Source organism: Vombatus ursinus, unplaced genomic scaffold, assembly GCF_900497805.2.
Source record: "Vombatus ursinus unplaced genomic scaffold, bare-nosed wombat genome assembly UNPS02014786.1, whole genome shotgun sequence".
NCBI classification, from domain to species: Eukaryota; Metazoa; Chordata; class Mammalia; order Diprotodontia; family Vombatidae; genus Vombatus; species Vombatus ursinus.
The window spans coordinates 49,954,481-50,023,434 of NW_020954564.1; the positions used below are offsets into that span (position 1 = coordinate 49,954,481).

The 68,954-nt window shown below is 39.3% G+C and overlaps 2 protein-coding genes across 6 annotated transcripts in view; both read left to right on the forward strand.

Moving 5' to 3' along the window:
* Positions 1–3,694, forward strand: part of LOC114047155 (zinc finger and BTB domain-containing protein 43) — a 24,435-nt gene extending 20,741 nt beyond the window's left edge. For all 4 annotated transcript variants that reach the window (XM_027867923.1, XM_027867922.1, XM_027867925.1 and 1 more), the window contains one exon: positions 747–3,694. In XM_027867923.1, the coding sequence (XP_027723724.1) occupies positions 770–2,173 (1,404 nt within the window). In that variant the 5' untranslated portion in view covers positions 747–769 and the 3' untranslated portion in view covers positions 2,174–3,694. The remainder of the gene's footprint in view (positions 1–746) is intronic.
* A 30,244-nt stretch (positions 3,695–33,938) lies between these two features.
* LOC114047326 (zinc finger and BTB domain-containing protein 34) lies at positions 33,939–60,577 on the forward strand. Of its 2 annotated transcripts, none has more exons than XM_027868115.1 (4): positions 33,939–34,011; positions 49,597–49,715; positions 51,519–51,603; positions 58,607–60,577. In XM_027868115.1, exon 4 carries the CDS (start codon positions 58,616–58,618, stop codon positions 60,125–60,127), a length of 1,512 nt encoding a protein of 503 aa, XP_027723916.1. In that variant the 5' UTR covers positions 33,939–34,011; positions 49,597–49,715; positions 51,519–51,603; positions 58,607–58,615; the 3' UTR covers positions 60,128–60,577. The 2 variants fall into 2 exon arrangements, with proteins under 2 accessions (XP_027723916.1, XP_027723917.1); XM_027868116.1 differs by having other exon boundaries at positions 49,597–49,698.
* The last annotated feature ends 8,377 nt before the right edge of the window (positions 60,578–68,954 follow it).

The window sequence follows — 68,954 nt, forward strand, 5'->3', positions numbered from 1 at the left end:
AAAAAACAAAAGGCATCAATAATTTTTTTAAAGTAAAGAAATGAATGAGGATGTCAAAGGGTTTAGCCCTGTACTTGGTTTTCACTGGCCTTCTGTTCTTTTCCTTATAGGATCTAGAATATTAGAAGTTATTTAGTCAACCTTATCCCTTGCATCTGCCAATGAGTACTCTTATTCCTTTGTAGAGAGACTTTAGTGGGTATTAAATCAGGTCCTAGTAAACTTTGCTAAATGGACTCTAGGGATCTAGACCAAGGGATTCCTAAATTTTGCCCTTCTTCCTCTCCAAGCTCTCTCTCATTCTTACTGAAGGGCTGATTCCTTTCTGGGTTATTTTCTATTAGAGAATAAGATATTATTTGTTAGAGAATTAGACCTGTGAGGTCTGTTTCTTAGTATTCTACATCTTCCCTCTCTCCCAGTAGTTACAGGTAAACAGAAGATCCTGGGAAACAACACTAGATGTCTTCCACTATTCCCCAAGGGTGATGTTTATTTTTTGCTCACTGTGACAAGCCTTAGTTCTATCATAGACTATGTGTCAAAATCTATCATACCACACACACACACACACGTCAAGAAGGGAAAAGATAAAAGCTATTGACTCTGGTGGTACTTGGAGGAAGGGTGGTGGTTTTGGTGAAAGGGTTCTTTTTTTTGTGGGAATTGAAGATGATGAGTGAAAAGGAGGTAGAGCAGATTTCTCATTAGCTTGGAATTGTTAATAATTTTTCTTTCTCTTGCAGTACTGAACTAGATTTGTAATGAAATGGAGTCTGGAACAAGTTCTTTTCGAGTGGAATTTCCCGATTTTTCTAGCACCATTTTGCAGAAACTAAACCAGCAGAGACAACAAGGACAATTATGTGATGTTTCCATTGTAGTCCAAGGACACCTTTTCAGGGCTCATAAGGCTGTTCTTGCTGCCAGCTCACCTTACTTTTGTGACCAGGTGCTACTGAAAAACAGCAGAAGAATAGTTTTGCCTGATGTTATGAATCCAAGGGTTTTTGAGAACATCCTTCTCTCTACTTACACAGGACGACTAGTAATGCCTGCTTTAGAAATTGTCAGTTATCTGACAGCAGCCAGTTTCCTCCAGATGTGGCATGTGGTAGACAAATGCACTGAGGTTTTAGAAGGAAATCCTACAGTCCTTTGTCAAAAGCTAAATCATGGCAATGATCATCAGTCACCAAGCAGCAGTAGCTACAATGGCCTAGTTGAAAACTTTGAGCTTGGTTCTGGTGGACACCCAGATTTCCCTAAAACCCAAGAACTGAGAGATGGAGAGAATGAAGAAGAGAGTTCCAAAGATGAATTGTCGTCTCAGCTAACTGAACATGAGTATCTTCCCAGCAACTCCTCAACAGAACATGATAGACTAAGTACTGAAATGACCAGTCAGGATGGTGAAGAAGGGGCCAGTGATAGTGCTGAATATCATTATACAAGGCCCATATATAGCAAGCCCAGCATCATGTCTCACAAACGTTGGATCCATGTGAAGCCAGAAAGATTTGAACAGGACTGTGAAGGTGTTGATGTGCATGCTGCTTATGATGAGCACCAGGTCACTGAATCAATCAATACCATACAGACAGATCACTCTATCCAGTCTTCAGGGGTAGATGAGGACTTTCACATTGGTGAAAAAAAAGTTGAAAATGAGTTTGATGAACAAGCTGATGAAAGTAATTATGATGAGCAAGTTGATTTCTATGGCTCTTCTATGGAGGAGTTTTCTGGAGAAAGAGCAGATGGGAATCTTAGTAGCCACAGACAGGATACTATTATAGCAGCAGGCTATAGTGATAGCATTGAAATGGTGACAGGCATTAAAGAAGAAGCTTCCCACTTGGGGTTCTCAGCTTCTGACAAGCTGTACCCTTGTCAGTGTGGGAAAAGCTTCACTCACAAGAGTCAGAGAGATCGGCATATGAGCATGCATCTTGGTCTTCGGCCTTATGGCTGTGGTGTCTGTGGTAAGAAATTCAAAATGAAACATCACCTTGTTGGCCACATGAAAATTCACACAGGCATAAAGCCATATGAGTGTAATATCTGTGGGAAACGATTTATGTGGCGGGACAGTTTTCACCGGCATGTGACTTCTTGTACCAAGTCATATGAAGCTGCAAAGGCTGAGCAAAATACTACTGATGTTAATTAAAAATAGGACGTGGATTTTTTTTAGCGGTGTGCACAAAAATAAACTATTATAATTATGCAAATTGTGTGCACAGATGATGTGTGGTACTTTCTATTATGAGACTAGCTTAAAAATTGGAGGATATTTCTGAAAGACTGTATGTAAGTAGGCCAATTTTTAAAGTCTAATTTCTAAAGTCATTATGCTTGAGTCCTGCCCTGAGAGTTCAGTCTCTGCTAACCCACCTCTCAGCTAACTTTTCAACCTTCAGGCCAGTTGTGATGTAGGTGGGCCATTTTTGTTTTATTTTGTTTTTAATGTAGCCACCTGCATTTAGAACTGGGCTCAAAATGTGAGGTTTTGGTTTTGGTTTTGGTTTTTAGATACAACTTTTGGTCACTCATAACTTGGTCCTGTTAAAATGTTATTTTGCCTTTATTAATGAAACTTGGAGTAGACGGTCTGAATTTGTTTAGGTTAAATAGCTATCTCACCAAACAAATCCTCTGCTGTGTAAAAAGCTCAAATGATATGGCTCCTCGAAGGAGAAATTAAATAGAATTCTTTTGGTCTAAGTTTTATCTTTTTAAAGGGTATTTTAATTAAAACCATGAAGGAGGATGCAAAGTAGGTAACATTCTAACATGATTCAATAGTAACATGGTACAAGCTTCATTTTTTTTTTGATGATACTACAGTAATGTGTATCAAATTCTTGATATAACCCACACAAGGTTTTATATTTTAGTATATTGAAGTTTAAAAAATTGTATCTAGTTGTGATTCACTAGGTGTAGAACTAGTTACCAGAAATTGGTATTTCTAATTGGCTTGATATTCCAGTTCTTATTCATGTGAGTGACTGGAAGCTACCACTCCAGCAGAGTCCCTAGGTGAGCTCTACATATTGGACCTATTGTAACCCTGATTATAAGTCTTACCTGCTGCTGCTCAGAGTTGTGGGCCGATTGCAGATAGTTGAGCTTTCTAATGAAAATCTGTCACTCGTAGGTAACAGGGAAGAAACAATTACAGATAAACAGATATAATTACAGATTATAGTTAGGAGCCCTTGTGTTTCAGGAGTTGGTTTAATATAGCCTGGTAGCTATGAAGCCACAAAAAACTAGAAACAGAATGCAGCATGAGTAAGGCAGAGAAGAGCTGGTAACAAATTGTTTGGATGGCACATTGTATTCTCTGCTTCATTGTCATCCAACTTGAGCATTGGTACCTGTATAAAAAGGAGGTGGTAGCTCTTTAAAATAAATAGATCCACATTAGCCCATAATGCATATCTTTTTAGAGGACTGGAAAGTATTTTAGAATGGAAAAGGAGAAAAAAAAAACCTGATTTTTAGCAGAGCAGTTTGGAGAGTCAAGCTCCCAAATTATACTGCTGCATAAATTAACAAGTCCACACATCTGTATGTATAGAAAATAAGAAAGTGGCAGTTCTGAGGTTTTTTTTCTCCCTATCAGTCTGATGTATTGGATTGAAGACTGCTTTGTAGAAAAGAAATAAATCATATTCCGAATATATAAGCTCTGTGATATACCTAGATTTCTCATTGGGGTGGGACAGGGTGCTATAATTATACTAACTTCTTTTGACTCACTGGTTGATTGCTTCCAAATTTTAAGTATAAATGTTTTCATTTCATAAGAAAAAATAGCTTTTCCTTGAACTCTTAACTGAAATTTGGTTTAAAAAAATTGGCTTTGCACAAATATGGTTGCCATTGCTGGCAATGGACTTACTCAACCTGCTAACTCCTAAGAATTCAAGTTCTGAACACTGTATGTGGACAAAGGGAAAGTAGCTCATTCTTGTAATCAACATAATTAACAGGGAATCTACTCACTAACACTGTATCCTTCTCAATATAGAAAAGCACTTTGTATTTAAATCTCTTTATACATATATTGTTTTTTAACCTAGAAACTATATATTACCTCCTAATTGATTGCCACATTAATACTGTTTCCTTAATATTGAAACATCTGCCAGTTGCCAGTCTTTTTCGTTGTTTACATGGCTGGAATTGTGTAGAGGTGACGATACAATCCAACTCAATTCTTTCCTACTCTTTGAAGTGGTCCTAGTCCTTCTGTGTGATGAGAAATTGCTTTATGACTCCCATTAATATTATTAATGATGTTGTGAAACAATTACTTCTGCCAAATATCTTCACCTTCTGCTGAGGTGTTAGCAAAGTATATTTCTTATCTAATTTGAAAGCTTTCCTTTAAAAAATTAGGTTGGGAAGTTTTATAAGAATTTGAGCTAGAAAATACAAATATAGGGAATGCATATCTTTCAACTCTGTTCATTTCAGTGAAACAATGTTGTCACTAGTAATTTGAAGATTTTTTTAATCTATTCCACTACTTTCTTACTTAATCTCCAAATTCTTATCCTGTGTCATCTCTGACATCAGTTTTGCAAGGATTTAATATGTTAACTGCAATTTTACCTTATTCAAATAGATCGATGCCTTTTGTAGGAATCCTGATGTGTATACCAACTACTAATTTATAATTCTTATTTTTAAAATCCATGTTCAACTTGTCTGTTGTCCTGTGCTGTTTATATAAAATATTGGGTTTCATTTTAAAAAATAGTATGGTAAGCAAATCAACCCCAGACACTCTTAGTGGGACCACTCTAATGCTGACCACATTCAGATAGCACACAATCTTCACCCAGCATGAGTTGGGCTGGTAGAGGGGATGGGTTTGGTAGGCAGGGAGAAGCTTGGAGAAGAATGCTTACTATATGTCTATTAAGAGAGAAATTTTGCAAACTTTACCTTTTTAAGATAAAGTAATTCTATCCCCTTTGGAATCCTCATTCAATTACCATCTTTGTGTTGAGGATGATTACTCTCTCATATTCTTTTTTTCTCTAGCTTCAGCACTGGTTTAGAAATATCTTTTTTCAAAATTATTGCACAGAAGGGAGTGGGAGAGGTCACACTTAGAAAGCCTTCTGTAGATACAGTAGTGATAATATTACATCCCCTCCAGTATAGACAGTTTTTGTTCAATTCTTAGCTTGAGTTCTTCCCTTATCCTGATTTTTTTAAAAAGGCTTCACTTAATGAGGACTGTGAATGTTACATGACATTATTAATGCTAGCACTTATATCATGCTTTTAATTTTAGAAGCACTGATAGGACATAAAAATCATCTACTTCATAAGGTAGACATCGCCATTTTACAAGAAAGGGAATTGAGGCAAAGGTTAAGTGCCTTTTCCCAAGGCCACCCTGGGATCATTTGGGATTAACCTCAGGAGTTCTTGGGTCCCAGCCCTTTGATTCTGACTACTAGACCAGACCTTTCTCAGTTCCCTTCTTATGGTCACCAGTTCAGACTGAACAGAAAAGAATTTGTAACTAATGTCCCCTCATTCCCCTTCCCCCAGTTTAGGGGTGATAACCAATTTAAGGCTATTATTCTTGAAGAGTCCATTAGGATACTCCCCAGAACTCTGTGGTCTAGTTCTTCCCTTCTATGTGTGGTGTGCATTGCTAGGTACTTTGGAAGTGAAATTGGAATGTGTGCACAAGAACATCATTAATACCTTTTCTTCCCCCAGGGCAAGAGGTACTACAGACTACATGTGTAAAGATTGCATAGAGTTCAGATACTGCCAAATTCAGGGTCTTAGTTTCATAAGGTCCACATTTTGATGACTTGGGAGTAGTAACGAATGAGACTAAACCCATGCAGAATCTCCTCCAATATAATCTTAAGTGAATTTTATTTGACTTGTGCCACTAATATTTATTGAAGATGCTTTATTGGGTTGCTAACTCAGAAGGTTCCATCTTTATTCAATGAAACCAGAGTTTTTCTCTGAAATGGCAAAGTATTTGCTACTTAACTATTTCAATGAATCTGTTTTTAACTTAGAATAACTATACTGAACGGTGCCCTGAGGGAAAATGCTGGAACACATTTCTTAAAATGTGATTTTTTTTCCTTGCTTGAAGCTTGTGTCATATGTCAGTTGTTGCTGCTTTGTTTCCTTTTTTATGGGGTTTCCAATATTTCTTCCAGAAATTTACTTTTATTTATGCAAGTCAGGTGAATCTTCCTTGAGCTACATAGTTTTATTCTAAGGAAATTGTCATTTAAGGTTGCATATCTTATTGATATTTTGTGAAATGTTATGCCTGTATTGCAAAGGTTGAATAGTTTTGTCTTTATATAATATTGCTGTCTTCATTGTACAGCATGGTTTTACTTAATTTAATGTTACTGTTTAATATTTTCTTCTTATAGAAGAGACCATGCCCTTTTGTATGACATGTTTTAATAAATGTTATCTGTCAACTTCGTAAAAGGTTTGTTATCACTTTGGGTTGATTATCTTTGATCTGTTGTGCCTTTGCTATTTTTCTGGTTTTTGCCACGTGTGAAAAAGTAAGATTCCTTTCAAAAGTGCCAAGTTGATAGTGAAGTTATAGAGAGGCCAATCTCCTCTCTCATCCTTGAAGACTACATGTGCTTCTGTCCTGTTGCCTCTTCCAGTTACTCCTTCTAACTCCCTTCTCCCCTACACTGCCCCCCAGCCTGTCTGCTATAGTCCCACCTGACCCCTTTCAGTTCTGCCCAGCCCCCATGACACCTTTCATAGTCCTGTCCCACAAATCCCCCTTTCCCTACACATAATGCTTCTAAGTCCTGCTTACCCTCATACCACTTACCCTTCTTAGAGGCAGCTGGTATCATATCGGATAGAGTGCTGGGCCTGGAGTCAGGAAGACCTGAGCTCAAATCAAGCCTCAGACACTAGCTGTGTGACCTTGGGGAAGTTAGTTAACCTCTGTAAATGAAGATAATAATACTTACCTTACAGGGTTGTTTTGAGGATCGAATGAGATAATGAAAAAATGCTTAGCACAGTGCCTGGCACATAGTGGGTGCTGTATAAATGTTTATTCCCTTTTCCTTCCCTCTCAACCCTGGACACTATGCTTCTCTGCTTATTTCAGCCCTCCCTCCTCACCTCTTATCGAAAAAAAGCACTGTTCTTTAAATGTGGTTCAGACTGGTGAACCAGCAAATTATAGCACTGAGAGAGCCCTACTTCCCAGCAACAGCTCATTACAAGAGACACTGCTCATTTTAGACCTAAACTTATCATCATCCCACACAAACCTTCTGTTATCACTGTTGTTTGTTATAAACCTCTCCCCACCCCCTGAATTTTTAAATGGGCTGTAGATTGCCTGGGCTGGCTGTACCGTGGATGGTAAAGATCTAATCTGGGTATATTTCCTCTTTGCTATCTGGTCAGTGAATAACTTTTTCTGACAGGCAGCACAGCCTTCCTGTCTCTATCATGTACCCTTTGCCATTTCCTTTCTCTTCATATGCATTCCTCTACAAATTAACAAATAAGGCCCCCTTGTTAAGTGGAGGGAAGCTTCTGGCCACTTGGAAATGTACATGTTTCAAAGTCCACAGACGTTAAGTGCCTCCTGTGTGCATGGCACTCTGCTAGGTCCTAGAGATACAAAAACTGCGTTCCTGTCCTTAAGGATCTTACATTCTACTAGGAGCTTAGGAGCTATGTACAGAGCTATAGTAAATACTAAGTGTAAAATGAAGTAAATTCAGAAAGGAGAGTACTAACACCCCAGGGGATTAAGAACTGCTTCATGTAGAAAGGCAGCATTTGAGCTATGCTTTGAAGGAAGCTAGGGATTCTGGGAGGTGGAGAGGGCTCAAATACATAGGGCCTCAAGATGGAATGTTGACTAGCAGGCCAATTTTGCTGGTGTGGAATGACCATGAAAGGGGCATAATGAGAAATAACACTGGAAAGGTAGGTGAAAAACCTGCCTTTTCCTTAGGCTATGGAAATCACACCACCAATCTCCAACATAGTATGGCAATGATCCTATGGACTTAAAGTTTGACTGGCTGGCAGTCAAACTTTAGCTCTGACAGTCCCATTAAATCTAGAGAGGCTTCAGATGCAGACCTGGGGATGGACTTTGGTTCTGGCATCCAAGGACAGATGTACAACCTACCCTAAGAGCAGAGACTCATCACTAGAAGGTTGGTCACCAGAAGATGGATTTTGGAGGGGGGCAGTTCTAGGGGAGGATGGTATATGTAACAATCTTAATAAAACTTAGTTCATTCTTAAAGGGTTGTAGAGTGGCATCATTCTGCTTCAGTAGAGGTAGTACACATGTAGATGAATCACAGAACTTTAAAGTAATATGTTAACTGAAGCAAACCTGTATTAACTGCCTTTTATATTCAAGCACATACATTTATGCTCCAGCCTGGGATGAATACGTTGAGATAGATAAGAACTCTGCCTTTGTGAGCTCTCAGTCTACTGTCAGGATAAAATACTACACAGCACAGATAACACTAAATTGCAGGGTGAGTACATTAGAAAGGTATAAGCAAAGAGCATTATCTGGTCCGAAAGTTGCTAAGGCTACATACATATCCTAGTAAATAATGGAAAAATGGGAATATTGGGTGCAGAGGAAAAAGAACATATTTTATTTAGCTGTCTTCAAGGTTCTTGCAGTGACCACTTTCTGCCAACTGAGGTATACCTGCATAAAATAAATCTCCCTTTCCAGAGGGTTAGTCACTTAGTAAAAGGCAACATAAATTTTTAAAGAGAGCTTGAGAGTCATCTAACACCTCACTTTACAAAATGGGAAGGTGAGATCCTGCCAGAATTAAGGACCTAAATCAGCTAGAAGAGTTCCAAGAGATCATCTAATCTATTCTCATGTTACGGATGGGGAAACTGAGGTCCTGAGAAATAAGGTGACGTCTAAAATTGCATATCTAGTAAGCAGAGCTAGGATTTGAACCTAAATTTCATGACTTCAGAACCAGTGCTTTGATATACAATGCTGTGGGCAGAGAGCTCACAGCTCTTTAACTTGTACTTAGTTGCCCAACATCAACTTCACTAAACAGAATAGTGTGGGAGGCAGCACAGTATAGTGAAAAGAGTACTGGATTTGGAATCAGAAGAACTGGATTCAGATAACGGACACCTCTACTTAGACCTTGAATAAATTAGTTCCCTTTTCTGCCTAGGTTTCCTTTCCTGTAAAACGAGGGGATCTTTTACAACTCTAAGACCATATAATTCCTAATATGGTTGCTCAGCCTATATCAGTAAAAAGTTTAGTTAGTGTTGAACTTGATTTTTGTATATAAATGTTCTCAGAAGTTCCATCTGAAGGCATGATGTGGTTTCCTAAAACATTTTTTCTAATGAACTCCCTCTGGTTAGTTTGGGAAAGTTGACACTCTTAGACATTGGATTTTGGTAAATGAAGATGGAATACAAACTATTCTACAAATCCATTGATTCGAGATATTTGAAGAGAAACAACAACAGAAACAAGAAATTCCAATATTAGTTTTTTATTGTAAACTGGTTTGACTGGCCATGCAAACTGGTCTTAACCATTAGCTATTAGCCACTTGTATTTGATTCCATTTTAAATCTATTATCTTTTTTTAACATGCAGGTGGATAAGCCAGGCTTGTGCTGCAAATAATTCTAGAATGATGAAGTAGTAGGAGAATTACAACTATACTTTGAGGGAGTACATAGGCAGTATGAAAATATGACAATTCAAGGGGAGAATTTTATGTGAGTGCAGTGTTTTTGAAATTAGTGGCATTTTATTTCCACTATAGTGGTTGAATACTATTTTTTCCTCTTGTAATATTCCATACTGAGAAGCAAATACTGAAGCTATTAAATGTATTTATAACTTAATAAGATATTAGTCACCCTCTAGGGCATGCTAGGCTGAGGTTTGTCTAAATTTTATAGCTAAACTACCATTAATTGGGGCCATGGCCCCAGGGGGAGAGCCCTTTCTCTTAGAAGTGACCCTGTATGGCTAATTTGTAGGCAGTAGTGAGAGAACCTTTAACAAGTTAAATTTTATGTGAATGTACCTTAGTGCTCAATTTCTAGAATAAAAAGTTGAAGAAATGAAGAAAATAGACTTTCCATAAAATTAGGTAAAAATGGAAATGTTTTCAATAATAATATATGAATTTGGCAATGCTTATCCATTTTTAGAAAATCTAGGTCATTATACATTATACAGTTTTTGTTATATTGAATAATATTTATAAATTGAGTTAGATCTTTGCCTCTCAGGGCTTTGGAAAGTGTCAGGAATTCATGTTTGTAACAGTAGTCCAAAGTGGTCACTAAATATGTCCAAGCAGAGGCTAGATGACCACTTTGGTCAGGGCTGCTTCTTTAAGAAAAAGCTTGGATTAGATGACCTTCATGATCCTTTTCAACTCTGAGATATTATGATTTTATATCCCAAATCTTCCATTTCAACAAACACCTCAATGTACAAAGTAATGTGCTAGCTACTAACTAGCTACTAACAAAGTTAAATCATGGTTCCTGACCTCCTGAAGTAATTTAGTTAAATAAAGGAATAAGATGTGTGCACGTAACTAATATAGAATGATTTGTGATAAGTGCATTAGAGAGGTATAATTCACAGCATTATTTGTGAGGTACAAGGAGTAGAATTGTTACTGACAGGATTGGAGAAGGTATCACTGAGGAGATGGCATGTGAGTTGGTCTTTGCACTTAGTTCCTGGCACATAGTAGGCACTTAATGAATGTTTGATGATTGAAAAGTAGGAATTCAAATGGTAAGGGGAGGAGATAGCTTTCCTTCCTTAGTTCCATAAGGAATAAGACATAGAAGTAGGAATAGAGTAGAGTGTATTCAGAGGACAACAGAGCTTAGAGTAGTGTAATTTGAGATAAAAGTAGAAAGGTAGGGCAGTACCAAATTGTGGAGGACTTTGAATGCTAGGTCAAAGAGTTTGAACTTAATTTGATTTTTTTTTTTTAGCAGAAGGGTGATTAGGCTCTAATTCAGGCAGTGCCTCGAGGGATGTATTGGAGTGGTAAGACCAGAGGTAAGAAGACTTGTTAAGAAGTTAAAGCAGGGCAGCTAGGTGGCACTGTGGTTGGAGCACCAGCCCTGGAATCAGGAGGACCTGAGTTCAAATCTAGCCTCAGACACTTGATATTTATTAGCTGTGTGACCCTGGGCAAGTCACTTAACCCCAATTGCCTCACCTCCAAAAAAAAAAGTTACAGCAATGGTTCTGGCCCTGTGTCAGTGACGCTTGGATTTAGAGTGGTGGTAGTGAAACTAGAGATGGAGAGACAAGTGGGAACAATATTGAAGAGGTAAAATCAAGAGAATTTGATCCTTATCTCATTGGTACTGATATTTTCTCCACTACTGCAAACCCCTGCCTCCTTCGCAATTCTCGTTCATAGCTTTCCTTAGATTATTCACTGAACCACTCAAAACACTCACAGCCTTTGTTTGTTTTTGGAAACCCACATCTCCAGCTTAGGCATGCTTGCTAGACTTTCTACCACTGGCATGGCTATCCAAAACCCAAGATCCATTCTATGTCACAATGAGAAATGGAAGGAGGCTAGTGATATTCACCTAAGCCTCCTCTTTCTAATTCACACTACTTTTGAAAAACAAGTATGTTTTAAAGGGCATAGGGCCTATACCATAGGCCACGGTCAGTAAGTATAACTGCTGTTTGGGTGTCTGTCGTTTTTATAAAACTCTGCCTTTCAGAAGAATGTCACCACTTGGGTATTGCTGGAATGTACAGGCATGTAAGAGTTAGCAACACTGAGATATGTATGGGTTATTTTGCCTAATTTTTTTTTAATATTTAGTGTATTGTTGGGATTAAGGTTGGGGAGTGGTTTACAATGAAGTCTTCCTCCCATGCCTTAGTATTGGGGATGTCCCTGAGTTCTTAAAAGTTAAACCAGCAGAGGACAAGCTCAGGCAGATCCTATTAAATTGGAGGGGCTTAGAGTATGGGGCCCAAGATGCACTGTGTGTCTGTTGTCAGAGGACCAATCAACCAGTCAATTAGTAAGAATTTATTAAATGCATTCTACATGCTAGGCAGGAGACAGATGGCTCAGTGGATAGAGCACTGGGTCTAGAGTCAGGAAAACCTGAGTTCAAATCTGGCCACAGACACTTACTAACTGTGACCCTGGGTAAGTCACTTAACCTGTTTGCCTTAATTGACTGAAGAAGGAAGTAGCAAACCACTCCAGTATCTTTGCCAAGAAAACCCCATGGACATTATGATCCACGGGTGATGAAGAGTTGGACACTACTGACCAACAAGTGCCAGGCACTGTGCTAAGCACTGGGAATACAAAGAAAGGCAAAAGACAGTCCCTGCCCTTGGAGAACTCATAATCTAATGGGGGAGATAATGTACAATCAATTGTGTACAAATAAGCGATATACAGGATAAATAAGAAATAATCGAGAAAAGGAAGGACTTGAAGGAAGCCAGAGGCAGAGATGAGGAGGGAGAGCATTCCAAGCACAGGGAGCAGCAGGTGAAAACGCCCAGAGCCAAGAGATGGAGTGACTGGTTCAAGGAATACCAAGAAGGCCAGTGTCACTTGATTGAAAACTATGTGTTTTGGGGAGGAGAGGTTATGTAAGGTGTAAGAAGATGGGAAAGGGGTGTGGGGGGCGTATTGGAGGGGGGATGGTTATGAAGGGCTTTGAATACTGAGAGGATTTTGTTGAAGGCAATAGGGATCCATTGGAGTTTATTGAGTACGGAGTTGTGATGTAGTAGGACCTGGGCTTTAGAAAAATCACTTTGTGGCTGAATGGAAGATGCACTGGAGTAGAGGGCGAGACTTGTGGTAGGCAGACCAACCAGCCGGCTGTTGTGGTAGTTCAGGCATGAGATGATGAGAGCCTGAACCAGGGTGGTGGCAGTATCAGAAGAGAGGAGGGGGTGTATTCTAGAGATGTTGCAAAGGTGAAATCAACAGGTCTTAGCAACAGATTGGATACGGGGTTGAGAGTTAGTGAGGAGTTGAGAATGATGCCTAGGTTGCAAGCCTGGGGAACTGGGAGGATGGGTACCTTGGGCAGTAACAGAGAAATTTGGAAAGGGGGGAGGGTTTAGGAAGAAAGGTAATGAGTTCAGTTTTGACATGCTGAGTTTAAGATTTCTACAGGACATTCAGTTTGAGATTCTAATAGACATTTGAAGAAGCAAGAGTGGAGATCAGCAGAGAGGTTGTGGCTAGATAAGTATATTTGAGAATCATTAGTGTAAAGATGACAAATCCATGGGAACTGATGAGATCACCAAGTGGAGTTGTATAGAGGGAGAAGAGAAGAGAACACAGAAGAAGGAAACATCCATGGTTAGTAGGCATGGCTTGGATGAAGATCCAGTAAAGCAGAGTGAGGAGCAGTCAGATAGGTAGAAGGAGAACCAGGAAGAGGGTGATTGACAATGTCAAAGCCTGCAGAAAGGTCAAGAAGGATGAGGATTCAGAAAAGCCCATTGGATTTGATAATTAAGAGATCACTGGTAACTTAGCCAAACTAAATGCAGACAGGCTCATCACCAGGAGGTTGGCCACCCAAGTGGTGAATTTTCTTGGACACAATATTCGTTGAACTCCACTAAGTAATAGAAAGTTGAAATTGGCTGCAGTAGTGGGAGCATTAGCCCTGATGAAATTATGGGTCTTTTGAAGTATTGGAATAAAGGTTTACAATGTAAGCAGAAGAGCACAAATCACACAAAGAACACAAAACACAAATACTGGGTTCTTCCAGTACTTGGGATGTATTTCAGCCAGAATTTGAAAGGCAGTAGAATAATTTCAGTCGTAAAATTGTTACAAGTAGAATGAATCTCAGAAAAATAATAATAATTTGCATTTCTATAGTACTTTAAGGTTTACAGAGTGTTTTCTTTAAAACAATCCTGTGAGGAGTATGGTGTGTGCAGATATCCTTAATTTAGTTACAGGGAAACAATTTCAAAGAATTAGACTGGTAAGTGGCAGAATTGAATCTTAGGGACATAGGTTTTAGAGTGGATGTAGGCCTTTGAAATCATGTAGTTCAGGACTTAGCAGGCCAAATCTAGCCTGCCACCAGTATTTAAAAATGTAAAAACTATTCTTAACTCCCTGGCTGAACAAAAACAGGCAGCTGGCTGGATTTGGCCCTCAAGTTATAGTTTGCCAACCCCCTGATCTAATCTAACACCCTCATTTTATGGATGAGGAAATAAAGAGAAAGTAAGTGACTTGCCTCATATCCATACTCTATCTACTGGCTTTTTTCCTATGCATATGCCAAAGTCTCTTTTCTCTTTAAAAACAAAAACAAAAAACTTTCACTTGACCTTGCTGATCCCTCAAGGAATCCGTTCCATCTCTTTTCTCCCTTTTACTGCTAAACTCCTAGAAAGATTTTGCCTCCACTTCCTCACTACCTATTCATTTTCAGACCTCTTACAGTTGGATTTCCAAAGCTGATGTTATTTTGACAGTCTTTATCCTCTTTGGCCTTTCTGTAGTTTTCAACACCTAACCACCATCTTTCCCTTGATACGTTCTCATCTTTCCCTAGATACGTTCTCATCCCTTGGCATCCTTGTCACAGTTTTCTTTTGGTTCTCCCAGTAGTCTGCCTATTTGTTCTCAATTTCCTTTTCTGGATCATCATTCATTTCTTTTCTCCTAAGTATGAATGTTTCTCAAGTTTCTGTCCTGAAACCTCTCATCTCTACATTTTCTTCCTTGGTGATTTCATCCACTCTAATGGATGTAATTACTATCTCTATGTACATGACTCTCATGTCTTTATAGCCAGCCCTAGTCTCCCTCTTGAACTCCATTCTCAACTGGAATCCAATTGCCTGTTGGACATCTTCAATTGGTTGCCCCATTGACACCTCAAACTCAACTTTCTCCAAACCGAATTCATTATCTTTTCCCTAACTCCACCCTTTTTTTGTGTTTCCCTGTTTCTATTGAGGGTACTACAGGCCTGTCATTTCTACCTTCACGGTATCTTTCATGTCTCCTTTCTCTGTATTCTTGTTGCTAACCACCCTAGTAAAGGCCTTCATCACTGCTCTAGATTTTTGGAAATAACCCTACTTGTTCTCTAGGCCTTCAGCTTTTTTTTTCCCTTTTCCAATCCATTCTTCACATAGCCACCCAAATAATTTTGCATTGATCATGTCATGCCCCTGCTCAAAAACCTTCAGTGGCTTATTGTTGCCTCTGGTATAAAATAGACTCCTTAGTTTATTTAAAACTTCTCAGTCAAGCTCTAGTCTACCTTTCCAGCTTTAATACTCCCTATTAGGCACACCGTTTCAACTAAACTACCCTTTTTTTTTTCTTTTTGATGACGCAGTCGGGGTTAAGTGACTTGCCCATGGTCACACAGCTAGTAAAGTGTCAAGTGTCTGAGGGTGGTTTTGAACTCAGGTCCTCCTGACTCTAAGGCTGGTGCTCTATCCTTTGCACCACCTAGCTGCCCCCCTAATCTCAATCTCAATGCTGATTTTGCTTATGTTCATTCATATAAGCCTCCTGCGTGGAATGGATTCCTTCCTCACTGCCACTTTTAAGATTCCTGTTATTTCTTTAAGCCTCAGCTCAATTGCCCCAGATTTTACAAATCCCTCTCTATCTATTGTACTCTACCTCTGCCAGCTGTTAGTGCTCCGTCCTTCTTCAGATATTCTTATAGTCCTATTCTTGATTCCTCCTTTGCTCCCATCACTTTCTGCTCCATCTACTTCCCGTCTGTGATATTGAATCTATTCTGTATATGTAATCTATAATGGAAGCTTCTTGTTTTTGTCTTTCCATCCCCCAGTGCCTATTTCAGTGCTTTGCATTTAATTTTCATTTAATAAATGTTTGTCAAATTGAATTGCTCAAGATCACACAAATGACACACATATCAGAGCCAAGGGTTTCCTGACTCTTGAATGCAGGGCTTTTTCCATTACACCTTTTCAATACATTTTTCTAAAAGACTTACTCCCCAGTAAGGTTTAGCTTGGACTATGAGATGTTTCACGTATCCTAAAACTGATTAGGTATAGTATTTACAAAATCAAATGTATATGCTTCAATATTTAATAGTTCTTTGGTTTCATAAATATAGGATCTTCTCCAGTAGTTCAGATCACAAAATATCTGCCTTCTCATCCTCTCTGCCTCCTGTCCACGTCCTTCAGTCTTCCTAGTTCATGCAATAAAAAACTAAACTCCCGCTTATGAAAAAGTTGCTGTAATTTACAGAGGAACCAATTATAATGAAATAGTTAATAAAATGTTAAAAACAAAACACAAGTTCATGGACTTCAGCTTAAGAATCTCTACTCAAAGACATTTCTGAAAATATTGTGAATGTTCTACTGGTGCATAGGAATCACAGTGTTTTGCCTTTGCAGTAATTGTTGCTGTTTTCACATAGCTGGATAAAGCTTTGAATAAAGTACCATAGACAATGTTTAACCACCAATTTTGTAAGAGACTTTGAAACCCCAAGTGTAATGATATGTGAAGAACAGAGTTCTTAGCCATGAATTTCCTCTTTGCTGCTTAAGTTGTTGGTTTCTCTAATAATCAGTATCCATTCAGATTAACTGAAGGTTTTACCAACCAGAACTCCCCCCATTTGTTGTTCGTTGGCTTTTGGGTGAACTTCTTGTTGCCACAGCCAAAACATGAAAAGAGTTCTCCCTCAAAAACCATGATCTTTGGTCCAGATCGTTTATTATTCTCTCATGTTCTCTGACTATAACTTCTACCCTACCCCACTCCCTGTAGTTGTTCACAGTTCAAATATATAGCTGAATTTTGCCTACCTTAAACACTTAAAAAATTTAGGATTTTATTGGTGGAACCTCCATCTACCTATGCAGACTGCATTCCCTCATTATTGTGGCCAAACTCATCTAGTGAAGAGTTTCTCTGCACTTAGATGGGCTAGTTTTCAAAAGAGAGAGTCTGTCAATAGGCTCATATTAAAAAACCTGTCTAGCTTGGTAGTAGGACCTGCCAGAACTTATATTCTGCTCACATATCCTTTGAGAATGCAAATGCCATAGTGAGACATTGGAGGAGTGCTTTGTATAATAATAATATTTCACCTTTATGTAACGCTTTGTAGTTTACAAAACACTTTCTTTAGCCTGGGAGGTAGTTAGGTCAAGTGTTGTTGTCCCCATGAAGAAACAGGCTCATAAGAATTAAGGGACTTCTCTAGAAACATTAATTTACTTCTATTCCATAAATAGGATTTTTCAATCTTGTCTTTCAGTCTTTGCTCACTTTTGAAAAGAGGTGTACTTTTTATAGTCCCTATTCTATATTATTCAGACATGAACTAAAAGTGCACTTACTGTACTTTGGATTTCCCCAGTATTTCACATAAGGATTAAGTGCCTATTAAAGCAAAACCCACCCCACTAGGAAATAGCCTTGAAGTAAAATGAAATCAATTTCTTCAGAGTCTTAGGCCAGTACTACTACTACTTGTGTGATCTTGGACAAGTCACTGCCCTTCATTGGACCTCAGGCTACTGCTCTGTAACATGAGAGGGTTGAACTAGACCTCCAATGCCCATTCTGGCCCTTACATTTTATAATTCTATAAAATCAATATTATAAAACCATCCTGGGTGAGTGCCTCAATAGCCAAATAATCAAAGGGAAAGGAAAATCATTCTCCTTGTTAAACTTCATGTTATGTGTTTTATGGGTGTTTGCCATATAGACTGCCTTATAATCATTCAATGCCTAGCACAGTACTACTTACACAATGAATGCTCTGCAAATATTGATTTATTTCGATAAGAGGAAAGGCTTATGAATCTCCACTCCCACAATCAGAATAACTGATTCACAGAATGCCAGAGCAAGGAAGGGACTTGAGAGGTCATCTCAGAGGGACCTGAGAGGTCATCTAATCCAGAGTTTATTAAGTTGGGGTGTATGAACTTAATATGATTATTTTAATTTGATTTTTTTATGATTTTAATATGATTAGTTTATTATGTAATCCCATGTATTTTATGTTGCGCATTTAAAAACATTTTTCTAAAGGAGAGGCTGCCCATGGGTTTCACCAGACTGCACAAGGGGTCCATGACCCAAAAAAAGGTTAAGAACCCTTGATCTAGTTCAACCCCTTCATTTTACATATGTGGAAACTGGGGCTCAGAAAAGTTAATCAGTTGTGGGGAAGTAACTGTGATGTAATAGAAAGTCCTAGATTCAGAGTCAGAAGACCTCAGTTTGCATCCTAGCTCTGCCATTTACTAGCTGGATGACCTTGGGTCAGTTCCTTATCATTCTCTGGAACCTCAATATTTTCTTATGTAAAATTGAGGCAATAATCTTTGCATGACCTACCTCATATGGCATTTATCTTACAAAAATGTAAGCTATTTATTGTTGTTCTAATCAGATAAGGTCTTGTTTATTTTGGCTCCAGCATAGCCTTCCTAAGTCATGAAAGAAACAAGGTTAAAAATCTAAAGTTGAGGGGAAATGGTGTGTGTGTGTGTGTGTGTGTGTGTGTGTGTGTGTGTGTGTGTGTGAAATGCCAGTCCACAAAGTAGACAGGAACATTCTTCTTTGGCTAAGAATTCGTATGTATTTATATGGGGAATTAATTGAGAACTCCAGAATACTTAACACTGAAATGTACAGAGTTAACCACTTCCTCTTATCCCCTATGCAATTAGCAGCAGAGCCAGAACATTGCATCTTGTTCTCTTTTGGAAAGAGTACTGCATGTGTAGTTAGGACCTGACTTCAAATCTTGACTGCCACTTGCTATCTTTGAGAACTTGGGAGAGTTCCTTACTCTCCCTGGGTCTCAGTTTCCTTCTTTGTAAAATGAAGGGGATGGTCTGGATGACTTCTTACAGCACTAAATTTATGATCTTATAAATCACAGAATTCCATCTCAGAGTTGAAATGGACCTCAGAGGCAACCTTCTGTAACCCTATGTCGAACAGTGGTAAACTTCAGCATCTCTGACAACTTGTTGTGCAGCTTCTGCTAGAACACCTTCAGCAACGGAGACTTAGTCTGTCCTAAGTAACCCATTTGCCCTTTTGACAGCTCTCTTTGTTAGGATTCTTTGTATGGAATTTAAATCTTTCTCCCTGCAACCTCTATCAATGGTTTGTAGTTTTAACTTCTGGGACTGAGAAGAACACACTTAATCCTTCTTTTTATATGGTAGTTGTTTACATCTTTGAAGATACTCCCTTTCCTTCAGCTATTCTTTGTATGACATGGTCTCCAGTTCCCTTCCATCCTGGTTGCCCCCCCCGGCTTCCCCCTTTTTTCAAATGAACTCTAGTTTGTCTGTATTACCAGTATGTTCTGACCAGGGTAGAAGGTAGTAGGATTTTCATCTTCCTATTATACTTTATACTTCAATAATGCAATCAAATACAACTTTTTAGGTCTTAGATTATACCATTGACCCATACTGCACTTTTCTGGAGATGAAAATCATACCATGGTATATTTCTGTGGTCTGACACTCCCCATTCCCACATCCCATTCACCATTCCTACTTCCTTCTGATATTATAATAACAATTAATATTCTATGGTGCCTTAAGGTTTATTAGGTGGATTTCTCTACAACAAACTTAGTGAGACAAATGTTCTAAACTTTATACTCTCAATTTTACAGATGATGAAGCTGAGGCTGAAAGAGATGAAGTAACTTCTGTGGTACCTTGCAACTCTGAAATTCCATTATTCTGTAATTGGAACCATTATTGGTCAGTGAGGTGATGCAGTGGATAGAGTACCAGGCCTGGAGTGAGGAAAACCTGAGTTCTAATCCAGCCTCAGACACTTACTAGCTGTGTGACCCTGGGCAAGTCACTTAACCTCTGTTTGCCTCAGTCTCCTCATCTGTAAAATGGAGATAATAAATAGCACCTACCTCCCAGGGTTGTTGTGAGGACCAAAGAGATAACAATTGTAAAGTGCTTACCCAGTACCTGACATATAGTAAACGCTATATAAATGTTAGCTATTGTTAGCTATAATTCTTTGATTTGCATTTAGCTAGGGAACTGTTCAGGCAGGATGTGCAGTCAGGTCTCCTTGCCCTAGATCCTGTGTTTTTGTACAATTTATTGAATGGTTTTAGCATTTGTAAAGCTCTTTTGAAAACATATCACCAACCAAGGCCCAATCCATAGGCCTTCATACAACTGTCATAACTGACATCTGCAAGTTTAAGATAAGAAACTGAATGTTTGCTTTGAAAACAAAGTATAGACCAGCTTTAGTGTATAATAGGTCACTCATCAGTAGCTGCAAGGGAAAATCAATGCTCACCCCCACAGCAACTCTGGTTTTCTGCTTCACACTTCTTCCCTGCCCCCTTGAAAAACTGAAGCATATGGTAATGAGCTATATATTTTCTGTAATTAGTAAAATGAATTAAAAACACTGACTTAAAAAAAAAAACTTTCAGTGCCTTCATTTTCTGATTCTCTTCTGAAAACTCTGCATTCTGGCTTCTAACCTCACTATTCCACAAAAACTGTTCCCTCCAAAGTTATCAATGATTTCTTAAGTGCTAAATCTCAGTCCTCATTCTTAACTTCTGTTCAGAATCTGACACTGTTGACCACTCTCTCCTCCTGAATATGCTCTTTCTTCTCTGAGGTTGTGACATTCTTCTCTCCTATCATGTCACCCCCACCCCCAATCCCCAATGGCTCCCTGGTACCTCCAAGATCAAATATAAAATCCTCTGTTTGGCTTTTAAAACCCTTCATAACCTGGCCCCTTACTCCCTTTCAAGTTTTCTTACACCTTCATTATACTTTGCATTCCAGTCCATCCAAAGACTTCTGGCATTTTCAGTGACTGTTTCTTTTGTCCAGTACTCTCTCCTCATCTCTACCTCCTGAATTCCCTGGCTTCCCTTCAGTTCTCAGCTAAGCACCATCTTCTCAAAAGAAGTCCTTTTTAATCTCAGTGCCTTCCCTCTGATAGTACCCCTAATTTATCTTTTATATATCTTGTTTGTACATAGTTTACATGTTGTCTTCCCCCTTAGGTTGTGAGCTTCTTGAAAGCAAGGACTATTTTTTGTCTGTTTTTTGTATTCTTAGGACTTAGTACAATACCTGGCACATAGTAGTAGCACATAAATGCCATTTTTATCTGTCTGACCTGCTCAGCCTTGCTGTATCTTCCTTCATGTCATACCCACTAACTGTGGCGTACCCCAAAGTTCTATCCTGAGCCTATTTATATTTCTCTCCCACTGGCTAACCTAATCAATTTTCATGGTTTTACTTATCATCTCTAAGCAGACGACTATACATATCTATATATCGAGTCCTAATTTCTCTCCTGAGCTTCAGGCCTAAGTCACAAACTACCTCTGGGCCCTTTTGAATTGGATTTCCCATAGGCACTCCAAACTCATCGTGTCTACAGACTCTTTATTTTTCCTTCCCAACCCATCCCTTTCCCAAACTTCCATATCATTGTCGAGGTTACCACCATCTTTTCGGTTACCCTATTTAGAAACTTTATTGTCACCCTTGACTCCTCGTTCTTATTCACTAGACATATCCAATCATTGACCAAATCTTACCATTTCTTTCTCCACAACTTCTCTCACATATATCCCTTTCTCTTCACTCATACACTCAATATTTTGATCCAGGAGTCCATCACCTCTCATCTGGACTATTTTAATAGCTACCTATTTGGTCTCCCTCCTACAAGTCTCTTCCCTATTCCAGTCCATCCTTTTCACATCCACTCATGATTTTCTTAAAAAATACAGGGCTGAGGGAGGCAGAGCCAAGATGGAGGAGTAAAAGCAGTGACTTCCTTGAGCTCTCCCTCAGACCCCTCCAAATACCTGTAAAAATGACTCTAAACAAACTCTAGAGCATCAGAACTCACAAAAAGACAGAGTGAAACAAATTGCAGCCCAAGACTGCCTGGATAGTTGATTGGAAAGGTCTATTGCGCTAGGCTGGGAGAGGGGCATAGTTCAGTATGGGCTGCACAAGCAAAGACAGGACCTCAGTGAACCTGGAGCAGGCCTAGGGGACTGAATCAAGGGGAGCTGTGGTGGTTTCCAGACTTCTCAACCCACAAACGCCAAAGACAACTTAGAAGGTCAGTAGGAAAGGTCTCTCCAACTTCAGTGAGAGAGGAGCTCAGTCTGCTCCCAGTCCTGGTGCAGCCCTGGGGCGGCGGCTACTTCTGGGGCAGCGGCTGCTTCCAGACCTGTCGGCCCACAGATGAAGGGAGGATCGAGCAGGTAATCAGAGGGGGATGCAGAGATCTCTTTGCTGACACTGAGGCAGGAATCTCTTGCTTTGCCTGTGCTTGGATCTGAGTCACAGTCCTGGGTGGTGGTCCTGGGGCGAGGAGGAGCACTGACATGGTGGAGTTTGTGGCGGCGGTGAAGAGGGAATCCTCCTCAAGTTCCAAGGCAGAAAAGAGTGCTTGTGGTCACTCATAGACCAGAGCACAGGCCAGGAAAGGAGTAAACACCTTGCCCTTGATCATAGCACCTTGGAAGAACTGAAAACTTACAGGTCCCTAGAAGTATCTCTGAAAACAGCTGCACAAAACCCCTGAAGCTTGGGACAGTACATTCTCCACACTGGAAGCAGACCCATACCTTAACAAAGAGTTTAATAATCAAGTAATTGGCTAGGATCATGAGCAAACTGCACAAAAAAAGTCAGACCATAGAATCTTTCTTTGGTGACAAAGAAGATCAAAACATACAACCAGAAGAAGAAAACAAAGTCAAAGCTCCTACATCCAAAGCCTCCAAGAAAAATATGAATCAGTCCCTGGCCATGGAGGAGATCAAAAAGGATTTTGAGAAGCAAGTAAGAGAAGTAGAGGAAAAACTGGGAAGAAAAATGAGAGTGATGCAAGAAAATCATGAAAAACTAGTCAACATCTTGCTAAAGGAGACCCAAAAAAATACTGAAGAAAATAACACCTTAAAAAATAGCCTAACCCAAATGGCAAAAGAGGTTCAAAAAGCCAATGAGGAGAAGAATACCTTCAAAAGCAGTATTGGCCAAAAGGAAAAGGAGGTCCAAAAACTCACTGAAGAAAATACTTCCTTAAAAATCAGAATGGAGCAAATGGAAACTAATGACTTTATGAGAAATCAAGAAACTATAAAACAAAACCAAAAGAATGAAAAAATAGAAGACAACGTGAAACATCACATTGGAAAAACAACTGACCTGGAAAATAGATCCAGGAGAAATAATTTAAAAATTACTGGACTATCTGAAAGCCATGATCAAAAAAATAACCTAGACATCATCTTTCAAGAAACTATCAAGGAAAACTGCCCTGATATTCTGGAACCAGAGGGTAAAATAGAAATTGAAGAAATCTGCTGATCACCTCCTAAAAGAGATCCCCAAAGGAAAACTCCTAGGAATATTATAGCCAAGTTTCTGAGTTCCCAGGTCAAGGAGAAAATATTGCAAGCAGTCAGAAAGAAACAATTCAAGTATTGTGGAAACACATTCAGGATAATACAAGATTTTAGCAGCTTCTACATTAAGGGACTGGAGGGCTTGGAATATGATATTGCAGAAGTCAAAGGAGATAAGATTAAAACCAAGAATCACCTACCCAGCAAAACTGTAAAATAGACATTCAGTGAAATAGAGGACTTTCAAGCATTCTTGATGAAAAGACCAGAGCAGAATAGAAAATTTGACTTTCAAATACAAGACTCAAGAGAAGTATGAAAAGGTAAACAAAAGAGAAATCATAAGGGACTTATTAAAGTTGACCTGTTTACATTCCTACATAGAGAGATGATATTTGTAACTCATGAGATCTTTCTCAGTATTAGGGTAGTTGGAGGGGATATATATAGACAGAGGGAACAGAATGAGTTGAATATGAAGGGATGATATCTAAAAAATAAAGTTAAGGAGTGAGAGAGTATTGTACTGGGAGAAGGAGAAAGGATGAGGTAGAATGGGGTAAATCATCTCACATAAAAGAAGGAAGAAAAAGCTTTTACCATGGAGGGAAAGAGGGGGGAGCTGAGAGGGAATGAGTGATTCTTAACTCTCATCGGATTTGGCACTCAACTGGGTATGGAAATCTATCTTACCCTCCAGGAAAATAGGGGGGAAGGGAATAAGAGAGGGGTGATGATAGAAGGGAGGGCAGATGAGAGGAGGGGGTAATCAGAAGCAAACACTTTTGCAGAGGGACAGGGTCAAATGAGAGAATAGAATAAATGGGGGGGGTGGGATAGGATGAAGGGAAATATAATTAGTTTTTCACAATATTGCTATTATGGAAGTATTTTGCCTGACTACACACGTATAACCTGTATTGAGTTGCTTGCTTTCTCAATGACAGTAGGTGGGCAGGGAGGAAGGGAGAGAATTTGGAACCCAAAGTTTTAAATTCAAATGTTAAAAACTGTTTTTACATGCAACTGGGAAATAAGATATATAGGCAATGGGGTGTAGAATTCTATCCTGCCCTACAGGAAAATAGAAGGGGAAGGGAGTAAGAGAAGGGGGCAGGGTGATAGAAGGGAGGGCAGATCAGGGAAAGGGGTATTCAGAATGCATGCCGTCTTGGGGTGGGGGGTGGAGAGATGGGGAGAAAAATTGGAAATCAGGATCTTGTGGAGGTGAATGTTGAAAACTGAAGATAAATAAATTAATTAAAAAAATACAGGTCTGACTATGTCACCTCCTACACAGTAAACTCTAATAGCTCCATATTACTCTAGAGCAAATACGGACTCCTTCTATGTTTGTCATTTAAAGCTGTCCACAACTTTCCCCTTCCTACCTTTACAGTCTTTTTGCACATGACTTCCCTTCCTATACTCTTTGGTTCAGTGCTATTGATCTTCTTATCACATCTCACACATGATATGCTATCTCCCATCTCCATGCCATTACATTGGCTTTCCTCCAAACCTGGAATGCACTGCCTCTTCACTACTATCTCTTGGAATCCCTGGTTTCCTTTAAGACTCAACTCAAGTGGTATTTTTTGCAGGAGAACTTTCTTGATCCCTCCAAAAGCTAGTGCTGTCCCCTCTAAGGTTACCTTATATCCACCCTCTATGCATGTTGTATGTACAGATAGATATACATGTCTCCCTGATTAGAATGTGAGCTCCTGGAGAGAAGACTTTTACTTTCAAATGCATATTTTCAGTGCTTAGTTTCCTGTGTCTTTTTAAGAATAACAGCTTTATCAAGGTGAACAACCACAACTATATTCCTAAGGAAAAGCTAGAGCTGTCCACAAGTGGAGTAGAGTGCCTCAGGAGGTAATCATTTCCTCTCCCTAGAGGAAGAGTATGTCAAGTAACCACTTATCAGGTATATTGAAAAGGGTCTCTGGCTGAGGTTTTAGATTAGGCTGGAACTCAGAACTTTTGTTTCTGAGATCCTCTGATGGATGGAGTCAGAACAGTCCCCTCAATTTGAAGGAATAAGTGATCCTTTTGTTTTTATAGTGACCCTGCACATAATTGGGAAGGATGTCTGTTTTCATCTTAGAACTCATTTCTAAGTAATTGCTGTTTTTCCCATCCCTCATCATGTAGTTGTGCAATGCACTAGGTGAAATTTAATCACATCCTCAGAATACTTTGTTTATGGCATAGGAACAAAATGATTGCTAACTTCATTTTGTAGAACCCCCCCCCCCCTTTTTCGGTGAGGAGAAGGGGAGGTTCCAAAAAAACGTTTTTGGTTGAGTCCAGCCATGTCATTTATTATCAGTGAAATCGCAGTGAGGAAGCTGATCCCTGCAGATCAGTGGTTCTTTTGCAACTTACAGTCTTAGAGAACTGCCTGAGGAGCTGAGGTTAAGTGACATGTCCAAGGTCACATCACTGTTGTCAGAAGCTGCACTCGAATATAATTTTCAAGACTCCAAGGCCATCTTTCCATCCATAATGTCTCTCTTGCAGAAACTTTGAGTACTAAGTTCTACAACCCTTTGAGATTTACTTTTTCTATTGTCCTCTTCTGTTGCCTCATATTTCATGGTGACATGGAGCCACCTGGCATAGTTTTCATCACACTCAGAGTTTCTATAAGAGAGGCATCATGGATGGAGGGTTGGCCTTGCAGTCTTAAAGACCTATATTTGAGTAGTCTTATGGAAAAACCATTAATTATAATTCTTTTACCTTCTAAATACACTGAAATTGTATTTAATATTGTTCAGGAGCCACTGTACAAGGTAGAAAACTTGTTCTGTTTGCTGAATTGTTCCTTGAGTAAAGAAAGCATTATTGAATGTAAACTGTCAGAGGTGGAAGGGACCATAGACTATGGAATTTCAGAGCTGGAGAGAACCTTAAAGCTTAGAAAATTAGAACAACAGGGTATCAGAGCAGGAGGAAAAGGATTTTTAGAATATATAGAAAATTTAAACTGGAAAGGATTTTAATAATATAATAAGTTAACCTTTGCCTTAAGGTTTAGAAAGCCTTAAAATATTCTTAAAATGTCTCTTGAAATCATGTTAGAATATAAAATGTCTTTTGAAATCATTTAGCCCAGCTCTCTCATTTTTTTTGAAGCTTGGATTTATTAAAGGAAACATACCTTTGATTTCATTCAACAATTAAACAGATTTATTCAGTGTCTCCCTTTGGCAAAGTTTTGTGTACAAAATGGCCCTTGACCTCATAGAGCTTGCATCTGACTGGGAAATTTGTGTGTAGACAGATAAATATGAAATAATGAGGAATGGGAAAAAGCATTAACAATGGGGATAAAAGCAGATTTCACATAGGCAAATGTGATGAGTGAGTTAGAGAGAGTAGTCAAGGGTGATTGAGGTTATGAACCTGAGTGACTGGGAGGATGGTAGTACACACAGAAGAAATGGAAGTTTTTGGGTTTTTTTGGAGGGGCATGGTTATGGGAAAAAATGATAATTTCAGTTTTGAACCTGTTGAACTTAAGATGCCAGGGAGATATCCAGCATGCAGTTGACTATATGGGATTGGAATTCAGGAGGGAAATTAAGGAAGGTTGCACAGATTTGGTAGTCATTTGTGTGTAGATGATAATTGAACCTACAGTAGCTGATGAGATCCTTAAGGGGTATAAAGTGTGAATATATGGGTGAGGATGGCCTTGAGGGACACCCATGATAAGGGAGGAAAAAAATAGATAGTAAATAAGGATGAGAGACTGAAAAGGGTGAGTTGGGTAGGTAGGAGAACCAGGGAAGAGTAATGTCATTGAAATCGAGTGATGAGAGAGGTCACCACAAATGGCTTCTATTTCCTCAGTAAATTAGAAGGTGAGTGATCCTACTTGAGGTTAAGAGGAGAAATATCCATGAGCTTGAGGAGAGAGATTTGGAACAGCTGCTGAAGGGAGTGGTGTAGCGAGTCAAGAGAGAAAAAGGATATCTATACTGTAGTGAGCATCCAATTGAGATGTGATAATATGAATTTGTAGTTAATAGCACAGTTGTATGTCTTCCTTTAGTGATGCTTGCTAGAACAGAAGTGGGAATTAAATGAAGTGGATGATAGGGTTACCCAGGGGAGAAGATTGGTGATTATCAAAAGAGAGAGTTGTTTTTCAGTTGTTTCTCCAGTGAGATATTTCACATTGTCTTCTATTTTTTCATTCTTTTGGTTTTGTTTTATAGTTTCTTGATTTCTCATTCAAGACTGGAGGGCAATGTTTATTTAAACTGGTGAGCTATAGAGTTAAGACTGTAAAATGGGAAGTGAGATCAGAGCAGAGGTAATGGATTAGAACAGAGGATGAGAAGGGACTGGATGTTGGAGTGATGATAAAGAATAGGTTTAGGAGGAGAGAGTTATGAGGAGAGATGGAAGCAGAGAAGATCATAATTAAAAAATGGAATTTCACATTTTAAAATCATGAATGGTCTCTCTGCATCAGGTTTCCTGTTATCCATCCATTTTTCACAAAGCTAAATGAGCTCATATTCCAGTGAGGGAGATGTCTGCCTCTATCTGTATATTAAAGGTACACAGAAGATAGATTCAAGATAACCTTAGAGGGAAAGCAGCAGGTAAGAGTTTGCTAATCCCAGGACAGAGAAAGAAAGATTGAGGTTTATGGTCTTAGTTTATAAGTGGAGGTATCAGCTTTTATAGCTTCAAATAGTGAGGTACTAAGAATGTAGGAAGCAGGACGTTCTAGCCCTATTCTGTTATCAATAGATACCTCTAGGTCAAATGGAATTCACTTGGTCAAGGCCATAGCCTCATCCCAAGATGATCCCAACAGTGTGATATGGTAGCCAAAAAAGTTAATGCAGTCTTAGGTTACAATCTGGTACAATGGAAAGAGTACGAAACGTAATGTCACAGGACTCAAGGTTGAATCTGAAAATTGCTACTTGTTACTTAAGTAACCATGAGCAAGTCCTTCAGATTTTCTGAGATTCATTTTCCTCATCTGTAAAATGAGAGGATGGGAATTATTAAATGACCCCTATGATTCCTTCGAGCTCTGGATCTATGGTCCTATGAAGTATAGTGTCCAGAGTATTATATGAAATTCTTGGTACTCCATTTTAGGGAGGGCATTGATTAACTAAAACATTTCCAGGAGAGGTCAACCAGGGATTATGAGACCACCAGAGACCAGGACTTAAGAGGATCGGTTGAAGGAATTTGGAATGTTTAACTCAGAGAAATTCCAGGATGAGTCATAATGACTATCTTCAGGTATTTGAAGAGCCATTTTGTGGGTAGGGATTAGCTTGACCTCAAAGAGCACAACTAAGATCAGAGGGTGGAAGTTGAAAGGAGGAGAGGAAGATTTCGGTTTAATGTAAAGGAAGAAACTTCCTAAGTTACTGCTGTGCAAGATAAGAGCAGGCTGCCTCAAAACATAAAGGCTTTCCTTTCAGGTATGGATAAGACTAGATGCTCCAGCTTTGATATTCTAGGATTCTGTGCCCAGGAAGTGTAGTCTTCTTTCTATTGCATTAAGCTTGGTGATGAACTTCAATTTCCTTTTCCTCTGTCTGATATTCATGCAGCACAGTAGGTTCTTTTTTTCTTTTTGGAAAAAAGAGTTATATGGACTACAGCCAAAGAAAACCTTTTTTTTCTTTCAATATTATAGATCATACAGGAATTACCATTGCCAGGACTGTGTTCCTTTTGGTCTTTTGCACTAAGACGTGGAAATAAGCTTGATCTCTAATGTTCCTTCTAGCATTTCTATTCTATGTTATAAATATTCTATTTCTATGATCCCTTTTCACTTCTATTATTCTATGTTCTAAGGGCCCTTCCTATTCTGACATTTGATGACTGATTCTAATGGTTTTTAACTTTTTATCTACTCTAATGGGATTTTATGTGTCTGTCAACTTTCAGGAATACTAGGGCAAGCAACAATTTTAGTAACAGATTCAAATGGAAACTTTTGCAACATAGGCAGATTTGGAAGCAGGTAGGAAATTCTAAACATCCTTCTTAAAGTCATCAGTTCCTTTGTAAAGGCCCAATGAAATCATATTCTTCTTTCATAATCTCAGAAATTGTGTTTTTTTAACTAGAGTTATCTGTTATGCTTGAAATGAGCAGGACTTTATTGTTTTTAATTTCTTCATCTATAAAATGGGAATAATTCTGCCATAGCTACCTGACTATCTTGTTTTAGCTAAACTCCTTGAAGTTCAAGGTACCAGGAAATGATTGCTTGGAAAAGTTTCGACAAAGCAAGGATAGTGATATTAATTATAATAACAGCTAACGTTTATTTATATAGGTCTCATAATGTGTCAGGCACTGTGCTAAGTGCTAGCAATTATTATCTCATTTGATACTCATAACAACCCTGGGAGGTAGGTGCTATTATTATCCCCATTTTACAGTTGAGGAAACTGAGGCCAGGAAAGGTCAAGTGACTTGCTCAGGGTCACACAGCTAGTAAGTGTCTGAGGCCTGATTTGAACTCAGGTCTTTCTGACTCCAGGCCTGGAGTTTATCCACTATGCTATTTTAACTACCATTTTTCTCTCTCTCTCCCCCCCCCCACTTTTTCCCTTTCTCTCCTTCTCTCCCTCCCTCCCTCTTTCTCTCTCTCTCTCTCCCTCTCCCTCTCCACTTTATACAGGGAAAAAGTTGAGCATCCAAGAGCCTTGGGAAGCTTCTAAACAGGATATTAAGACCTGTTTCCTAAGGTTTAGCCCAAACAAGCAAATGCACACAAATAGCCCAACAGACTGAAGTGATGCAAGAGCTGAAGCTCAAGTGTCTTCTGCTTTGGCTACAGATTTCTTCCTGGTGGTTACACAAGACTGACAAAAGTGTCAAACATGACCGCGAAGCTCCCCCAGGGTAGTAAAATTGTAGCTATGGGGTTTCTTCACCTGCATTTTTGGAAGAGAACAACAACAATAATGATAATAAGTCCCATTTCTTTAATGCCTTGGAATTTACAAAACACTTAACTCAAGCCTGTGAAGGAGGTAAGGCAAGTATTAGATAAAGGTTAAGGAAGTTGTGCCTTGCCTATGGTTACACAGCTGGTAAATGTCACAGGAAGAATTTGAACCTTGGTTTCCTGATTCCAAATCCACTAAACCAGGCTCACTGGAATGAGATAGGAGAGCTCCCTTTGCTAAATGGAAGATGGACCTGTGGAAATGGAAAGGACCTCCAGATAGCACTTACTGTATCTTCTCTGATGATAACTGTTAAGATTTGGAGGATGGAAAATTCATAGGATTATTGAATTTAGAACTAGAAGGTACCTAACAGCTCTATCTGGTCCTATCATCTCTTTTATAGAAGAGAAAACTAAGGCCCAGAAAGGAGAAGAGACTTGCTTAGTGTCACATAGGTATTAAGCAGGAGAGCCAGAATTCAAACCCTGTCCTCTTGACTCCAAATCCAGTTTTTCAGTGTCATAGAGTTCTATCTACCAAGATACCTCATCTTACTCAATACTAGTGCTTCATATGCCCCCAATAAATAAATGAAAGAGGGAAACAACTGTGTAAAACTTTATTTTTTGCAGACAAAGGGGATGCCCATCAGTTGGGAAATGGATGAACAAATTATGGCATGAGAATGCAATAGAATATTATTGTGCTATAAGAAACAATGAAAGGGATGGATTTAGAGAAACTTGGGAAGACTTCATGAATAGATGCAGAGTGAAGTGATCAGAACCAAGAGCACAATTTGTACAAGGACTATAATGTTATAAAGTACAACAATTTTGAAAACTTTAAGAACTCTGATCAATACAACTCTAGCATGCTTCCCACCTCTTGACAGCGATGTGATGGACAGTCTGAGACACACATTTTCAGAAACATCCAATATATGGGTTTGCTTTATGTCAGTGTTGGCACTGCTGCCACTGGCTCTGGAAGGACTTGGGGGCTGCAGTACAATTGTTGAATTCTACAAAATTAGATGGTTTTACTTATTACTCAGCTGTTATTGCTCCCATTAACATACTAGCTCTCCCTACCCTATAGATGCCTGTCATTTCTGTACTGGTAAAGAAAGCTGAGAGGAGACTTACACATGGTGACCTCAAGTTAGGGGATGTGAGACTATTTATCGATGTGAGAAGTTTTGCTGGCCAAGGAACTTGTCATTTAATTCAAGTCAGATGTATTGAGCATGAGCTCTGTACAGAGCTCAGTGCTATTGCAAAATTTAGATAAGGCATAGGCCCAGTCTTTATGGAATTTATAGTCTAGAAAGGAAGAGACAAATAAAGATAACCAGTACACAATAATATTTGTATATTAGAAATGCAGAGTGCTTTGTGAAATTAGAGGAGGAGAAAGGTTTATCAACTGAGGAGATCAGGAGGCTTTCTGGAGGAAGGGCCATATGTATTAGGCTTTAAATGATGTGTAAGGATTCATATGGTAGGATCTGAGAGGGAACAGGTCATATCATGTACAGAGAACAGCATGTGTGTGTAACAGGAATGGCAGATACCCCAGTTTGACAGGAGGCAGAAGTAGTATGGCACAAAGCTGGAAAGGTAAGAAAGTGGCAGCCACGTTGTGGAAAGATTTGGATAAAGAATTTGAACTTAATAAGAATTTCTGCCTGTTGGATTTTCTCTCTTCAGGGTTCAGCTCAGGGTTCCTCCTATTCCATGGAGCCTTCCCTTACACTTTCTGTCTTTACCACCATCCTGCTTCCCTTCCCCTCAAGTCTTCTTTTCTTTTTTTCTTTTTCTTTTTTTTTGCAAGGCAATCGGGGTTAAGTAACTTGCCCAGGGTCACACAGCTAATAAGTGTCAAGTGTCTGAGGCTGGATTTGAACTCAGGTCCTCCTGACTCCAAGGCTGGAACTCTATCCACTGCACCACCTAGCTGCCCTTCTTCTTTTCAATAATAATAATAATAGCTAACATTTATGTAGCATGCACCATGTGCAGGCATTATACTAAGCACTTTACAATTTTTATCTCATTTGATCCTCACAACAACTTTGGGAGGTAGGTGCTATTATCTCCATTTTATAGATGAGGAAACTGAGGTAAACAGCAGTTAAGTGACATGTTTGAGATCTGAATTTGACTTCCTGACTCTAGGCCCAGTTCTTTATCCCCTGAGCCACATAGCTGTCCCTAATTCCTTAAAATTCTTCTAGCACTTTCCTTGCATCTCTCCTTCAGACTTATCTCACCTACCCGATATTATATTTATCTGTGTCCCCTTGCCCCCTCTGGCCCCCCCCCCCAGCACATTGTCAGCTACTTGATAACTTGCTGCAGTCATGAGCTTGGTGATAACAGTATTTTCTGTTGTCCTGGGATCAGTCAAGTTCGGAAGACTATTGTCATTAGTTTGGACACAGTGTGATACATTTTTTCTCCCACAACAACTTTAGGAGGCCCATCATTTAAGTCAGAGAAGGGGTGATTTGGAAGAAGTATCCACCCTAAAGAAAATCGCAGATCCTTGACACAAGTAAAAGGTCTCCCTAGTGCTTAGCACGCGCTTTGCATGCATTCATGTTGAATTTGGCAAAATATAAACACAGGATCTTAAGATTATGAGAAGTCCCCCTGAAATGTGGGGCCAGGAGGCTCCTTTGCCCTGTAGTGTCCCCGGGAGCTGTGACTGGGGCAGGGAAGGATCTGCCCTGGGGCCACATGGAGAGCGCCCAAGAAAGCCGGGCACTTTCCTACTGCAGCTGCCCGGGGCGCGGCAGGGGAGCTGGGGGGACTTCTTCCTACTGTTTCTAAGATTGGCAAAGGCCGGGCCCCTTCACAGGAGGAAAGGGAGGCCCAAAGAGAGGCCAGGGCTCGGCAGGGACCACGGCGGCTCAGCAGAAGAGGCAGGACTTGAACCCGAGTCTGAAGGCTCTGCTCGTGCCTCCGGGGCTCTCGGGCCAGGGCAGCAGGGCGGGAAGGAGCCTGGGGGCCACGAAACCCACGTCCCAGAAAGTTTCAGCAACTTGCCCGAGGTCTCGGGCAGTCAAGCAGCGGAGCCGAGCCCGGAATCCCTGTCGTCGGACTCCAGAACCGCTGCGTCGAGATTCGGGTTCGAATGCAGTCGCTGCCTCGTGGCGGGGCTCTGGACACAGCGTCCTCACCTTCATCAGGAAGGCGCAGCTGTCCCAAGTGCTCAGCCGCCAGCTGCCGGGGCTGGTACGCGCTCCGCTCCGGGGCCCCTCGCAGCTCCTCCCTGCCCCGCCTCTCCCCACCCCTCCCTCCGGCCGGAAGCGGTGGCGCCCGAGGGGGCGGGGCTCACGGGAAACGCTTCCGGGTGGACGGGGGGGCTGAGGCGGCGGTGGCTGAGGAGGCGGCGGCGGCGGCGGCGGCGGCGGCGGGAGCGGCTGGGACGGGCCCGGGGCCTGGCGGAGGTGGACGCCGAGGAAGCGATGTGAGAGGCCAGCGCCCAGGTGAGCCCCGCGAGCCCGGCCGGACAGAGGCGGCCCCGGACCGTGCCACTGGCCCGGCCGGGCGCTCCCGAGCTGCCAGGGACCCCCGGGGGCTCCGAACTGGCTGCCGGGGGTTCCGGGTCCGCCCCCGTCGAAGTGCGTCCCGGGCTCGGGTCCCCAGCTCCGCCGGCCCCCGGGGGAGGGAGGGCGAGGAGCCAGGACCCAAGCCGCTTCCCCAGTTTGCCCCACTTCCTCGCCTGCCATAGCCGTCCGCGGGGCGGGGAGGGAGGATGGGGAAGAGCGGGCGCCCGTGTTCGGCCGGGGCCGGAGCCCGAGGTGGGGAGCGATGGCCCAGAGCGGAGCAGAAATGGACAGAACCGAGACTTTGAGTGAGAGGCTCAGGGAAGACTTCTCGGAGGAGGTGGCACCTGGGCTGAGCCTTGGAGAAAGGGGAAGATGCCGAGAGGTGAAGATGAAGAGGGACCTGTCCTGTTCGTGCAAAGGCGCGGAAGCAGGAGATGAGCAGCGTTCGAGGAGTAGAGAAGAGTCTAGTTTGGTGGAACCTAAATGGGAGAAGGGGAGTGGTATGGGGGAACAAGCCTGGAAAGGAGAGTTGGAGCCAGATTGTGGAGAGCCTTAAATGCTAAGCTAAGGAGTTGCAGTTTTTATCCCAGAGGCCACTTTATGTTCTCGAGCCTGGAACCTTCAGGGTCAGGCCTCTGTTTTAGGGTGATGACATGACACCTGTGTGAAGGACGGATTTGAGATTATAGGTGGGGAGACCCATTGAGTGGAGAGGAAGGTGAACTCGGGAGATATGGTGGAGGGAGAATCCAAAAATACTGGCAACTGATGGGCGGCTCATGGACCTTCTCACTTGGCTGCTTGGTCTAGGGATCTGGGCTAGCTTTGATGGCTGGTTGGTCCAAGGTGCCTAGGGACAGTTATCCAAGCGGGCAGCTGTTTCCTTGAAAGGGGAAATCCAGCACTCTCCTCCTTCACCTGGGAAGTATTTAGCCTTCCTGTGGGAAATTAATCCATAGAATCTTCCATCTGCATAGATGGAAGGGACCTTTGAGATCTTGTTCCATCCCATATTACAGATGAGGAAACTGAGGCCCAGAGCGGGGGTGTGATTTACTAATGTGTCAGAGTTGAGACTCAAATCCGGGTCTTCTGATTGTCAGTCTAGTGTTTTTTCCATGTTTCTTCCTCTCCACCACCACCCCCACCTTGTTGGGGAATCCTGTTTGAAAGTAGCAAGGGTTGGTTGTTTTTACTGTACCTTGGTCAGGAGCTCTCAAGTGAGACAGTTTTTGTGATTATAATTTTAGGTTCTGCCAAAATCCCTTCTGAAAACCAATGCTGTGATATATTAGCAGCTCTTTTTTCACCTTCTCCCCTACCTCCCCAGACTTACGCACCAGGATGATTTACTGGTTACTAGATTTCTCACCTCTGTCACTTGCAGAGATGTTTACTCCTGGCCCAGATCACAAATATCACATATTTCCTAGAGATGAAGATCATCCTGGTCATCTAACCCCGTTTTCACAGAGGTATAACTCTTTGTTTTGGAAGGTTGAAAAACCCATTTTAATTACATATTAATTCCTGAAGACTTAGCCTGTGCTGAAGGTTAATATGTTAACATCTTTTAGCTGAATTGTCCAGGAGGTCATTACATCTTGATACTTTTTACCAAGTAAAACCGATCATATTCTTTCTCTGAGTACAATCTGTCCAAGATTGGGTGTGCCTTGTCACAACTTTATATAATCACTTTTCCCCTGATATCAGTCTATCATTTTATCATGAAGACTACCCTTTGGACATATACAGTGCCTAAAGATATTGTAATGGGCGTTCTGGGTGCACTTTAAGAGAGGTTGACATTGTGCAGCTAAGAAAAATTGTGTAATTTTACTGAAGACAGTTGTACTGTGGACCCTTTGCAGTAATCACAAAAAATTCCCTGAGATCAGAGAATTTCGGATTGCTAGAGTTTGGTATTTTTACTCCCTTTCTGTACTTTGTTCCAGGACAACTTGGAAACAAATTGTAGAAGTATTAAAAAAAATTTTCTACACCTTGGTCTTACCTTTTAATCAATCTCTGCCTTTCATCATTTATTATCACTGTCTTGTCAAGTCTTTTTTGGAAGCAGCAATGAATCCTTTCTCTTCTCTTCTTTCCATAAACCTTAGTCCAAATTCATTCACTTCACATCTGAATTATTGTAACAACTTCTTAGAAGTTTTTATGTATGCAACCTACCATAATCTGGCCTACTTTGTGTATACATTTTACCTCTTAATCTGACTTTATACAATGCCAGATTTTCTACAGTTAATTAGCAGGTATTTGTCAAAGTCTTACTTTGGCATCAACAAACCTTTTTTGGTTTTCCTTCAAAGCTTGGTACAGTTCTGTGTATACAGTAATAAAAATAATGCCTAGCATTTACATAGCACTTTAAGGTTTTCGAAGAACTTGACAAATATCTCATTGGATCCTCACAACCCTGGGAAGGAGGTGCTGTTTATTATCCGTAATTTTACAGATGAGGAAATTGAGTCAGAGGTTCAGTGACTTGCCCACAGTCACAGAGATAGTGTTCTATCCACTGTGCAGTGGATAGAACACTATCCACTAGGATCTTTTCTTTAAAAATTTTTTTAAAACTATGAACTTGACAAACATCAATACACATGGATATTTCCATGTGTAAAGAACAGACAATTGTCATTAGGCTCTTAATTCATGCTTATTGAATGAATTAATGAATTATGAATAAATGAATGACAGCATTGTGCTACCTTCTGTACCCGAGATTTCTCATCCATCAGGTAGGTTTAATAATTGCACCTCCTACCTCACAGAGCTGTGAGGATCAAATGAAATAATAATGTACTTAAAACATTTAGCTATTACTAGTAGCTGCATTGTGGTATACACAGTAGTATAATATAGTTTCTGCCTTCAAGAACTTTATAGTCTAGTTGAAAGATGAGATATTCTTGCAGAAAGACAATATAAACCAAGATCTGTTCCTATAGTGCCTATTAAAGCTTTATTTCCCAGTCTATGCACCTTATTACACTGTTAAGTTTATTAAAAGAATTGAATGAGGGAATAACATGTGACATTGTAGTATAGTGGAAAGAGTAATGGACTTGGAATCAGAATTACCTGAGTTCAAGTCCTAGCTTTGACACTTTCTAGCTAGTTAACTCATTTCCTTAACTGGGGCCTCAGTTTACTCTTCTGTAAAATGGAAATCATAGGTCTTTATACTACCTACTTAATAAGAATGTTGTGATGAAAACACTTTATAGATCTTAAGGCACTATAGAAATGTGAATTATTGTCAATATATGTGAAAATACCATATACATGTAAGAATATTCTTACTGCCTCTTGAGATTTTGCTTATTTTGCTTCACCCCTTCTGGAATTACCTTTTTTTCTTCTTCAGAGTTCTTTTAAGCCCATATATTCTTACTTAAGTGCCTTATTGAGTCCACATAAACTGTCTCCTTTTTCTGATTAAGAGATCACTACCAGTACCATTAATTTTAAGTCTGTTAAATGTTTTATGTGATATTATTTTCTAGTTGTTTCATGTGTTCTTATCTCAACTAGCTTGGAAATCTTTTGAGAGTATATTTCTCCCATCACCTTACACAGTGATGGACACATAGTTGGAGCTTAAAAAATACCTATTGATTTTATTGGCAAACATTTTTAAAAATTTAACTCCTTTCTTTTCTTGCCTTTAAATTAAAAACTGCAACTAGCATTAGGTATCTCTTGCCTGGTGTTGCCAGTGTTAATTCTTCCTCATCTAAGATCATGAGGCAGTGAATGTTAAAATTAAGTGCTTAAGTTTGGCTAAGTAAATCATTGTTATTCGTATTGTAGACTAGGCTTTTGAGGGATGCCCTGTCACTTCAACAAATGCCCACTAAATCCTTCATGTGCAAGGGAGGATACAGAGGCAAAAACAAAATAACTTCTGCCTCCAAGGAACTCTCTGTTGTAGGAATATAGAATGCGATACATATAGGTAAATACAAAGGATATACAAAATAACACCAAATAATTTTGAGAGGGAGAGAGTGCTGATGGGTGTTGTAGAGCACGGAAGGGGGTGCTTGAGCTGTGCTCTGAGGTGGAGGTGAAAAGACTTCATTCCAGACATGGGGAACCATTTGGTCAAAGGCACAGAAATAGCATGTGGAATGTCATGGATAAAAACCACTAGTAGTCCATCTTGACTGATTGAGAGCATAAGACTGGAAGGGTAGGTAGGAGACAGATTGTGGAGGGCTTTAAGTGCCTAGGAGTATCTATTTTATTCTAGGAGCAATTGATGGCTACAGGGGGATGTTTGTTCATTCATTTTCAGCTCTAAATAAAGAAAACATTCCAAAAAATCAGAGCTGTGTAAAAATGGAATGAGATCTCTGGGAATGTCCTCCTCACTGGATGTCTTGAAGCAGAAATTAGATGACTACAAATCAAAGCTGTTGTGAAGGAGTGGAGGGAGGAGCTCTACTCAGGTAACAGTTGGATTAAAAGACTTCCCAGGTCCCTTTCAACTTTTGAAATTCTCTAATTCAGTAAAATGAGAGCGTAGGTCCACTAAATACTAGAAATGATATTTTTTTAACGGTTGACTTATTGGGAAAATATTTCCCTGTTTTTTCCTTTTTCCTATAATTCTAACTAATACTTGATGAGTCATAAATGTATGCCTACCAAGGTATAGAGTAGATTGACTTTTGGAATACTTGGGCCTCTGCTTGTCCATTAAGGTGTCATTTTTAGCAAGTTTGTCTGCGTATCAAGTAACTTGACAGAAACATTCAGTTTCACAAACCTAGTATGTTATTTTATTTATTTATTTTTTATCAGTTTTCATCTTTGCCAAAGCTGATATCAGCCCGAGAATTTTGGATTGTTTGGAAACTCTTAATTGTGCTCCTTTAATGTTTTGTAGTAGTAATAGTTCATAGGATTTAGATCTGAAAAGGACCCTTAGAGGTGCATCTACTTCAATCTCCTTGTTTTAATGGAGGAGGAAACTGAAACCTAGAGAGGTAAAGTGAGTTGTCCAAGGTCACACAGGTACTAGCTAGGATTTAAACCCAGGTCTTCTGACTCTAAAGCCAGTGCTCTTTACACTACCATGATACTAGAAGCCATCTTAGAGGTTATTTAGCCCAGTGCCTTTAGAAACTGATTTTAGCTTAATAAAAGTCATCTTTAATAGAAATCCACATTAATTTCTAAGGGATACTGTCACCTAGTTGATTCATATTCTTAGTAGGTGAACAGCTAGTGAGTGAGCCTTTCTGGTCCTTTTGTCATCAAAGGAATGAGTGCTGTGCTATATTTGTTAAATCTAATGCCTCCTAAAATGCCAGCTGTCATAGGGAAGGGGGAAAAAAACCTCTTAACACTTTTATTTTGAGCACTGAGTTGATGATCATTTAAGAAAGGACCTTTTTTTTTTAACCTGAAATAGGTATCATTGTTTAGTGAAATCGATTTGCAAATTGTGAAATCATTTTTCCACTTTGATAATTATTCATCTTTTCTTTATTATAAACACTGGGGGTTTGGGGAGGGGTGTAGGGAGAAGTGGTAGCAAACCATTTGAACTATAATATATTAAAACCCCTTAATTTGGAATTTGTCAAAACAAGTCTTCTCTTTGTCCATGGAATGCAGTGAAACATCCTTAATATGAAAGCCACCAAACCTAGAAAAACTGATTGATTAAAAATTCTGCATGTGAAACATCCCAGAGTACCACATTACTGTAATATTCTTTACCTCCCCAAGTTAGTTACAGGTACTGGTCTTTCTTGTAATCAGGAGTTTTAGAATATGACTTTTAAGCTCCACATTAATTTGAAAAATATTCCCTCCCTAAATTTCCAGTATTTCTGAACAGACCTGAAAAATGTTAACACCTTAGTAGAAAATATAACAGTTTGGATAAAAATGTTCTTTCAGGCGCACATGAATTAATGCAGTAAGAACTCTAGATTTGTTTTCTTTTAAATTAGGATAAGCTCTTCATGAATATCCATTACAGCATGCCATTTTATTTATTTTTTGCTGCATTTTGGGTTGGGCCGAATCAGATTGTTGTGTGCAGCCCTGGTGGCAAACTGCTCCTTCTTTTTAACTCTATAAAGTGTTTAGTTGCAGTTTGTGACTATTCCATTTTATTTGAGCTAGACTTAAGCAGAAATACCTAGAAAAGTTATTTTTATGTATTTGTTAGCTACGTGTATGATGCCTGACTTCTTGGACTCTTTTGTCTGGGGGCTTTTCTTTTTAAAATAAGCATTATGTGTAGGAATGAAGCTTTGGTGTCCTCAAGTTTTATATACAGAAATCATAATCGCTGACATTTTGATAGTACTTCAGTGTTTGTAAAGTGCGTAAAACCCATTATCTCATTTGATCTTCACAATGACCCTTTGTTCAAGTTAATACAAATATTAAGAACAAGCCTTTGAGCAGAATATTTTGTACTACTAGGTAAATATTAGCAAGTGAATGGAAGACAGGAGGTACATAATATGGGTCAGAAAATGAACATGAAGAACTTAGAGGTTACATATAACGAATACCTCTTTGTACCTTAAAAGTAAGCTGCCAAGCATATAATGCTACTTCTCATTCTTATAAGTTTAATTGGAAACTTTTTAATGTGGTGCAGTATTTTCATGGCACAAATTAGAGCTTTTAAGTGCAGGTAAAATGGGTTAAGCCAACTTGTATGTTTCTTATTGGTGAGAAGACAGCTGTAATTGCAATATCAGATCCATATAGGTAGCATTGGAAATTGAGTTTATTTAGAAAAGCAAGATAACGTATCCTTGAGGTACTTATTCTGAGGTGGTTGTTGTTGTTGTTTTTAAATAGAATTTTGTTTGATCTCAGGCCTGAGCTGCAAACTTCATTTTACATACTTTCCAACTTTCTCAGAAAATGCTTAAGAATTTCTGCTTATAAGTACATAGAAAGGAAGGATGAGGAATGATGAATTTGCATGGACTTGGTGAGAGTGCAGGGAGGAGCTGCTCAGTTACATGGACTGAGTCTAATCCAGGAATAGCAGTGATGCATGGATATGACACAAAACACTGAATTTGAAGTCAGCAGACCTAGATTCAAAGGTCAGCTTGACTACATGTTATCTCTTATAACCACTTTTATCTTTGTTCTTCAGTTTTCGCTATACCTTATATATACTTAATAAATGTTTATTGAATTGAAATTCTAAAAGGCGATGTGCTCTCAAATTCCTAACCAACCCTAAACCTGTGATAGCTGTAATTTTCTAAATTTAAAGTGGCACAAGTTTCAGAAAGAGGCAGAAGGGAGGATTTTGACAAAAATTTTGGTTAACCTCCACTAAGATTCTTCTGTGGCATGATAGTGAGTCTTGAAACATGAGCCAATAAAGTTTAAGTTCTGGTAGATTCTTCCTATCTGAAAAGTCTTTGAATGTGAGCCAGGTGGCAAAATGCATCTTTTATTGGTGGACCAGTCTAACTAAATGCAGAGAAGCTTATTATCAGACAGTTAACTCATAGTAGATGAATTTTTTCAATATCAGCAACTCGTGTAACTCGATCAAGTCATGAATTGTCCATGAGCTGCATCAGTGAGTGAAAGGCTCACGTTGATGAAATTGTAAATCCTTGAAGCTTGGAGGTATTCTTGACTAAAGAGAGATTTGGACTCTTTGGCTTTGTGGGGTAAGGGATGGGGCATGGATTTGGGAGTGAGCCAGACTTATCCTTATATTAAAAATTCAAAAATGCCCTCTTTGGAGCATGCATGGAACTGATTGGTAAAGTAGATTGAAAAAGCAACCTTATTATTTACTGTTACTTCCTTCACACGCTCAACAGTAGCTAAGCTGACCTTTTTTTCTCATATATAACAATACCAGTCCCATCTTGCTTTCACACATACTCTTCCTCCTTACCCCCATACCTGAAATGCATTCCCTCCTTGCCTCTACCTCTTAGAATTTTCCTTCAAAGCTCAGCCCAAGTGTCACATTCTACAGAAAGATACCTAATCCCCCTAGCTACTAGCATTACTATATATGTATGTATACACACACACATACATACACTCTAATGTACATACAAATATATATGTAATTGTTGTTCCCCTGATTGTATGTTCCTTGAGGACAAGAACTTTTTTGGGGGGTGGGGCATTTGTATCTATATGTAGTAGATTCTTCCTATCTAGAAATGGGTTTCATTTCCACATTGTAACTATAATATATATTAAGTGTTTAGTTAGCAAGTGATTGATTGATTATAAAGAACAGCAGACTGGCCTACCTCCAGTTATGGTTCCCAGCTCCTGTATACAGGATTCCTCTGTATAATCTATAAATAATCCATATAGATCCCTTGCTCAGTGTAGCTGAACCAATTGAAGCTCTCAGTATTCTGCCCTTACCAAGTTGTAAGCTTAGAGAGGCAGGGTAGCATAGTGATGAAATGCTCACTGGGATTTGAGTTCTAGCTCTAATACTTAATAATAACTCTTTTACTTAGGGCAAGTTTTAAACTCAGAACTCCAGTTTTCTTCTGTAAAATGGGGATAATATATGCATTCCCTGCCTCATAGGGGTATTGAAAGGAAAGTACTTTGTAATCCTTAAAATGCCACAGGAACGAGTTCTTATACACTATCATAATATTGAAGATCATATTGCTTTCCTTAACTCAGAAGGACAACTTCACTGCTCTTGTTAAAGGTCATAAGTACAACCTACTTATCACAAGCACATGCACAGGAATTAACGGAAAAACAAAATGTTTTTAAAAATCAGAAAAAGTGAATTGAAATAAAAAAAAAAACCTCACAACCCAGAGCTTACAATGGGAAATTTTCAGTTCATTAGAATACTTAGGGAATGCAACTAATCTGTTATCTAGTTAAACAAAAGTTAACACTTAAAGCACCATCTTTTTTGTTTAAATCCACATCAAAATTCCTTCTGAAATACATGAATATTTTCTTATTATAGAATATATTGAACATAATTTAATATTTCTTTGTCATTTCTGGATCTTTTTCTCTTCAGTTATTTGTTATTATTTTATTTTATTTTTTTAGGCAATTGGAGTTAAGTGACTTGCCCAGGGACATACAGCTTGTAAATGTCAAGTGTTTGCTCTGAGATCGGATTTGAACTCAGGTCCTCCTGACTTCAGGGCTGGTGCTCTATCCACTGCGCCACCTAGCTGCCCCTCTCTTCAGTTATTCGAAGGGCTGTCATGTGGAGAGGAATGAGACTTGCTTTGCTTGGACCTAGAAGAAAAAATGAGTACCAAGTAGGGTAAAATTTCAGAGAGACAAGAGTGTAGCAATTAATCATAGTTGTTCAAAAGTAGAATGAGTTACCGTGGGACATAGTGCATTCTCTGTCACTGAAGGTCTTCAAGTAGAGGCTAGGTGACCACTTTTTAGGGGTGGTCTTGAGGGAATTCATGTTCAAGTAATGATACCTCTATGGTTCCTTCCATTTCTGAAATTCTGTCCTCCACAATAATCAGACAGCTAAAGTTATTAAGTGCTTGTTTTATGCTAAGCACTGGGCTGAAGCCTGGGGATACAAAGACAAAAAACAAACCCAAAAAATGGTCTTTGTCCTCAAGGAGCTTACATTCTAAATGATGAGAAAACATGTTTGTGCATGTGTGTATTTTACAAAATGAATTCAAGGGCACTAGGTGGGGAAGAGGTTCTGAAAAGTCTTGAAGTAGAAGGTGAGTTGAGTCTTAAAGGAAACTAGGCATTCCAAGAATCTACCTCTTGGAGATGAGGGAGGAATGCATTTCAAACATGGGGGATAGCCAGTGCATACAAAGTCACAGAGATAGGAAATGAGGGATCATGCATGCAGAAGAGCAAGTAGATCAGTGCAACTGAATCAGATAGTGTGGGGAAGGGCAGAAGTGTGTACCTAGACTGGAGAAATAGGAGGTAGTCAGGTTGTAAAAAGCTTTAAATGCCTCAACCAAGGAGTTTAAATTTGATCTTCAAGGTAGTGGGGAGCCACTGGAGTTTGTTGAACAGGGGGGTGGTGTGGTCAGGCCTCCACTTTTGGAAAGGACTCCAGTACTTGTGGGTGTTAGAGTGGAGTGGGAAGAGGCACAGAGACCAAAAAGACTCAAGGCCAGAATTGGTGAGGGCCTGAACTCTAGGGTATTAGTGGAGAGGAGGGGATATTTGTAAGAGATATTGCAGATAAAAAAGATAAAATTTAACACCTGATTGATTATATGAGATAAGTGAGAGTGAAAAGTCTAGAAATACACCAAGGTTTCAAATCAGGTAGACTAAGAGAATGGTGATACCCTTGACAAAGTGGAGTGTCCTGTTTGAGAAACAGCAAGACCAGTGTCACTGGATCACTAAGTATGTGGAGAAGAGTAAGTTATAAGCAGACTGGAGAGGTAGGAGGGGACCAAGTTGTGAAGAGTTTTGAATGCCAAAAAGAATTTATGTTTGATTTTGGAGGTGATAGGGAACTACTGGAGTTTATTGAATAAGGAAATAACATGGGAAAATCTGGCACTTTAGGGAGAAAAATTTGACAGTTTTGGAAAGAGGGATTGTAGTGGTAAGAGAACTTAAGACAGGGAGATCAATCAAGGCTGTTGCAGTTGTCTTGGTGTCACGTGATGAGGCTTGACCAAGGTAGTGGCAGCATCAAAGGAGAAAAGGTGGAGTACTGGAGAGATGTAAAGGTAACATTGCCAAGCCTTGGCAACAGATTGATTATGGGAAATGAGATAAAATGAGGAGCTGAGGATGGCAGCCTGTGTCCTTGGAAGGATTATGGTACCCTCAACAGTAATAATGAAGTTAAGAAGAGGGGAAGATTTGGGGGGAAAGACAAGTTAAGTTGTTGAGTGTAAGATGTCTAGTTTGGAATAAGCAATTGGAGATGCATAGTTTAGGATTAGGCCTGGATAAGTAGACCCAAGAATAAATCATCAGCATAGAGATTATAGTTGAATTCATGGGAGCTGATAAGATAGTAAATATCTATTTTTAATAATATAGTGAAATAGTATTCTATAGAGGGCAAAGAAAAGATGGCCCAGGACAGAGCCCTGGGGGACATCCACCTTTAAGCAAGTGTTACTTGGATAGACATTCAGCAGAAGAGACTGAGGAGTGGTCAGACAGGTAGGAGGAGAACTAGGATAGAGTAGTGTCAAGGAGATCTAGAGAGTAGAAGGTATGAAGGACAAGAGGGTAATCAATAATGTCAGGGGCTGCAGAGAGGTCAAGAAGAATGAGGATTGAGAAAAAGCTCTTAGATTTGGACGTTAAGAGGTCATTGATAACTTCAGAGAGATTGTTTTGGTTGAATGATAATATTAGAAGCCAGACTGTAGAGATTAAGGAAGAGAGAGGAATGAAAGGAAATGGATCCACCTATTATAGCTAGCCTTCTCAGGGAGTTTAGCTGCAAAAGGGAGGATAGATATGGAATATAGCTAATGAGGATAAATGGATCAAGTATTTTTTGAGGATAGGGAAAACAAGGACATTTTTGTAGGTAGTAGGGAAACAGCCAGTAAACAGGGAGAAACTAAAGAGTGAGAAAGTTGGGAGGATAGAAAGGGTAATCTTTTGGAGAAGAACAGATGGAATAGGAAAAGTTGTGCATGTAGAGGGGTTTGCCTTGGGTAGGAGAAGGGCTGCTTCTTCATGTGAGACAAGAATGAAAGAGGACGGGGTAGAAAACATCTAGGTTATGTGAGATGAAGAAGGAATTCTCTGTGAATGGAATCGGTTTTTTTCAGTGAAATATGAGGCAAGGTTCTCAGCTGAGGAGGGGGAGCCATGGTGGTGTGAGGAGGGATGAAAGAGTTTGGAAGCACCCCTGTGGTGAGTGGGATAGCAAGTTAATTAGGGAACTATAAAAGGATTGCCTTGCCAAAGGGAGGGCCCAGCTGAAACTATGTAACTCAAATTTGTAGTGGACCCAGTCAGCACAGTTTCCTGATTTTCTTCAACTTCATTCAGCAGTATATGAGTTTGAAGCAAAGGCAGCAGGTGGGAGTCATCCAAGGCAGAGGCTTGCTGGGCAAGATCAGTGATACAATAAAGGGGCAAGGGACAGTAGAAGTGGACAATATAGAGTTGTTGAACTAGTTCACCATGGGGTCAAGATGGGGAAGGGAGGAGAATAGTAGTGCAGGGGTGATTTGATGGCTTTGGAAAGAATGGAGGGGTCAAAGGATTGGAGGTAGGGAGAGAGATTGAAGATTAGAAAGAGAGAAGAAGGTAGGGGCAATCTGCTGGATAAGGCAGCAGGGAATATGATCAAGGGTGGAAGGAGAGAGCCTAATGTGTATGGATCAAAGAGTATGGGGACAGGTACTCCTGTAAGAAGACTGGAAAAGAAGGAAGGGACCTGGTTATAAAGAGCCTTAAATGTCAAATAGTAGAGTGTAAGTTTGATCCTTGAGGGAGTGGGAAGTCACTGGAGTTTGTTGAGCTAGATGGTGACATGATCAGATCTACACTATAGGAAAAATACTTTGACAGCTATGTGCGGGTGTTTGGAATAGGGAGAGGCTTGAGGCAAACTAAATTGGGAAGGAGGAAACATTACAACAGTCCAGAAAGAAGTGAAGAAGGTATGGACTAGGATTGTGACTGTGTTTATAGAGGAAAGAGGAGATTATATGATAGATATTGTGAAGGTAAAAATCACAAGATTTTTGCATTGGATTTGGTATGTGAGGTTAGCGAGAGTTAGTAGATGATGCTGACACTGAAATTTTGTATCTGAGTCGGTGGTGAACTTAACAGTAGTAGGCAGGTTTGGAAGAGGCCGGGTTTAGGGAAAGTTTTGGACATGTTGAGTTTGAGGTGCCTGTGGGACCCTATGGTACATATGAGCAGCTAGGTGACACAATGTTCAGAGTGCCAGGCCTAGAGTCGAGAAGGCTTCTCTTCCTGAGTTCAAATCTGGGCTCAGACACTGGCTTCTGTGACCTTGGGCAAGTCACTTAACCCTGTCTGCCTCAGTTTCCTCAGCTGTAAAATGAGCTGGAGAAGGTAATGACAAACCATTCCAGTATCTTTGCCAAGAATACTTCCAAATGGAGTCACGAAGAGTCGGGGACACAGGTGAAAATGACTGAACAACAACAAAAGGAACATCTAGTTTGAGTTCCCCCCAGCTATAAATCTTGTGATCCTATAAACCTACAACATCAAGTTGTTGGGTATAAAAGTTTGTGACAAATTGTGCCTCCTGGCCCTATTAGTTTGATAGTGTGCTTAGAATTTAAAATATTAAGTGTAAGTTCACTACATTGGGACTTCAGAACCTTCTTATTAAAGAGTGTTACTTGTTAGCAGCTTTAAGGGAAAAAAAAATCTTTGTATCTAATTTTCACTCTGAAAGGAAAGTGGTAATGTAAGCAATAGAGAAGAGAATTGTGACTTTCCTTTCTCATTTTTACCGAAAAATGGAATACCTCCACTAGGTGTAAATGGTAGTGTTTGTTTTTTTGCTAAGGGTGCCATTCTCCTGAGAAGAGAGGGAAAGGTGAGTTTTCATTTCATAACCTGCTTCCAATGTGTCTCTCTATCCCATCTGCATGGCACAGGACTCTAGATTGATCTTCTTAACACCCAGCTTTGAGCATGTTGCTCTTCTACTCAGAAACTGTCAATGACTGTCCATTGCTTCCTGAATTATGGGTAAACTACTGATCAAGGTATTTCACCCAGTGCAGTATGATGAAAAAAATACTGGACTTGAAGTCAGGAGACCTGGGTTTGAGCCTGCGTGCTAATGTTTTACCTGAATGAGTCTCTTTGCTTGTTTGAACCTATTTCCTTGATTGTAAAATGGAAATAAGAATACTTATACTATATAATTCACAGCATTGTTATTAAGAAAATACTTTGGAATTTTAAGAACACTGTATAAATGTGAGCTATAGTTAATTTTAATAATAGTATTATTGTTAATATCCCTTAAAATGATATAGTGGAAAGAGCATGAAATTTAAATTCATAAGTCCTAGATTTGAGTCCTCGCCTAAACTGCTAGAAACAGTATATATATAATATCTATTATGTGTAATATATAAATATATATAGCATTAGTCAACATAAGTTTCTTTGAGACGTAACTTCCCCATATCTAAAATAGGAACAATTACACTTGTCCTACCTACTTTGAAGAGTTATTATAGTTTATTGTGTCCATGTTTTATTTACCACACTATTATTCCTACTTATCTGTAAGTTCCTGGAAAATATCATTCCTATTATGTGTTCAATAATTATTTGAATGAATAAATTTTCTCTTTTACTTCAGCTTTGGTTTTTGGAGATAGGCTAACAGGAAAGATAGTACTACTGTGAAACTTTTCTTAATGGTCCTGATGAAAACTAAATCTAAAGAGAAATTTGGTTGAAGTATGCTCAACCTGAATGGTTCCACTTAAACTTGACGTTTTCAAAAATGGATTTTACAAATTCTGAGAAGTAGAAAGGACCCTGGAGATCATCTAGTTTAATCTCCATCTGAGAGGGTGTCCCCTATACAGCATCCCTGACAAATGATCATACAGCTGCTTCTTACAGACCTTCAATGATAAGAAGCTTACCACCTCCCAAAGCAGCCCTTTCTACCTTTTAAAAAACTTTCATTGTTGCAAAGTCTTTCCTATTATCAGGGTAAAACCTACTGCTGCAGTTTTCACACATTGTTCGTAGTTCATTCCCTCAACAAATATTTATTTGTTCATCTCAGGCAAATCATTTAACCCTCCAAATCTCATTTTCCTTACCTGTAAAATGAAGGGATTGGACCAGATGATCTCATGTTCTTTTCAGCTCAAGATCTGTTTCAGCTCAAGATCTACTATGCCCTGGTCCTTTTGGGGCCAATTAGAAGAAATTTTATTCTTCCTCAGCAGGACTGTCCTTCATCGTGTCCTCTCTAAGTCTTTTCTTCTCCAGGCTAAATATTCCCAAGCATTTCACTGATCTTCTGGCATAGTCTCCAGTATTGTCACCATCCTGTCACCATAGTCAAGCTTCTGAATTTGCTTCCTAAAATGTATTACTCAGAACGGAGTGTGGTGCTCTAGATGTGTTTTGATCAGAGAGTATAGTAGTAGTATTACCCCCTTTGTTTTGGAAACTGCCTGTGGACTGGAATATAGCCTGAGATCATGTTAATTTTTTGACTGTCATAACCAGTTGATCCACATTGTCCACATAACCAGTGAATCAACATAACCAGTTGATTCATTGTGCTTAATGTACAAGATGATGTTGAATAGCAGAGTTTTACACAAAGGTTGCCAGTTAAATGAAGATGATGTAATGGTTGTACCATTTTATTTTAAAAATCTAGTGTGGTTAACCTGGAATCAAAACAGTGGGAAAGTTGGAACCATCAGAATTTTATCAATGGGTATAAACTGGGGAGAGCTACTAAGGAGAACTAAAAGTTTAAACAAGTGCTTGTGTGATTTTTTTTTTCTTGTTGAACAGGCCAAAGGCCAATGATGCTGCTAGTGCCGAAGTGGAGAGAATGGGGAAAAGGATGTGATTTGAGGAAGGCAGAAGAAGGAAAGTGGCAAGGGAGGAGAGAAGGTAAACAGCCATTTGAGGTAAATGAAGGAGAAGAGGGAAACTGAGGGGAGGCAAGAGAAATCAGTATTATATAAAACAATATAGGCAGATTTACTCGGAATCTTGCCCACCATTCTTGTGTTATAATAAAATCTCACTACTTTGACTAAAAACAAAACAAAACAAAAAACAATATATAGTGTACCTCGTGCTATTTTGGGGGATGGGGGGGAACAGGCTTTCTTGAGCAGCGAGGTGTGGATCAACGGACACATTAAGCAAAGCCCCAGCTGTTCACTCTATGGCTGGGACAGCCTAATGGATCCTCACCATATTTGAAGCTATTGAAATCAAGATGGGAGCTGTCTTATCCTCTGTCTTTATGTGCACTGATAAGACCTGTTATAGCATTCACAGCCATATTACCAAAGGCTATGGCAACTGCTGTCTTGAAGTCTTAACCTGGCTTCACATTTACCCCATGCTGAATCATCACTTTCCCCATCCCTGGCCACAGATCCATGGAATGCATGAGCCACATAAATTATTATTATCAGTGTATTTGCAAATGAGGAGTAAAATAGAGGTACAGTACTGAAGAAGTGGAAGAAAATAGCAATAGAAGAGATTAGAGCTGTATTTTCCTGTAAATGATAATATTTCATATATATATAATGTTTATGTATATACATACGTATATGTACACAGATGCATGCGTGCATGTATGTATATGGCTTTCAAAATAACTTGTAAAAAGCAAAAGAATTAAAACTTGAAGTTGTGCTAAACTAAAGAAAGTTCAGTGACAATGAGTCTTTGTGCACATTTGTATACATTTTGAAATGATCGGGAAGAGAGATATATTGAAGTAAGAGTAGGGTTGTAGACACAGAGCTAGCAGCGCTCACAGAGATTATACAGTCCTGTTTGTGTTAGGATGTCAAGATTCAGAAAGGACCTTTCATCAAGTTCTTGCTAATTTGGATTGAGAGAAAGCATTGGAACACCTACATGCTCTCACTATCCCCAAAACAGACCATCCAGATGCAGCAACAAATTTTTAGGAGCAGTACACTTGACTGGACTATGTACTGCTCTCTATCTCAGGGTTGTTGTGAAAAAAGCAGTTTGTAAATTTGTAAACCTTAAAGCACTATCAAAATACGAATTACTATTTGGTGGTACTATTACTGCCATTACTGAATTTTCAGAGGGATAGCTTTCACATTTTGAAGTTCATCATGGCATTATAAAACAGAAAGACTATTGGACTTGGAGGCAGAAGACCTGCCTTTGAGCTTAGACTTTGCCACTTCCTAGCTGCAGTCTTGTAAGGTTAAGTCACTTAAACTTTCTGAGCTTCAGTTTTACTTTCTATAATATATGGATAAGAATGTTTGTCCTAACTCACAGGAATTTTAGTAAGCTGGAAACAACAATATAAATCTGAATGATAGTAATTTCTTATTACTATTATTGATGACCAGCCTCCTTGCTTCCCTCACAAGCAATGGAGCTAAAATGCAACAAACTAATTTTGTTAATTACCATAGCCAATATTGTCTAGCCCCTGAACAATTTGGTCACAGACAGTGTTGGCTATTGTAACCATATCCTTTCCTGGTAGGTTTTAGTGACTCAGAGCTAGTTAAGCGGAGTTTAGGAAGATAAGCTTATGGGGTCTAATGATCTGGTTGCTCATAAAATTAAAACTCCAGTGAGCTGGAGAATATAAATTTCCTTGGAACTTTCAGAAGTTAGATTTGTTGCTTAAAAAGTATAAGGATGAACATGAGTATTTTTTTCGTCTAATTTGTGTCATTCTGTCTTTGTATCTGCAGGGAAAGAATGTTTTAGTAGCATAAGTTTACTTGAGGATAGCAGACAATTCTCCAGCTCATCTTCATGAAGCTGAGTTAGCATCAGGTAATGTATTAATCATTTCCTTTCTTTCTTTCTCTCTTTTTGAGGAAATTGGGGTTAAGTGACTGGCCCAGAGTCACATAGCTATTAAGTGTCTGAAACAACATTTAAACTCAGGTCCTCCTGACTCCAGGTCTTCTATCCACTGTGCTGCTTAGCTGCCCCTTAATCATTTTCTTGCTGGCCATTGTTACCTCTTGTTACCTGTGCTAATCAGTCACAGCCTTCATTTGAACCTCAGATCTTCAGCAATGTTAATCTCTCAGACTTCTGTTCCTAAGAAAAATTCTGAGTATGTGAGCTTTTCAGATAAATGGGAGTTTTCAATTTGGGAACTGAAGAGAGGGGAAAACTTTCTTTTTTATTGCATTAATAAAAAGGGAGTAACAGTTACAAAGTCAGATATTTTTAATTTCTCCTGCTGACCTCTGCCTTTGAAGTCTGTTTTTTTGTTTTTATTTTTAAATTTGTAACTTTTAAAATAGACACATTATGGAATAGATTTAAGAATATGAGAACTGGAGAGGGGCCTTGTAGTAGTCATCTAGTTCAATTCTTTAATTTCACAGATGAGACGACTAAAAAACAAAGAAAATTAGCTATGATATAACATCCAATAATTATACCTTTATTATGTTAACCATAATACATTTTAGGGCAAAAAGTGAACTATTTAAGAAACGTGTTTGCTTACAAAGTTATGAAGAAAATCATACCAGTGGACAGTAAGTAAATTTTAGTCTGGTGGTTTTTTTTTTTAACAGTAGTTTCTGTAGGTATAGGAATTTTTTTTTCTTCCCAAACTAATACACTTTTTCTTTAAATTTTCAAGTAACAAAAATTTTTTTTTCTCTCTCCCCAATGGGAAAAAATAAAATCCATGTAACAAATACGCATAGTCAAGCAAAACAAATTCCCTCATTGTTCATTTCCAAAAAAATAAATATTTCATTCTGCATCTTGAGTTGATAACTTCTCTGTCATGAGGTAAGTAATATGCTTGATTTTTTGTTCTCTGAAGTCATAGTTGCTTATTGTGTTGAGAGTTCTTAAATTTTTCCAAGTTGTTTGGTTTTAGTGTTGTTTTTATTGTATAACTTTTTTTTTTCCTGGTTCTGCTTATGTTACTTTGTACCAGTTCATACATACAAGTCTTCTCAGCTTTTTCAGACAATTTCATCATTTCTTTTGACTCAGTAGTATTCCATTACATCCTAAACCATAATGTGTTCATCCATTTCTCATAAATCATTCTCAATGAGAAGACATTTGGGACTTGAACATCATGGAAGTTTTTTTTTCTCTTGTGTTGATGCAGAGGAAAAAAGAAGTTGAAAGTGCAGCTATGTAACCCAGTATTTTTAATTTTTAATTTTTACCTCTATCTTGAAGATTTTCTGTTTGTTTTTAAGGTCCCATTCATAAATAAAATATAAATGTTTGTTTTGTTAAAAATGAATGTGTTTGTTGAAGAAAAATTTTAGAATATTAGCTTGCTATTTTTGGTAACAAGGACAACTGTAAATGAGGCAGTATCATGTAGTAGATAGAGGCACAGTCTTGAAATTAGGAACAAACCTTTGCCATATATTAGTTTTGCCACCCTGGTGAAGTCATTTAACCTATCAGGGCCCCCAGGAAGCTCTCTAGGACTATAAGTTCCAGTTGAACGGCAGAGCTGCCTTGGTACAGAAAGTTTTCTACACTGATACAACCACAACTCTGCCTCCTACTCTTCCCAGAAGGTAGTATGAATAGTTGATATAGCTTAAACTGACTGAAAAGGACCTAAGAAATCATCTAGTCAAGCTCCATTTTACATAGAAGGAAACTGAGATCCATGAGTCCATGAATTTGGTAATTACATAGCATCTGTCACATTTTCTTATCTACTTTTACAAATCATTGTAATAAAACTTCATGTTGTATTGTATTCTGTATTTAGCAAAATATTTTTCTCTTCTTTTTCTCATTTTAACCAATAGTAACCATAATAAACCTACGACATAGCTAGGGAACTCACTTTACACTTTACTGAAATCTGAGGTCCATCAAGGCTAATTGACTTATCTGTCATGACATGGTGTTGTCTTATAATTTAAGGATTTTGTAATTGTTTTTAAGAGTTGTTTGTAGGATGGCGGCCCATAGCCTTGTCTTTTTTTAGATAGTTCTGTCTGTATTGGACAGTCAGCACGGTCTTGTATCCTTTGATATGGGAAATAGTTTGACTCCTCAGTGATAAGATAACTGGTATAGGTGCAGATAGTTCACATTAACCTCAGGTTAAGCTTTGACTTGGGTACTGTATCACAGGACTCCAGGGAAGCAAAACCTGTTCTCAAAACAAGTTCTCATTCTCAAAACCATTCAGGAGAAGAGAACTTGGGCTTTATGGAGACAATCTCTGGACTCCATTTACAAAGCACCTTTCTCACAACAACCCTGTGAACTAGGAAATATTAACAACTTCTCAGGTTTCTGTGGTGCTTTCTTTTACAAAGTTCTTTCCCCATAAACAATCCTATAAAGAAGGTATTGTTAAATATAATTACCTCCATTTTATGATGTAGAAAACTGAGACTGAGGGGAAGTAATTTGCCGTGATCCTATAGCTTATAAATAGTAGAGCTGAGACTGTGAGAGCCCTTGCAGCAATGAAATTTATGTGGCTATTTCATTCTGTCTTTGAATGAGAGTCTCTTTTTATCTGATCAAAGAGGCATAAATTTGGCCATTAAAGTTAAAGGGAAACATCTGCTAAATTTAGATATGGAAAGGTTGGTGTGAAACTAGAGACATTGGCCATCTGAGACATTTTCATTTTAATCCAAAGGAGTTGCATAGGTGACATTTCTATAGGGTTCAGGACCAAAGTATAGAACAGCTTAACTATAAACTAATATAAAGAATACCAGATTCTATATGTATTGATAGGACCAGATTTCGAACATCGGCTGCTATTTACCACCTGTGTGACCTTGGGCAACTCACTTGCCTTCTTTAGACTTCATTGGAAAAATAATAGGGTTAGACTAAATTATTTATAAAGTTCCTTCCAGATGACTGCCAGCCAATATGACTGCCTGAACAGAGACAGACTGCTCAGCTCCCACATACTACTGCAGCAAAAACTGGAAATTCGCACTGGACTAAATAATGATTGAGAAATCCAATGAGAAACTGTAATAAATAACTTTTTTCACCTCAGAAATGTATAGAAATGTCAGCCAGAACACTGTGATCAGTAGAAAAGGGAGCCACCAGTATTGGCCACAGCCAGTACTGGCAAACAAGTCACTATTATCCCAGTAAAACCAAAGAAATATGGTCTGCAAGGCTCTGTGTCCAGGGACAACAAGAAGGGAAAGCTCCCCTGCTGTGCTGCCTGAGGATTGGGCTAATTTCCATCTGTACAAGCACAGAGCAACTTCCACCTTCTGCTAGCCCAATGTCCAGGCTTTGATGCAGAGAACCCCCCCAGTGGAGAGTCACAACCTTCCTTTGACATTAGGCCTTCCCTGTCCTGCTGTACCTGTTCCTTAAAGGAAGACAGAGAGGAAAGTCAGTGGGGATTGGGACTTTTCTTCTCCTGCTTCACCCTTTTTTTGCCTAATCTACAGATTAGGTATCCTACAAACAACTCTTAAAAACAATTACAAGATCCCTAAATTATAAGACAACACCATGTCATGACAGATAAGTCAATTAGCCTTGATGGACCTCAGATTTCAGTAAAGTGTAGAGTGAGTTCCCTAGCTATGTCATAGGTTTATTATGGTTACCATTGGTTAAAATGAGAAAAAGAAGAGAAAAATATTTTGCTAAATACAGAATATAATACAACTTGAAGTTTTATTACAATTATTTGTAAAAGCAGATAAATTTTATAAAACTTGCTTCCTTTGGAAGGAAGAGGAATAGTGAAATATGGCCTTCCATCTGACCATATGTCTTTTATCTCATACTGTACTTGTCTCCAGCCCAATCTGCAGCCTCCTTGGGAAGAAGAGGGGTGTTTTTGACTTAATTATGAACATTCTCACACCTAGTCATATCCCACATATCCCAATGATTCTGAAGTCCCATAGATCATCTTCTAAACTCTATTCCCTATTCCCCACCTCTCAATTCCTTGTTCTCATCCCCTTCCACCTTCCCACTCTAAAGTTTAAAAAAAAAAAATCACTTTCCACTCTTGCCCTCTAGATGCTTGTTCCATAGGTAATAAGCTTCTTTGTTCTAAATCTTTTCTTTCCCACTACTTCCATCTACTAGCTATTACTGAAACCTAGCTCCCTCATAAACACAACTTCCCTGGCCACCCTTTCTGTTTCTGGCTATACACCTTCCTTCATACCCTTCAGCTGACTAGCCAGAGCCAGGGAGTTATACTGCTGGAGCTCCCTATTGCAACATTCAGGTTCTCTTTCTGCCTTCATCATTAAGTAACTTACCCTCCTTTGAAGTACATGCTATTAGTCTCTCCCACTCAAAAATACTGGTTAACTATTGTCTACAGACCTCCAACTCACTCTCATTCCTTCCTCAATGACTTTAGTATGTGGTTCACAGTTTTCTGTCCTCCCTGACTCCTGCCCTCATACTAAGGAACTCCAGTATATATATTGACTCTCCCTCAAATACCTTAACCAGTCACTCCCTCAACCTATTCATTTCCCATGACCTCTACCTCTCCTTAGCCACACAAAAAGATGGTCATCCTCTTGCTCTTAAGGTCACCCACAAATGTATTACCTCCGTGTTCCAGAATTTTGAAATCCCCTTATCTGACCTAACATTATCTGACATTTATTGGCTTCCCATGTCTCCCTCTGCCTTTCCTTGCAAAAAGCCTATTCTTCATCCATAGTATGACCTCCAGTCCCTTGACTCTTCAGTTCTCTCTGAGCCCATCTCCCCTGCACTAGCCATTTTCTCCTCTTCTCTCCATCTTGACCCCTTGTTGAACTAATTCAACTTTACACTGTTCTTTCCTCCCACAGCATCATTTTGCCACTTACACCCTCTCATGCCAGATCACTTCCACCTTTTGTCGCCCCTCTCCTATACATGTTCTCTTGAATGAACGAGGAGAAAATAATGCACCTGTTCTGAGTGGGTACAACACAAATTTATATTACACAACCTCAAGTGGACTCTCACTGCTACCAGTTAATCCTCTTATTCCTCTCTTCTCAATTCACTATCCCACTTTCCATGGTAGCTCTTCCAGACCTTTTTCATTCCTCCTGAAGCTATCCATGTCTCTTCTCCCCCAGCTTTCTCAATTAACAATCTTGCCTCATTTTAAAGAAAAAAATTGAGGCCATTCATTTTGAACTCCCTCTTTCCCATCTCACATAACTTTTATGCCTTCTGCCACTGTCTCTTTTCATCATTGTCTCTCATTGTCTTCTTTACCAAGGCTAACTTCTCTACCTGACAGTTTCACCTTTGCCACACCTCTTGAATATGACCCCTTCTCTTCTCTGATGCTGTCACCACTCTGTTGCAGGCCCTCCTCACCTCATGTCTAGACCATTGCAATAGCCTGCTGGTCAGGCTGCCTCCCTCAAGTCTCTCCCTACTCCAATCTATTCTTCATTCAGCCACCAAATTTATTTTCCTAAGTTGCAGGTCTGACCATTTGCTCCTTACTAAATAAACTCCTGTGACTTCCTGTTATCTTCAGGATCAAATACAAAATCCACTTTTTGCCATCCAAAGCCCTTCATAACCAACACATTACTCCCTGCTACATACTCTTTGATCCAGTGACATTGAATGAACACACAGAAACACAGAACACAGTTTGATGTTAACTATATCAAACTCAACAGAGAAATGGAGAGTTGAGGGAGGATAATTACCAGTGAGGGAATAGTTGGAACTGAAACAAACTTCCTGATCTGGAAAGGGGGATTAAAAAGAAAAAATAAAAGCAAGGAACTTGAACCTAAAGAAGAGGGAAGGCACACTCATGAATTAAAGAGTGTCTGCTGAATGGTAGTCTGTGAAAAATAGAATATTATTGTACCAGAAGAAATGACCAAATAAAGATGATTTCAGAGAATCCTGTGTAGTGTGAATTCATACTTCATATTAAGTATACAGAGCCAGGAAAACAATTCATGCAGTAAGAACAGCATTGTATAGGAAAACAACTTTAAAGACTCAAGAACTATGATTAATGCAATGACCATCCCTCCAGAGGACTTAGGATGAAGCATATTACCCATTTTCTGACAAAGAGATGGTAGACTTAAGGTGCGGACAGAGACATACCTTTTTGGACATGGTTATTATGTAGATTTGTTTTGCTCAATTATATTTATTTGCTATATGGTTTACTTTTTCCTCTTTTGATTTTCAGTGGAGTTAGGAGTCAGGGCACAGGGAATGTTAGCAATAGTGATGCCACAAAAAAGAGGGCCATTTGAAACACTTTTTAAAATATACAGAAGAAAGCACAAGTAAACAGGACAGTATTGAAAATGTGTGAGATATATATATATATAAAACCAGGCAGTATGAAATAGTCACGGGGTGGAGCCAAGATGGCAGAGGAAAGCAGTGACTTGCTTGAGCTCTCCCCCAAACCTCTCCACATACCTGTAAAAAATGGCTCTAAACAACTTCTAGAGCAGCAGAACCCACAAAAAGACAGAGTGAAACAAAGTTCCAGAAATAGTCACAATTTATGTTTTGTATGTATAGAAGTGCTCATTTTTTTATGTTTTAAGTTTAGAATTTTTAAAACTTAAAAAAGTTAAATGAAGTCACGTACAGTTCTAAATCTTAGTCTTCCATGATTCTCTTCTAGCTCTTAAGTCTTATGAACTTATGAACAGAAGAATGTTCAGATATGGCTGATGGAAAAAGCTTTAGTAGCTACATGCCACACACTCACAAACTTATGCCTATGCCATTTTTACCACATGATGTAGAATATAAATGGATTATAAAACTGTCTCTATCCCTTTTCCTCTCTCTCTCTTTCTAGATACGCTTCATGTCAGTAGAAATGGACAGCAGCAGTTTTATTCAGTTTGACGTGCCCGAGTACAGCAACACAGTTCTGAGCCAGTTAAATGAACTCCGCCTTCAAGGAAAACTGTGTGACATCATTGTGCATATTCAGGGGCAGCCGTTCCGAGCCCACAAAGCCGTCCTTGCTGCCAGCTCTCCCTATTTTCGTGACCATTCAGCATTAAGCACCATGAGTGGCTTATCCATCTCAGTGATTAAGAATCCTAATGTCTTTGAACAGTTGCTCTCATTCTGTTACACTGGAAGAATGTCCTTACAACTGAAGGATGTTGTCAGCTTTCTCACTGCTGCTAGCTTTCTTCAGATGCAGTGTGTCATTGACAAGTGCACACAGATCCTGGAGAGCATCCATTCAAAAATCAGCATTGGGGATGTCGACTCTGTTACCATTGGTGCTGATGAAAACTCAGAAAACCGCAATGGAGTTAAAGAGAGCAGCTTCTTTGCCAATCCAGTAGAGATCTCGCCTCCATATTGCTCTCAGGTGCGTCAGCCAACCGCTGGCAATGATCTACGGATGGAGGCCACTCCAAGCAAATCTCTGCGTGGCCGCTTGCAAGAAGAAGGCCACTCAGACCGAGGAAGCAGTGGGAGTGTCTCTGAGTATGAGATTCAGATAGAAGGTGACCATGAACACGGGGACTTGATTGTGAGGGAGAGCCAGATCACGGAGGTGAAAGTGAAAATCGAGAAATCAGAGCGACCTAGCTGTTCAGACAGCTCTTCGTTGGGTGATGATGGCTACCACACTGAGATGGTGGATGGTGAACAAGTGGTGGCAGTGAATGTAGGTTCCTATGGCTCTGTGTTACAGCATGCATATTCCTTTTCCCAAGTAGCCTCTCAGCCATCAAGTATATCAGAAACTTTTGGGAACCTGAGCAACTCCAGCCCGTCCAGGTCTATGCTAAGTTGCTTCCGAGGGGGCCGGGCCCGCCAAAAGCGCCCCTCTGTCCATCTGCACAGTGATCTGCAGAGTTTGGTACAAGGGTCAGATGGTGAAGCTCTTGTGAATAATCCTGGGTATGAAAGCAGCCCTCGGGAGAGGAGTGCACGAGGCCACTGGTATCCATACAACGAAAGATTGATCTGTATTTACTGTGGAAAGTCCTTTAACCAAAAGGGGAGCCTTGACCGGCATATGCGACTCCACATGGGGATCACCCCTTTTGTATGCAAGTTCTGCGGTAAGAAGTATACACGAAAGGACCAGTTGGAGTACCATATCCGTGGCCATACTGACGATAAGCCTTTCCGCTGTGAGATCTGTGGGAAGTGCTTTCCCTTCCAGGGAACACTCAACCAGCACCTGCGAAAAAATCACCCAGGTGTGGCTGAAGTCCGCAGTCGCATTGAGTCCCCAGAAAGAACAGATGCATATGCAGAACAGAAAATTGAAAATGATGCCTCCAACTCAGAGGCAGTGCTGGATTCCAGTATGGAAGTTCACACGGTGTCTAATGCCCCTGACTAAGATTTAAATAAGTGCAACCCAAAAAAAGCACACTCATCAATGAATGCATTTAAAAAATTTTTGCTGTAGGTAACTCTTAGCCCAGTTACTGACCTGACCACCTTGAAATCTAGTAGGTGCACAGTAAATTTTCCCAAGGTTTCTAAATAGCACACTTTGCCATTTTTGTTCTTTGCTTCCAAGGAAACTTGGGTATATGTGTGTTGAAAGAGCTTAGAATCCGAAGGGCTGAAAATACAGGGAAAAATACATGGGCTGATGCTATTCCTCTGGATGAATTATTTCAATCCCAATTCTGGCAGTAGCGTAGCTAAGCCAGCTGGGTTCACTCTTCCTTCACTACCCAGGGGCACATATTCTCTCTCTGTGTGCTTGTAAGTTTCTATGCATGTGCATTGAGAGAGAATAGCATGTCCAGATGATCTGATGATTACATTTTAGAGTTGAAAATTACTTTTTTTGGTAGTTAGAAAATTTATACATATATATATATATAATAAAGCATTTATTATATATATTACATATATACATTCTTAAATTTGCTTTTATTCTGGTTGAGGTGAATGTAAGAGGAATATGTAAGTTAATATAGTGTGTACAGGGCTTTTTGACTCTTAATCTCATCTCTACCTAATATATTTTAAGACCTTGCTCCTTTATCCCTTGAAGAATGTTGTTTGGTTTTCTTATATATTAATCATAGCGTCCAAAAGTCAGCAAAGCAAATGATACTGTTTTTTATAACTCCACTTCATAACAAACACATAAACCAAATGCCATAAATCTATTCAACTCTAGTTAGAATTGTTTGAAATTTTTGTTAGTTGTCCAGTAGGTAAGCTGGATGACATGTGGTGCTGCCCTTTTTTACACAGCTGTAATGTAATTATCCAACCCTAAAGTAACAGTGGTTTTAAATGTTTTTACTGGCCTAAGAATCTACCTTCATTTCGTACTGTAGAAACTTAAATACCAGGTAACTAAATCAAATCACTCTATAAGATGAGTCGCTACTCTCACTAAAGGAAGAGGGAGTTGTAACTCTGACTATTATCTCCACACAGTGTTGATATATATATTTTTGTTGTCGTTTTCTCCAAACAGCCAGTTCAGGTGCATAGTAACTTTCTATATTGCGGTTCCTTGTGAAACTGCGAAACTTGGAAATTTGTACTTTTTGTAAAGATATATTCTATGGGAATCGCAAGCAATATGTCTATCTTGTGTGCTACACAAAGCCACAGTGGCTTCCCCATTCTTTCAGTGGCTAATCAGTGTTTCCTGCTTAAAGAAATCAACCATAAGAAACCCTCTTTAAGATACTTTATGTGTGTCACCAAATATTTGTGTGTCACCCATTTTTGTTTTATGTGGTGCTACTTTTATGTTTAATATCAGTTAGGTCAGTATAATATAAAAAAAATGTGAAACCTAATGGTGATAGTGAATTACAAGCAACAGATTTTTTTTTTCCTCTCTTTAGTTTGCTTGAAAAAGAGACCTCAAAATCTTGTGCTGGCAAACACATTACTGTATAAGAACAGATGTTATCCCTATTTGAAGATTTTTTTTTATTCATTAGGAAATGTTTTTAGTTCTCTGCAGAGTGTTCATATGTGCTTATAGTGTACCAAAAGACAATTTACACAAAAAAGATGATTTGGTTTGGTACCGTGTATTCTGGTCAATCGAGAGTGAGTCATAGGTCATAAGCAGGTGCTCTGGAGGTTGCCATGATGATGGCAAGCCTTCCATAAACTCCCTTCTGGAGTAGTAACTTAGCTCTGCAGACTTGTTGTGGAAAAACTTCTCAGCTGAAAAAGAGTAAAACAATTTTTAAAAATGAGCTGTGATTGAGTTTACAGGATTACCAAAAAATAAAATATATAAATATATATGTATGTATATATACAAAAAGTATATATATGTATGTATATATACAAAAAGTATATATACATATATGTTTGCTGGTTTGCAATGCTTTTGTGGCTCTTATAACTTAAATAGTGGGTTTTTGTTTTTGTTTTTGTTTTTAAGAAAAAAAAATTCAAGCCCTCGTCCATAATGACCCCTTATGGGGTGTAGCTGTGTGATAGCTGCTTTCTTTAAAACACAGTGTCTGCTAACCTTATAACCAGCTGCACTATGGATCAGTGTTACTACATACAGATTACACTATAAATCCAGCTGCTCCAGAGGAGCAGTTTTTAGCTAAATCGGGTATATAATATGCCTTTTTTCCTCTTAAAACTGCCTAAATAAGGGGTTTGTTCTCTCCCTGAAGCACTTGTATAACTCCTATTAAAGCTTGTGCCTCATGGGGAGACTGGACTCTTAAGTGTTTACCCAATTAAATACATTCTGGGGTTTCAGGTAAATGTTTGTGATGTTTTTTCTTACATGAATGAATTTTTGTTTTGTTTTGTTTTGTTTTTTAAAGAAATTAAATGCAAAAAAAATTGTGTTTTGATACAACTAAGTATGTGACAAGAAATGGCCAAATCAAGGACACAAGAGGTTAGGCTCAGGGAACCCCCTTCTCTTTTCAGGCTTGGAGCCCTTGGGTGGGTTTCCATAGCGTTTTTTTGTGAACTGAGGCAAGTTAGGAGAAGGGAAGTTTGGGCGGCACCTTGTACGTCCTGGCTCTTGTCATTGTGTCACAGTCTTAACCTTATTTAAATGGAGTTCTTTGTATTTGTAAATCTATTAAACTGGTTTGAGTTTACCAAAGAGTGACTTATCCAAAATTGTCTCTGACAAAAAATATATATACATTGCTTTGATTGTACAGTTCAGGTTCAAAACATTGTAATGGGACTGTTAAGGGGCAGGAAATTGATTCATTTTCTCGATAATAATCATGATTCAACATATTTGCAAGTTCCACTTGCCTCCCATTCATGTTGCTAACACTTTACCCTTTCCACTGCTAGCAGTGTTAAGAATGAATTCTCAAGCCATAACACAGTACTGTAACCACTCAGCAGTGCTTTGGAGAACACAGGCATCTAGGCCAGCATAGGGCTCCTTCATCTCTTGGAGCATTCCTGAGGTCACCTTCCCTAACAGTGTGAAGTCTGGTAGAAGATGAACTTCCAGTCTGGCAGCAGCAGGTAAATTGTGCCTTGTCACATGAGGATATGCCAGGGAGGTTGTCATGACCACAACCTAGACACATTGTTTACCGGAAGTTCATTTCATGTCTCCTCAAAGAAGAAATATGCTGAGTGGTAACTACTTAAAGCAACTTTTTTTAAAAGTACAGTACCTATTTCTGTACAGTTTGGGGTTAACACAGTACTGTTTTACATTTCATTTATAACAGATGCAGAAGTCAATAAAATACTACAAGTGATATGTGAAATCTTTTAACAGTGAAATATATCCTGAATTCATATAGGCTTGTTCATAATTGAGTCTCTTCTTGAGCTACCTTTTTCAATAAATAGACAATGTGAAGGCAGTGACAGCGTCCTTTTCTATAGATATTTAAACTGTTATTACAAACTGTGAAAACAAAGAATTTTATACTTTTGCTAATGTTTGTGGTTTTAAACAGTTACTTTGGTTCTCCTAATCTGTTCTCTACCATATCATTTCTATAAAACCTGTAAATACATTTAGAAATTATATTTGTAAATACAACATATTATATGTTTCATTTATTTTAGCGAGTGGAAAGACTCATGATTGGATTCTGCCTCTAATTTTTGTTGTATTAGCAGAAAGGATACTGTCAGTTCACTGTTAAGCAAAATATACTGTAGAACTAAATTGATTTCTAGGATTCTTCCCAGGCATGAGTAGGAAACTCATGTTTTCCAAAAACATAACCAAGTCTTCACTTTGCTCTTAGCCCAAATGGTAAGGCCTGTGTTATAATTAAAAAAAAAAAAAGCCCAAAGCATGGGAAGAACTTGCGGAAATACAAAATAAGGGCTGGGTAGGGGAGGGTGAGAATTTATGTGAATGAGCTTTACTTTAAAGAAATCAGTGTATTTTATTTGAATAGCTTTTTATATTAGTTACTGTGATTCTTTTATTACGGTATTCTGAAAGGGTTTCCTGTGAAGCCTCCTGAAAGGGACTCAAATATGCAACACCGAATCTATTTTCCAAGGGAGTGTTCCCCTTGGATGGTGCTTCTAGACTGGTCAGGGTTATTTATTAAATTTTATATATGAAAAGTATTTGGGAATTGTGTAAATTCTTTATATAAATCTAGTTCATAAATCATAGATTTCATAATTGCTCAGTGCAACTGAACTAGAGGTTCAGGAAAGTCATTCACTTTGTTCCAAGTTTATAATGGCTATTGTGCATTTCTTACATATCTTGTTCAAAAAGTGCCAGTGTGATTTAGCTGCCTCTACCCAATATGGGACTCCCCAGGCCAGGCAATGACCTGCTTCCTCAGGATTCTTGAATCTGTGTGAAGACTGCTCGGCCTAGCTGAAAGGGAGCCAGGGACTCCCTACACTGTCCCAAGATTTTGATCAAGTGGAGCAATGAGCCTTGCTTAGGACCCCCTAAGCATCTGCCTTTGTGGCGGCCACAGTAAACCTCTTACTGTCCCTCCTCAACAAGTATGCTGTGAATTCAATCTTTGGACTTATGTCCAAGGCCTTGGTTGTTGCCCTGACTGTATAGTAAGAGGTGAATTAAATTGGTTTGTTATGAGAATAACCATTTATTAATGTGAAAAGCATCTCTGGCCACTTTTCTTGGTAGGGCTAACATTCTCCATTATAAATGGTGGAACAATCAGAATGATTTAACTCTCAGTGTCATTATCTTGCAATATAAACTGGTAACCTCACAAGTCCCCACTTCATAGCCACATGAAGTAATGAAGCTAGCTAAGCTGATGCTGTCAGGACAGTAACTTGCCATAAGGATTCTTTTATAAGCATGAATTTAAACTATTTATTCAAATGCTATTTTACTCTTGTACCCATTGGGTTTTAGATTTGTGACACGGATACTTCAGTGCTGCTTAATTTTGTTTGGATGAATTCTTGGTTCTTGCTTGTAAATGGCTTTTTTTTATGGTATCAATAAAGTCAATGGAAATTGCTGTTTGTAAATAAAAATTGCTTATAGAGCAAAAGTAACGTGGGCTGACTTTTTGTATTCTTCCTTATTGTCCCTAGTGTCATTTATTCTGACATCCATTCATTCAACAAACTTGTTTTAGGAGATGACTGAAGAGGCAGGAGAAAATGAAAGTTTCAGTAAAAGGAGGTCCTGGGCCTCATGGAGCTTACACTCTGGTAGGAGGGTGAACAGGGGACAAACTGAGCTAAGAATGGTTTTTACATTTTAAAATACAATAAAAGTTAAAAAATGTAAAGACCGTTCAGGCAGCATTTGGGATTTGTTGGCTGACCCCTGATATAGTGGAAAGGGAAGGGAACGAAACAAGCATTCATATAGACCCAGTGTTCCAAGCATTTACAAATACCTTATCTGATCCTCACGACAGGCCAATGATGTAGGTACTATCATTATCTTCATTTTACTCTTGTGGAAACTGAGGCAAACAGAGACGAGGTGACAAGCCCAGGATCACACAGCTAGTAAATATCCGAATCCAGATTTGAACTCTGGTCTTCCTGACGCCCCGCCCAGAACTTTATCTACTCTGCCGCCAGTGTTCAAAAATGGAGCTAACACTAGCCTTGATTCTGGTTGTGTCATTTCAATTCCATGATCCTGATGTTTCCTTGTCCGCAAAGTGGAAGTAATACTGCTGTTTGTACTACTTACCTCATAGTCTTATCATGAAGGAAAGCGATTTTTAAGCATTAAAGTACTATAGAAACATGAGCTACTAGTAAGGTGTTACGTAAAAGTGTTTAGAGAAGTATAGAACAAAATGCTTCTACTGGCACTGACGCTTTGAAAGGCTTTGATTTTCTGAAGGTCAAACCATTGTCTAGGGCTCAGAGAAGAGAAGCATGACCTACTGTTTGTTCTGCCATGTTGTGGTAGAAAGGAGCACTGGTTATGAAATCAGAAGAGTTTGAATCTTTGCTCTTTCAACTACCAGTTGTTTAACCAGCTATTTCCCCTTTCTGGGCCCCAGTTTCCTTGTGTAAAATGAGAATATTAAACTATTTCTTCCGGTTCTAGGTCCAATGACCTTAGTGTTTTGCAAAGTTTACTGATTGCCAAGGGTCTTGGCTTTACTTTGGCATGTGTACTGGAGAGTTGGAGCATGGGTCTCAAGAGGACAACTAGTTCATCTCCCCCCTCATAGGGTCAAATCCCCTGCAGACAGAATAAAGATCATTTTTCCCCCCAGTGGATACTCTACTTATTTCATCTTAAGGTTCTGTGTCCCTTATTTAAGTCATTCATGTCTAACCTGATACTTTTACCTCCTGGACGTACTTCACTTTTTATGTTGAGTGAATGCACAGTCACTGATGATCCACTGATAAGACACATACATATATGCATACATTCATATATTATTTGAGAGAAATTTGTGAATGAATCGATATTTAAAAGGATCCAGCATTTCCTAAACTAATTACCATCAACAAAACTAGAAGCCCTATTACACCTTAGTCTTTGTGAGTTGGTATGACCATAATAATAATAATAATTGATGGCCAACCTAGTGAAAAGCCTCTTCCAGCAGCTCAGCTAGTCCTCAGAGGACAATCCATTTGCTAGATCTGTACCCAAATACTTACCAACTTGGTTGGACTGGCCAATCAGTACCTGGCCTGGGGCCAAGGACAAGAAAATTTCACATAGAAGGGAACGTGGTAGCCCCAAAAAAGCACAGTCCAATGTGTTCTGGTAGAGCACTCAAAAACTCCTCCGTCACTTCCACACCACTGGAAGGCATTGGTGCAGGCCTTTAGAAGAGTAAATGAGATCCAAGCTGCAAATAGTATATGTGGAGCTTTAGAATTATGGGATTTTTCTGCAGGTCAAACTTCGTAATTAATTCCTGGGCTAAATATTGAAATTAGTTTACATTTCTTGAAATTTGTGACTGAGTGGGGTGGAGAAACCAAGTTAAATGCTTCATACAAACCACACATAGATACATTGAGTGCCAATCTATAAATGAATATAGCTTTATGATTGACTGTTAACCTAGCAAATACTTTAAGGGCATTTAGCACACCAAGCTTTGAGCATTCCTCTCTGGTTCAGTGTAGTTCTTTAGTTAAGGTTATAGAGAACCTCTGAAAGAAACATTGTGGGGTAAAAGAGCAGAAGACAATTAGGTTGCCTGGAACTGAGTCTTGGCTGTACCAGTGAATGACTGAATGACTTTGGTCAGATCATTTCCCCTCTCGGGGTCTTAATCTCTCAATCTGTAAAATGACGTATCAAAATAGAAGGCCCCTGAGATCCTTTTTCAGTTCTGATGACCCATATTCTAAGATGTCTTCCTAAAGTGGTAGAGTGAGAAGACCTGAGTTCAACTTCTGTCTCTCACACTACTTGTGAGTGACTTCGAGCAAGTCACCTAACTTCCATGGGCCTCAGTTTCTTCTGTGAAATTGGAGGATAGACTAGATAGTTCTAGCTCTATAATTCTATGATAGAACCCTGACAATCTATGTTCTAAGGTATCCATCATAAAATAGTCCACGTTCTAGGGTCCAAAGAATGGCCTATTTATGGCCACGATACATTCTTCTCTTGGTCTTGGGGTCACCTATGATGGTGATTCTTCTGAGATTGTGGTGTTCCATTATTTGCAGACGTACAGCATAGCTAGCTAGCATTTATACAGTGCTTTAAAGTTTGCAAAATGCCTAACATGTTATCTCACAAGAGTAGATGCTATGGTTCACCCCCCCAGCCATTTTACAAATGAAGAAACTGAAGCTAAGGGAAGTTAACGTGACTTGTGCAGGGTCACACAGCAAGTATTTGAGGCTGGATTTGAACTCAGGTTTTCCTGGCTCCTGGCCCAACGCTCTATCCACTGTACCACATAGCTGCCCCATCAAGGGAATGCTCACTCAGATGCTCAATGGGATCTGTTATTTCATCAGAATATCAGATCAGATCAAGATCTTCAAAAAATGCAGATTAGAACCCATCCATGCCTGTTCATCTTCCATGCTTCTTGTACATGTCCTCCCATAAGTTTGACATGGTGGTCTCCCCAGTATGCTAGAGGCCTTCCTCCAATTTGTCATTCTGAGAGAACAGCACTGGTATTCAAGAGAAGGGCTTCTGTAGCAGCAAGCTGCTTAGAATCATTGAAAGTGCTTCATGATTTCCTAAATGTTTTCCAGCCTAATGTTCTCTTCCTACTCAGTTCTAGACCCAGCTCATTAATCATTGGTAGAATTTATCTGAGATATGAACTAATAAACTGATTTGACATCCTGTGTAGTATAATGGAAAGAATATTGATTTAATGTCACCTGACCTGAGTTCAAATTTTGGCTTCACTGCCTATGTAACCTTGAACAATGTAATAGCTGGTATCACTACATTGCTTTAACATCTGTCAAGCCCTTTACGTATATTATCTTGTTTGATCTTCATAATAACTTTGTGAGGAGCATTCACAGAGTTACAGATGTAGAAACTGAGGCTGAGGGAGGTTAAGTGACTTGCCCAGAATTACAACTAACTCAGAAACACTCAGTGTTTTTGAGTTAGGATTTGAGCTCAGAGATTTTTGATAAGTCCAACATTATACACTGAGCCACTTAGCTGCCTCAAGCAAGTTTCTTAACCACTCCTTCCCTTATCTGCAAAGTGAGAAGGGTGGGCTAGATTAGGGATTCTTCACCTGGAATCTACAGACCATAGATTCCACCCCCCCCACCCCCCCACC

What these genes read in the sequence shown, in the direction of transcription:
- LOC114047326 (XM_027868115.1), top strand. Translation starts at nt 58,616, where the DNA reads ATGTCAGTAGAAATGGACAGCAGCAGTTTTATTCAGTTTGACGTGCCC.